General features: G+C 38.3%; 1 long non-coding RNA gene across 1 annotated transcript; it reads right to left on the bottom strand.

Annotated features, from left to right (window-relative positions):
* Positions 1-19,122: 19,122 nt before the first annotated feature.
* LOC139034172 (uncharacterized) lies at positions 19,123-64,683 on the bottom strand. The gene is made up of 4 exons (XR_011486600.1): positions 63,821-64,683; positions 62,769-62,895; positions 37,799-37,933; positions 19,123-19,860 (listed from the first exon to the last, which is right to left on the bottom strand). It is a non-coding gene; the product is annotated as an uncharacterized lncRNA (long non-coding RNA).
* Between the last annotated feature and the right edge of the window lie 7,406 nt (positions 64,684-72,089).

Here is a 72,089-nt window from a genome sequence, read left to right as displayed (position 1 = left end):
CTTCTGCTTCTACTAGGTCTTTAACAGTTCTTTCCTTTACTGTATCATTTTACATGAAATTTTCCTCTGGTATCTCCAATTTTCCTGAAGAAATCTCATCTTTCTATTTCAAATGTTTTCTTCTATTTCTTTGCATTGTTCATTGAAGAAGGCCTTCTTGTCTCTCCTTGCTATTATCAAGAACTCTACATTCAGTTGTATATACCTTTTCCTTTCTCCCTTGCATTTTGCTTCTCTTCTTTCTTTCATCAGCTATTAAATACTCCTCAGAAAACCACTTTGTCTTCTTGCATTTCTTTTTATTTGGGATGTTTTTGGTCAGTGCCTCCTGTACAATATTACAAACTTCTGTCCATAGTTATTCAGGCACTCTCTCTGCCATATCAAGTCCCTTGAATCTATTAATTACCTCCACTGTATAACCATAGGGGATTTGATTTAAGGGATATCTGACTGGTCTAGGGGTTTTCCCTGCTTTCTTAATCATGAATTTTGCTATAAGGAGCTGATGTTCTGAACCACAATCAGCTCCACATCTTGTTTTTGCTGATTGTATAGAGTTTATCCATCTCTGCTGCAAAGAACATAATCAATCTGATTTGGTATTGACCATCTGGTGACGTCCATGTGTAGAGTCATCTCTTGTGTTGTTGAAAAGGGTGTTTGCTATGGCCAGTGTGTTATCTTGGCAGATTTCTGTTAGTCTTTGCCTTGCTTCATTTTGTATTCCATGGCCAAACTTGCTGTTACTCCATGTACCTCTTAATTTCCTATTTTTGCTTTCCAATTCCCTATGATGAATAGGATATCTTTTTTGATGTTAGCTCTAGGCAGATTGTAGGTCTTCAGAGAACTGATTAACTTCAGCTTCTTCGTCATCAACCTTTGAGGCATAGGTTTGTATTATAGTGATGTTGAATGGTTTGCCTTGAAAAGGAACAGAGATCATTCTGTCATTTTTGAGGTTGCACTCAAGTATGGCATTTCAGACTCTTCTGTTGATTATAAGGACTATTTCATTTTTTTCTTTGGGATTCTTGCCCACAGTAGTAGATATAATGGTCATCTGAGTTAAAATCACCCATTCCTGTCCACTTTAGTTCAAAGAATCCTAACATTTTGATGTTTACTCTTGCCATCTCCTGATTGACCATGTCTATTTACCTTGATTCATGGACCTAATATTCCAGGTTCCTATGCAATACTGTTCTTTACAGCATCAGATTTTACTTTCATCACCAGACACATCCACAGCTGAATGTTGTTTCCACTTTGGCCCAGCTGCTTCCTTCTTTCTGAAGGCATTAGTAACTGCTCTTTGCTCTTCTCCAGTAGCATATCGGACCCCTTCTGACCTGGAGGGCTCATCTTTCGCTGTCATGGTGTTCTCATGGCAAGAATACTAGAGTGGTTTGCCATATCCTCTTCAAGCAGACCACATTTTGTCAGAAGTCTTCATTATGACATGTCTATCTTCGGTGGCCCGGCATGTCTCATAGCTTCATTGAGTTATGCAACCCTTTTCACCATGGTAAGGGAGTGATCAAGGAAGGGAGGAGGTTGATTTTAACTCTTCTGTAAATGTTTGATAGAGTTCTCCTATGAAGCCATCTGGTCCTGAACTTTCTTTGGTTGGGAGATTTTTATCACAGATTCAATTTCATTACTTGTGATTCCCCTGTTCATATTATCTATCTCTTCCTGGTTCAGTCTTGGAAGCTTGCATCTTTATAAGAATTTTTCCATTTCTTCCAGATTGTCCATTTGATTGGCATATAGTTGCTTGTGGTAGTCTCTTATGATACTCTGTATTTCTGTGGTTTCAGTTGTATCATCTCCTTTTTCATTTCTCATTTTATTAGTTTGAGTCCTCTCTTTTTTTTTTTCTTGATGAGTCTGTTGTTGTTCAGTGACAAAGTCGTGTCCAACTCTTTGTGACTCCGTTAGCTGCAGCAGTCCAGGCTTCTCTGTCCTTCACTATCCCCCAGAGTTTGCTCACACTCTTGTTCATTGAGTTGGAGATGACATCCAATTATCTCATCCTTTGTGACACACTTATCCTCCTGCCCTCAATCTTTCCAAGCATCAGGGTCTTCGATGAGTTTAGTTTTACTAATTTTATCTTTTTAGAGAGCCAGTTTTTAGTTTCATTCATCTTTTCTATTGTTTTCCTCAATGTTATTCCATTTATTTCTGCTCTGATATTTATGATTTATTTCCTTCACTAACTTTGTGCTTTATTTGTTCTTTCTTTAGTTACTTAACTGTAAGTTTAGGTTGTTCATTTGAGATTTTTCTTGTTTCTTGAGGTAAGATTGTATTGCTGTAAAATTCCCTTAAAAAATTTTTTTTCTGATGTTTTGGGTCATTGTGTACTCATTGTCACCTGCATATAAGTATTTTTTAAAATTTTATCTTTGATTTCTTCAGTGAGCCCTTGACTATTTAGGAGAAAATTGTTGAGCTTCCATGTGATGATTTTTAGTTTGTTTGTAATTGATTTTTAATCTCACAAGATTTTCATCAAAAATATGCCTTATATGATTTCAACTTTCTTAAATTTACCAAGGCTTTGTTTGTGACCAAAGATGTGGTTTAGCCTGGAGAAGGTTTTGTGTGCATTTGAAAAAAAAAAAAAGTGTAGGTTTTTTTTTTTTTTTTTTTTTGTTTCATCCGTAATGTTTTAAAAATATCAAGTAAGTCTGTCTGGTCGAATGTGTCATTTAAGGCTTCTGTTTCTTCCGAAGGCAGATGTAAGTGGAGTGTTGAAGTTCCCAACTATTATTGTTGCTGTTCAGATGCTAAATTGTGTCCAAATCCTTCTGACTCCAAGGATTGAAGCACTCCAGGCTTCCTTGCCCTTCACTATCTGCTGGGGTTTGCTCAAAGTCATGTCCATTTAATCAATGATGCCATCCAACCATCCTCTGTCACCCCCCTTTCCTCCTGCCATCAATCTTTCCCAGCATCAGGGTCTTTTCAAATAAGTCGGCTCTTCACATCAGGAGGGTAAAGTATTGGAGCTTCAGCTTCAACATCAGTCTTTCCAATGAATATTCAAGGTTGCTTTTATTTAGGATGACTGGTTGGATCTCCTTGCTGTCCAAGGGACTGTCAAGTGTCTTCTCCAGCACAGCAGTTCAAAAACATTAATTCTTCTGTTCTCAGCTTTCTTTATGGTCCAACTCTGAAATCTGTACATGACTACTGGAAAAACCATAGCTTTGATTATATGGACCATTGTTAGCAAAGTGACAGCTGTGCTTTTTAATATGCTATCTAAGTTGGTCATAGCTTTTCTTCTGAGGAGTGAGTTGAGTCGCTCAGTTACATCTGACTCTTTGCAACCCCATGAATCACAGCATGCCAGGCCTCCCTGTCCACCACCAACTCCTGGAGTTTACTCAAACTCATGTTCATTGAGTTGGTGATGCCATTCAGCCATCTCATCCTCTGTCATCCCCTTCTCCTCCTGCCCCCAATCCCTCCCAGCATCAGGGTCTTTTCCAGTGAGTCAACTCTTTGCATGAGGTGGCCAAAGTATTGGAGTTTCAACTTCAGCATCAGTCCTTCCAATGAACACCCAGGACTGATCTCCTTTAGGATGGACTGGTTGGATCTCCTTGCAGTCCAAGGGACTCTCAAGAATCTTCTCCAACACCACAGTTCAAAAGCATCAATTCTTCGGCCCTCAGCTTTCTTCACAGTCCAACTCTCACATCCATACACGACCACTGGAAAAACCATAGCCTTGACTAGATGAACTTTTGTTGGCAAAGTAACATCTCTGCTTTTTAATATGCTATCCAGGTTGGTCATAACTTTCCTTCCAAGGAGCAGGTATCTTTTAATTTCATGGCTGCAATCACCATCTGCAGTGATTTTGAAGTCCAAAAAAATAAAATCTGACACTGTTTCCCCATCTATTTGCCATGAAGTGATGGGACCAGATGCCATGATCTTCACTTTTTGAATGTTGAGTTTCAAGCCAGTTTTTGAACTCTCCTCTTTCACCTTCATTAAAGGCTTTCTAGTTCCTCTTCACTTTCTGCCATTAGGGTGGTGTCATCTGCATATCTGAGGTTATTGATATTTCTCCCTGGCAATCTTGATTCCAGCTTGAGCTTCATCCAGCCTGGCATTTCACATGATGTACTCTGCATATAAGGTCAATAAGCAGGATGAAAATATACAGGTTTTATGTACTCCTTATCCAATTTTGAACCAGTTCATTGTTCCACGATCAGCTCTAACAGTTGCTTCTTGACAGATTTCTCAGGAGGCAGGTAAGGTGGTCTGGTATTCCCATCTCTTGAAGAATTTTTCACAATTTGTTGTGATCCACAGAGTCAAAGGCTTTAGTGTAATCAATGAAGCAGAAGTAGATGTTTTTCTGGAATTCCCTTGCTTTTTCTATGATCCAATGGATGCTGGAGATTTGGTCTCTGGTTCCTCTGCCTTTTCTTAATGCAGTTTCTACATCAGGATGTTCTCAGTTCATATACTGTTGAAGCCTCGCTTGGAGAATTTTGAGCATTACCTTGTTAATATGTGAAATGAGTGAAATTGTATAATAGTTAAAAATCTTTTTTCATTTATTTTTATTAGTTGGAGGCTAATTACTTTACAATATTGTAGTGGTTTTTGCCATACATTGACATGAATCATTGTATGATAATTTAACCATTCTTTGTCACTACACTTCTTTGGGATTGGAATGAAAACTGACCTTTTTAAGTCCTGTGGCTACTGCTGGTAATTTGAGTGCAGATTTTTAACAGCATCAACTGTCAATTTCTCCTTTTATAGTTATTAGTGTTTGCCTTATGTATTGAAGTTCTCCAATGCTGGGTGCACAAATATTTATGATTTTTTTTATAATCTTGGATTGATTTCTTGATCATTATGCAGTGTCATTCTTTTTCTCTTTGCAGAGTCTTTATTTTAAAGTCTATTTTTTCTCTTATGAGTATTGATACCTCAGCTTTTTAAAAATTTCCATTTGCATGGAATGCCTTTTCCATTCCTTCACTTTCAGTTTGTATGTGGTTCTGAAGTTGGTCTTGTATGGACAGTATATATGGATCTTGCTTTTCTATCCATCTATTCTGTTTGTGTCTTTAGGATGGAGTACTTAATCCACTTACATTTAACTTAATTATAATTATGTGTGTCCTTCTAACCATTTTCTTGTATTGTGTTAGTTTTTGTTGGTCTTTTTCTTCTCTTGTATTTCCCTCCTACAAAGTTCCTTTAGCATTTGTTGTGAAGCTGATTTGGTGGTTCTAAATTCTCCTAGTTTTTGCTTATCTGTAAGGGTTTGAATTTCTCTGTTGAATATGAATGAGAATCTCATTGGATATGGTAATTTTGGTTGTAGGTTTTCCCCTTTATTCACTTTAAATATATACTACCATTTACTTCTGGCCTGCAGATTTTCTGCTGAAAAATCAGCTGATAACCTTATGGGGATTCCCTTGTAAGGAATCTATTGATTTTCCCTTATTGCTTTTACTATTTTTCTTTGTATTTGATCTTTGTTAGTTTGATTGTTATGTGTATCAGAATAGCCGTCCCTTAGTTGAAACTATGTGGAAGTCTCTACTTCCTGGACAAGATTTCCTTTCCCATATTAGGGAAGTTTTCAATTGTAATCTCCTCACATATTTTCTCAGACCCATTCTCTTTCTTTCCTTCTTCTGGGAACCCTACAGTGCAAATAATTTTGCATTTAATGTTGTCCCAGAGATCTCTGAGATGGTCCTAATTTCTTTTATTCTTTTTTCTTTATTCTGTTCCACAGCAATTATTTCCACCATTCTATCTTCCATTCTCTCTTGTCCGTTCTTTCCTTATTCTGCTACTGATTCTGCACAGTTTATTTTTCATTTCAGTTACTGTGTTGTTCATTGCTGTTTGTTTGTTCTTTAATTTCACTATTTTTTTTTCTTTTATATCTTTTATATTCTCATTCCATACCTCCATTCTATTTTCAAGTTCTTGGATCATCTTTATGATCATTAATCTAAATACATTTTCAAGGTAGATTAACTATTTTATTTATTTGGTTTTGTGTGTTTTTATCTTGCTCCTTCTGCAACATATTTCTCTGTCATCTAATGTTGTCTAATTACTGTGTTTGTGATCTCTTTTCCACAGGCTGTAGGGTCACAGTTCCTCTTGCTTCTGATGGGTGGGGCTTGCATAGGTTTCCTGGTGGGAGCGATTAGAGCCTGCACTCTGATGGGTATAGTTGAGTCTTTTCCCTCTGATGGACAGGGCTGCATCTGGTGGTGTATTTTACAGTGTCTGTGAGTTTAGTATGATTTTAAGCAACTTGTCTGTTCATGGGTGGGGCTGTGTTCCTGTTTTGCTAGGCATGTGGTTGACATGTCCAGCACTGAACCCAGAAGGCAGATGGATAGAGCTAGGTCTTGGTGTCAAGATGGAGAACTCTGGGAGAGCTCACACTGATTAATATTCCCTGGGGCCATGAATTATCTCTTGATCCAGCATCCTGGACACAATGCTCCACTCCAGATGCTCACTGCTTTGACCCTAGAAGCTCAGACCTGACCCTTAGCCTAGGAACAAAGAGCCGAGAAACCATGTGGGGCTGAATAAAAGGGAAACAAAACAAACAACAAACCAAACCCAAGACAAATAGTAAAAACAAAAACAAATACAGAAACAGCACAAACAGAAAAGAGACAATTCTTAAAACCAATGGCAAAAACAAAACAAGAAACAGAAAGCAAAATAAAACTAAAAAAAAAAAAAAAAAAGATAATAAGAGTAACCAAAATAACCAAAAATGAAAACAAACAATAAAAACAGAAAAAGCAGAAACCAAACAAAACAAATCAAGGAAAAATAAAATAAGCACAAAAAATGCTTTTAAAAAGATAAAAATAAAACAAAGAGCAAAAACAAAAACACAAACCAACAAAAGACCTTCAAGTTAGGCTTCAGCAGTACATAAACAGAACTTCCAGATGTATAACCTGGGTATCTAAGAGGCAGAGGAACCAGAGATCAAATTGGCAACATCTGTTGAATCATGGAGAAAACAAAGCAATTCAAGAAAAACATCTGCTTGTGCTTCATTGACTATGCTAAAGTCTTTGACTGTGTGGATCACAAAAACTGTGGAAAATTCTTAAAGAGATGGGAGTACTAAACCACCTCACCTGTCTCCTGAGAAATCTGTATGTGGGTCAGGAAGCAACAGTTAGAACTGGACATGGAAAAATGAACTGGTTCAAAACTGGGGAAGAAGTACTTCTGGTTGTATATTGTCTCCCTATTTATTTAATTTATGTGCAAAGAACATCATGCAAATGCCAGGTTGGATGCATCACAAACTGGAATCAAGATTGCCAGGAGAAATATCAACAACTCAGATATGTAGATGATACCACTCTGATGGCAGAAACCGAAGAGGAACGAAAAGGGCCTCTTGAAGAGGGCAAATTGTTGAGAGAGAAAAAACTGGCTTGAAACTCAATATTCAAAAAACTAAGATCATGGTATCCAGTCCCATCACTTCATGGCAAATAGAAGGGCTTAAAGTGGAAACAGTGACAGGTTTTACTTTCTTGAGATCCAAAATCACTGTGATGATGACTGCAGCCATGAAATTGAAAGATGCTTGCTCTTTGGAAGGAAAGCTATGACAAACCTACACAATGTATTAAAAATAGGAGACATCACTTTGCTAATAAAGGTCCATATAGACAATGGGTTTTTTTTAGTAGTCATGTAGGGATGTTAGAGATGGTCTGTAACAAAGGGTGATTGCTGAGGAATTGGTACTTTTGAATTGTGGTGCTGGAGCAGACTCTAGAGAGTCCCTTGGACAGTTAAGAGATCAAACCAGTCCATCCTAAAGGAAATCAATCCTGAATATTTATTGGAAAAACTGTTGCTGAAGCAGAAACTTCAATACTTTGGCCAGGAGATGCAAAGAGCCAACTGATTGGAAAAGACCCTGATACTGGGAAAGACTAAAGGCAAAAGCAGAAGGAAGTTGCAGAGAATGAGATAGATAGCTTCACCGACTCAATTGACATGAATTTGAGCAAACCCTTGGAGACAGTGGAGGACAGAGGAGCTTGACAAGCTGCAATCACGGGATTGCAAAGAGTCAGATAGGATTTAGTGATTGAACAACAACAGATGACCTCATTGTTGTTTTCTTTCGAAAATTAAGCATAGTTGTAGACAATGCACATATGCGTCACGTTGACAATTTGTAGACTTTTAATAGTTAATATTATGCATCAACTATTTTAAGAAAAGTACCAAACATAAAACATTATTTCTGAGTACCTGTGTGGATATTTCTGGATGAGAGTAGCATTTGTTCAGCCCCCTGAGTAAAGAAATTTATTCCCACAAAGCAGATGAGCATCATCTAATTCAAGCAGATATTCTTGATAGAACAAAATAGTATTAACAAAATAAAAAAAAATTCTCTCCTCTCCTAGAGTTGGGATATCTATTTTTCCTACCCTTAGATATAAGTGCTCCATCTTCTCAGGCTGTAGACTCTGGGTCTTAGACCAACAATCCCTTGGATCTGAACCCATTGACTTCAGACTAGGAGTTACACCCTAAACTCCTCTTATTCTCGGGCAAAAGCCCATTTATCACTGAATTTCAACACCACCATTCTTGGTTACTGCTTGCAGATGGCAGAATGTGGCACTTTTCTGCATCCATTGTTGTTCAGACACCGGGTCATGTCCAACTGTTCGTGATCTCATTGACTGCAGCACGCTAGGCCTCCCTGTCTATCACCATCTCCCAAAGTTTGCTCAAGTTCATGTCCATTGCTTCCAGTGATGCCATCCAGTTATCTCATCATCTAACACCCACTTCTCATTCTGCCTTCAATCTTTCCCAGCATCAGGGACTTTTCCAAAGAGTCAGCTGTTTGCATCAGATGACCAAAATACTGGAGTTTCAGCTTCAGCATCAGTCCTTCCAATGAGTATTCAGGGTTGATTTCCTTTAAGACTGACTGGTTTGATCTTGCTGTCCAAAGGACTCTCAGGAGTCTTCTCCAGCACCACAGTTTGAAGGCATCAATTCTTCAGTGCTCCATCTTCTTTATGGTCCAGCTCTCACAACTGTACGTGACCACTGGGAAGACCATAGCCTTGACTATATGGACCTTTGTCGGCAGAGTAATGTCTCTGCTTTTCAACACACTGTCTAGGTTTGTCATAGCTTTCCTGCCAAGAAGCAAACACTTCTATGTCCACCTATAACTCCTTTAAATTGGGGATTAAACTTGCAGTTTGGGGAGTTAGAAAGGATTCTCCTAGTTTGTTGGGTTGGTTAACTGATAAGTGAATCAAATGATAACCCATCATAAGGGAAATGGAAATCACCAATTTCACTTGGTTTAATAAATATGGAGGGACTCAAATAAAAGCTTGTGTGTGTGCTTAGTTGCTCAGTCATGTCTAACTCTGTGACCCCATGGACTGTAGCCCACCAGGCTCCCCTGTCCGTGGGGATTCTTCAGGTAAGAATACTGGAGGGGGTAGCCATTTCCTTTTCCAGGAGATGTTTCCAACCCAGGGATTCAACCCAGATCTTCCTCATTTCAGGCGGATTCTTTACCATCTGAGCCACCAGGAAAGCCCAATAAAATAAAAGCTTCAGTTCAGTCACTCAGCTGTGTCTGACCCTTTGTGACCCCATGGACTGCAGCATGAGAGGCTTCCCTGTTCATCACCAACTCTTAGATCTTACTCAAACTCATGCCCGAGTCAGTGATGCCATCCAACCATCTCATTCTCTGACGTCCCCTTCTCCTCCTGCCTTCAATCTTTCCCAACATCAGGGTTCTCTTCCAATGAATCAGTTCTTTGCATCAGGTGGCCAAAGTATTGGAGCTTCAGCATCAGTCCTTCCAATGAATATTCAGGACTGATTTCCTTTAGGATGGACTGGTTTGATCTCCTAAAAACTTAGAGAGACTTAAATATTAGATTGTATCTGTCAATGAAGACCCATTCACCCACTGTGGGAGGGTCCACAAGACATATATTTTACCAATATATATATAGATAAATAATGTTGGACATGGTGCCCTGCATCCTTGAAGTGTTTTAGTATTGCCTATCTCTGTAAGTAAGATCTCATAGTGGGGGGCTGTAGCCACTCAGTTGGAAAATCTAAATGTAGTGGGATTGATTGGATTACATGGTGGCAGAAGCCAAATGTTTTTTTTTTTTTTTTTTATTCAGCTAAGATAGCCAAAAGAAGGTACAATTATTTTAGCGGAAAGTAAGTCAAAATAAGAATCATAATAGTCGAACTTGCAGAGACCGTCCCCCCCCACCACAAAAAGCTTTGGCTAGTGTGTTCTTAGAGGTGAAAAACAGGTATCTTATTGAATTCTTCCTTGATCTGTATAAGCAGAACAAATCTAGGTCAACCGAACAATAGTCTAATGAATTATAAAATTGTGACTCTCAGTCCTTTCCTTTCCTTGACTTGAGCCAGTTTACTAAATAAAGTCCCTTGAATGATTTAGAGATGAGGTCTCCTCTAGGGAAGAACCTATTACAATAAAAAAATATTGCTTATCTTTCTTCCAGCCTTTCCCCAAAAGATGTACTGATTTTTATCAGGATAGTGTACTAGAGAAAATAAAATAATTAGAACTTTCAAGGACTGTTGGACACAGTTCCAAAAAAAATCTTTTATTCCTGGACACCCAAAATATCACTGTGACTCTCTAGTCAGAGAGGGGTCAAGTAATCATTGGAATTTTAGCAAGTATTCAACTCAGTGTGTGTCAAGAGGGTCTCCAAACCCATACTTCTGTATTCCCATTTTCAGAATGCATAATGGGGTGGAAATACTTCAGAGCTAGCAGAACCCCCGTGTTGGTTGTCTGAACTTCATAGTGATTGATAGCTTATGGTGAGCAGTGCCAGTATTCGTAGTCTCTGAGGGAGAAAATTTCACTCTGGGACCCAAAAGATGCAGTCTCAGTCACTCAGAGTTTTGTGTAGCAAGGTTTTATTAGAGTGAAAAGGACAGAGAAAGCATCCAGAAAAGGGCACTGAAAGGGGATAGGAGAGAATCCACCCTCACTAGCTAAGAGGACATTATATACTTCTCAACTGGGTGCTGAGAATAGATATAAAGAATACCTCAAAGTTGTAAGAGTTCCACTAGACTCTTTCCCAAGGCATACATCCTAAGATAACTTCAGCACAAGATTAGCCAGGAAGAACATGTTCTGAGCAACGTGACTCTCGGTAAGATATATTGTTGTTGAGAAACAGGTTACCAGGCAAGATTTGTCAGTTATAATCATTAACATAGAGTCTAAGAAAAGCATACCCATGAATAAGATATATTGTGTTGTGTAATCATTAGTTTTGGACCTAAAAAAAGGCTGGGTCCTCAGCGAGAAATATTGTTGCAATACCAGTACAAGGCTTAAAAGAAATATGTCCTATATGACTAAGGCAAAAGAATGGATAAAGGAATGTTTGCCTTCTCCTTCTTTGAGGGTTTTGGACTGCCTGCCTAAGCTTTAACTATCTTATGATGGCTTTTATAGTGGGAAAGGCCAAACGAAGGTCATTAGAGCTACCTCTCCCTAGGAAAAATCATTGCATTCTAGCATGGATTGCAGAGATTCATGCTACCTTCAAGGAACTGCATGATGAAAGGGTGGTCATTCCCACCAAATCTAAACTCAGCTCTTCCATTTAGACTGTATAACAGACAATTGGGTCTGAGAGAAAGATAGTGGATTTGACCAGTTTTAACCAGATGGTAGCTCCTACTGCAGCTGTTGTATCAGGTGTCATTTTGTCTCATGAGTTACTACTCTTTTGGAAATATTTTTTCTCATAAATCTCCATAAAGCACACAGAAATGTTTTTTCCTTTCAGTTGACAAGGCCAGTGAAAGCCTTCACATTTGCACTTAAGAGGCATATTAACTCTAGTTATATGGCTTTACAGGAATCTTGATCACATTTCCTTTCCAAAATATGTCATTGGTTAATCATGTTGAAAACATTCTGTTGACTGGACATAGTGAGTGCAAATAACAACTTTTCTAGAATCATTGATAAGACATTTGTGTGTCAAAGAATATGAAATAAATACAATTAAAATTCAGGACCTATTACCTCAGCTAAATTTCTAGGAGTCCAGTAATTTACAAATTGTTCAGAAACCCCTTCTAAGGTGAAGTATAGGATTTTTGCACAGGGTCCTTACTGTAACCAAAAGAAGCACAATTTTAGTGGGCCACCTTGCATTTCTGAGACAAAAAATATTACTCATTTGGGTGTACTTCTCAAATGAGTAATTTATTAAATGACTAAAAAAAATCTGCTAGTTTTGAGTAGGGTCCAAAACAAAAGAAGGCTCTGGAACAGGTCTAGCTTACTGTACAAGCTGTTTTTTAGCACTGGGACATATATTTCAGAAGACAGTGATTCTGGAAGCTTCATTTACAGATATTTTGTTTGAAGCCTTTGTCAGCCCTTATAAGTAAAGCACAATGCAGTCTTTTAGGGTGTTTGTGCAAGGTGCTGCTATAATCCACAAATATCCAGTCTACTTTCGACAAGTAGAAAGTAGATTTGTCCTATTATTGAGCTTTGTTGTTGCTCAGTTGTGTTTGATTCTTTGGGAGCCTGTGGACTGCTGCCTGCCAGGTTTCCCTGTCCTTCACCATTTGAGCTTGCTCAAATTCATGTCCATTGAATCAGTAATGCCATCTAACCATCCTGTCCTCTGTCCTTTCCCCTCCTACCTTCAAGCTTACCCAGCATCAGGATCTTTTCTAATAAGTCAGCTCTTCACATCAGGTGGCCAAAGTACTGGAGTTTCAGTTTCAGCATCAGTCCTTCCAATGAATATTCAGGGTTGATTTCTTTAGGATTGATTGGTTTGATCTCCTTGCAGTCCAAGGGAATCCCAAGAATTTTATTCAACACCAAAGTTTAAAAGCATCAGTTTTTCAGTGCTCAGCCTTCTTTGTGGTCCAACTCTCACAACCATACATGACTTATGGAAAAACCAGAGCTTTGACTATACAGACTTTGGTGGCAAAGTAATGTCTCTGCTTTTTCATACACTGTCTAAATTTGTCATAGCTTTTCTTCCAAAGAGCAAGTGTCTTTTAATCTCATGGCTGCAGTCACCATCTGCAATGATTTTGGATACCAAGAAAATAAAGTTTGTCATTGTTTCCTTTGTTTCCCCATCTATTTGCCATGAAGTATTGAGCTCTAATTGAAATGAAGTTGCTCAGTCGTGTCCTAATCCTTGTGACCCCATGGACTGTAAGCTACCATGCTCCTCCATCCATGGGATTTTCCAGGCAAGAATACTGGAGTGGGTTGCCATTTCCTTCCCCAGAAGATCTTTCCAACCCAGGAATTGAACCCAGGTCTCCTGCATTGTAGGCAGATGGAGACTGAATGTCTTAATATTCATTTTTGAATGTTGAGGGTTTTTTAAAAATTATTTATTTATTTTACTTTACAACATTGTATTAGTTTTGCCATACATCGACTTGAATCCGCCATGGGCATACACATGTTCCCCATCCTGAACTCCCCTTCCAATTCCCTCCCCATCACATCCCTCTGGGTTATCCCAGTGCCAACTTTTTCACTCTCCTCTTTCACTTTCATCAAAGAGGCTCTTTAGTTCTTCTTCACTTTCTGCCATAAGGGTGGTGTCATCTGCATATCTGAGGTTATTGATATTTCTCCCAGCAATCTTGATTCCAGCTTGTGCTTCATTCAGCCCAGCATTTCTCATGATATACTCTGCATATAAGTTAAATAAGCAAGCAGGGTGGACAATATACAACCTTGATATAACAAATGCTTGACCGTGGGGCACTGAGTTACCATATGACTAGCACTGTTCATCATGGACTGAGTGTTACTCTTTTTATAAAGTTTGGAGTGCACTAAAATACTATATTTAAATAAGAGTGTTACATACGTGATTGGGTAAGGGCATGTCCTGTTGGCACAAGTAAATCACATGAAGAAGAGGCCCAAATGCCTATGGTACTTACTCCTGCTACATAATTTACTCTGTCTCAAACGGCAATTATGACCTCATGGAAAACTTCTTTAGATCATTGACAAAGAAGGGAAAGGCACTCTCCTTATTTAATGATAATTCTATACAACATAAAGACACAGAATTTGGAGAGCTGCATCCATACATCCCTTCTCTGGAAATTTTATGAAAGATAGTAGTAAGGAGAAATTCTCCAGTGGGTAGAATGTCAGGCAGTTCACTTTGCTTGGAAAGAGAGATGGCCAGAAGGGCAATTATATGCTGATTCATGTTGCTGTTGTTGTTCAGTTGCTAAGTTGTGTCTGACTTTTTGTGACCCCGTGGACTGTAGCACACCAGGCTCCTCTGTCCACTGTCTCCTGGATTTTGCTCAAATGTATGTTAAGTTGATGAGGCTATCTAACCATCTCATCTTCTGCTGCCCATTTCTCCTTTTGCCTTCAATCTTTCCTGGCATCAGGATCTTTTCCAATGACTTGATTTTTGCATCAGGTAACCTAAGTATTGAAGATTCAGGTTCAGCAGCAGTTCCTCTAATAAATATTCAGGGTTGATTTCCTTTAGGATTGGCTAGTTTAACTCATGCTGATTCATGATTTATGGCCAACAGTATGACTTGGTGGTTAGGGACTTGAACATGATTAGAAATTGGTGACCAATGAATTTTGGCAAGAAGTAGGTGACTACAATTCTCTCAGTGAACAAAATAACATAAAATATGTGTGTATGTTTTGTGTCCTCAGCAGAGCCATACTTCAACAGTTAAGTGGATAGGAGAAATATATATGGATACCAGTCAACCTCTTTCCAGAATGCCTGTCATCACCCAAAGGGCTCATTAACAAAGTGGCAATGATAGTAGGAATGAAGGTTATGTAAGGGCTCAACAATATTGATTTCCACTCATCAAAGTTAGGTTTCCAAAATGACAGCAGCAGGCAGCAATACTTCATTCCTGTTATAGGTTTTCTGACATGTTTAGTCAGGTACCGGGTGCCAAGTTGGTTACATTGGACTACTTCCATCATTGAATGGCTTGTGCTTTGTCTTTACTGAAATATACACTTCCTCTGGATATAGGTTTGCCATCCCTTCATGCAATGCCTGAAATAAAACAACCAACTATGCATTTAGAGAATGCCTTTCTGTTGTCATGATACTCCACATAGCATTGTTTCTAATCAAGAAACTAACTTCTAATCAAAAGAAGTGCAGCAATAGGTCGATGCACATAGAATTTTCTGGTCATAACATGTTCCCCACCATTCTGAAGCAGTTGATTGATAGAATGGTAGACAGACCTTTAAAAGATTCAACTACTTAATCGATTAGGTAGGCATACATTGCAGGGCTCTAGTAAGGTTCTCCAGGCAGTTGTGCATGCTCTGAATCACTTTCCAACATATGGTGCTGTTTCTTTTATATCCAGGATCACAAGTCTAGGAATCTGACATGGAAATGATACTATCACAATATTTACTCACTGTGTGTCAAATTTATGTTCTGCTGCCTAGAGATGGTAGCTTCAGAAGATGGAATACTTCCATCAGGAGGCAAAATAGTGATTCATTTGAATGGAAGTTGGATGGAAGTGATTCATTTGAATGGGAGCCCACCTAGCCACAGTGGCCTCCTCATACTTCTGAATTAACAAGCACGAAGGGGATTTGTATACTGGCTAGGGTGATTTATTCTGATTACTGTCAGAGAAAGCCTGAAACCAACCAATAAGTTAGTAAAAACAGACTTGAACTATAGTATAAGAGAGTTCTCAGTATTGAACCAAGTTCAATTCTGAGGATATAACTGTGCAAGTAGGAATTTATAGAAAAGAAGCCTGAGGGAGTAGCAGAAAAAAAAAATTACTAGAAAAAAAATCATGTGATGTAAGGGGATTTTGGTTAATTCAATTCTTGATCAAGCCATGTTAGGTTTCCCAGACATCACCTGGTGGATGGTGCAGTAGGAGAAGCCTGATTAGATATAGGAAGTAATCATATATGGAGGATTAGAGACCCTTCCTAAACTGACTTAGCAGGGTTATAGCTAAGGATGTTACAAGGGAGTGCACAAATAGTCCTTGAACAGTTTTCAGGAGGCTGCTTCATATTTTCTGTTCATAATCTGTCACTATCAGAGGGATATTAGAAAACTACTACATGACAGAAGTAAGAAAAGTATGTTTGGAATGCAGAATATACATTTACTACATCATTCCGTGTGATTAAGGTTAATGTAAGCTATAACTCTATCCAAGCAGGACTAGTAATGAACCACAGTATTCAGAAATTAAGCTTTGTATCACACTACCAGGTAAATAACTATGACTGAGATGCTTTCTAAGTTAGAGGGAATATAGAATCTGTAGTAGAAGATTGTTATAAGTGACAGTGACCTGATAGGTTGCTAGTTTTAACTGGAAGCTAGAACAAGAGAAAACTCTGCAGAAGGCCCAGCATGGGATGCAAGCTATTCTGTCATGCAGTTCATTTATTTCAGCAGATCCGATGATTCTAGAAGTTTCATTGACAGATTTTTTAGAGCTTTTTTTACTCCACATATGTTTTAGGTTTTGGACAAGACACTGATCTCATCTACAAATATTTACTCTAATTAAGAGAAATAACATTTTTTTTCCTTTCTTTATATTCTTCTCCATTATGGTTTATTGTTGTTGCTGTTGTTCAGTCACTAAGTCATGTCCAGCTCTTTGTGACCCCATGAACTACAGCACACCAGGCTTCCCTGTCCTTCACTATCTCTCTCTGAGTTTGCTCAAACTCATGTCCATTGAATTGGTGAAATTCCACCCAATCATCCTATCTTCTGTTGTCCCCTTCTCCTCTTGGCATCAATCTTTCCCAGCACCAGGGTCTTTTTCATTGAGTTGGCTCTTTGAATCAGGTGACTTAAGTATTGAAGCTTCAACTTCAGCATTAATTCTTCCAACAAATATCCAGGGTTGATTTCCTTTAGGACTTACTGGTCTGAACTCCTTTATGTCCAAGGGACTCAAGAGTCTTCTCCAGTACCACAATTCAAAAGCATCAGTTCTTTGGTGCTCAGCCTTCTTTATGGTCCAACTCTCACATCTGTACATGACTACTGGAAAAATCATAGCTTTGACTATATAGACCTTTGTTGGTAAAGTGATGTTTCTGCATTTTAATGTTCTGCCTAGGTTAATTATAAGACATTTATATATAATTCCCTATGTTACACAATTCCCTATGTTACACAATGTCCTTGTTTATCCATTCTCTTTAAAAATGTTTGCATCTGCTAATCTCCAAGACCTAATCCATTCCTACACTACCTTGTTTCCCCCATGGCAACCACATGTATCTTATTTATACTACTGAGTTCATTTCTGTTTCAAAAATAAGGATGTTTGTGTCATATTTTAGATTCCACATATAAGTGACATCATATGGTATTTTTCTTTTCCTTTGTGACTTACTTCACTTAACATGACAGTCTCTAGGTTACTGCAAATGGCATTATTTAATTCTTTCTTATGACTGAGTAGTATTCCATCATGGAGAAAGAAATGGCAACCCACTTCAGTGTTCTTGCCTGGAGAATCCCAGGGACGGGGGAGCCTGGTGGGCTGCTGTCTGTGGGATCACACACAGAGTCGGACACGACTGAAGTGACTTAGCAGCAGCAGCAGAGGTATTCCATCATGTGTTTGTATATATTTATATGCCACATTTTATTTATCCATTCATTTGTTGATGGACATTTACGTTGCTTCCATGTCTTGGCTATTCTAATAATGCTGCTATGAACATAGGGGTGCATGTATCTTTTGAATTATAGTTTTGTCCAGATATATGCCCAGGATTGGGATTGCTGGATCATATGGCAGCTCTATTTTTAGTTTTTAAAGGAATCTCCATACTGTTCTTCCATAGTGGCTATATCAATTTACATTCCCAACTCTGTAGGAGGGTTCTCTTTTCTCCAACTCCCTCCAGCATTTATTGTTTATAGATTTTTAATGATGGCCATTCTGACTGGCATGTAGTGATACATAATTTTAAATTTGATTTTCACTTCTCTAATAATTAGACATGTTGAACAGAGAGAAACAATCCTTAAACTGTTACTGGGCATACCAGGAATTGAAAACTTGACCATGAACAATCAAGTTACCATACAACTGGAGTTCTCCATCATGAACTGAGTGTTATATGAGTGACCAAGTCATTAAGTTGGGAGCACACTAAAATCAAACATCACATAAAAAATGTGGTATACATGATCAGGCCAGGGTAGGTATTGAGAACACAAGTAATTCCATGAAATGGACTAAGCGGTTAAACTTCTTAATCTGGCTACACATCATTTTATCTCTCCCAGTTTATACCTGTCTCATAATGGAGGGTAATTCTGATCAGTTGACAGAGAGTGAAAAGACATGCGTCAGATCTACAGATAGTCCTGTACCACATGTAGACAGCACCCAAAAGTGGAGAGCTGTAGCACCTAGGCCCATTTCTGGGGCAGCATGAAGAACAGCAGTAAAAGGAAGTCTTCCTGGAGGAGAAACACAGCCAGGACACCTGATCATTCTTTTTGCTTGGATATAGAAATGCCTATGCATTCAATTATATATGGATTCATGGGCTATGGCCAATGGTATGTCTTGATAGGATCTTGAAAGAACCATGGTTGTAAAATTGGTGACAATAAAGTTGGGGGAAGAGACTTGTGGATAGATTACTCTTAGTTGACAAAAATAATCTAAAGATATTTGTGTCCATGTGAATGGTCACTAAAGAGTGACTTCTGGAGAGAAGGATTTCAATAATCAATTGGAAAATGGTGAAATTGAGCAGGGCACTGTGGGGCCTTGCTGGGGGTAGAACTCCTGTGTCTCCTGTCTCTTGTCTCTAGGAATGCTTTAACCTCCTAGGCCTTCCCTGAGTTCCAAAGGGCAAATTTAATCATAGGGGTGAGAAAATGGAGAAAGAAAATAGTCAAGCAAGGAAAAATAATAATACTATAGCCATAAAACAAAATCAAAGATCTTTAGTTTCTCCTCAAGGTGTACAGATAATGTCCTAAGCCATATCCTTGAGTTGTTTTGCATAAAGTAAAACCTTCACCACATGGATGAAGTTAATTACATGCCGACCACAAGCAGGTAGACTCCAGATTGGTTGCAGTCAAAAAGTTGATGATGCTGACTCTTGAAATATCACCCTGTTACCTCACCACCAACCAATCAGAAGAATGTCCATGAGCTGATCACAAATCCTGCAGTCTTCTCCCTCATTTGATTTTTTAACAATTCCCTGAAAGCCATGGGGAAGTTCAGGTATTTTGAGCATGAGCTGACCATTTTCCTTTCTCAGCCTCACATTGCATACCTTGCAATAAATTCTGTACTTTTTCTTTACTACAATCCAATGTCAGTAAATTGTGTGTGTGTGTGTGTGTGTGTGTGTGTGTGTGTGTGTGTGTGTGTTGGCACATGAATGAATGGCCCAATTTTAATTCTGTAACAATAGTGACAAAGGTTGTTCCTCACTTTGTTATCCCCCAGAAGAAATTGTGTGTGAATGCTCAGTTGTGTCCAACTCTTTGTGACCCCATGGATTATAGCCTGCTGGGTTCTTATGTCCATGGGATTCTCCAGGCTGGAGTACTGGAGTGGGTTGCCATTTCCTCTTCCAGGGGGTCTTCCCAATCCAGGGATTGAACCCATGTCTCCTGAGGTACTTGCATTGGCAGACAGACACTTCAATCCCTGAGCCACCTGGGAAGTAAGAAGAAGGATAACAACTATTTAAGAACAAAATATCACTGGGAGAATTTAATATAGTGATAAATCTGAGGCACTCTTTTGCTCCACAGAAACAAAGACAGATTCTACACATGTCTTGGTCTACTCAGTGACCATTCTGTCCCTACCCCATCCCAGGACAGCACATGAGGAGGTTTCTCCTGAACATCCAGTTTCTTGGTTAAGAAAAGAGAACCCCAAGGCACAATCAAATCTCCCCAGCATTTTGTGTCACCTTATGGGATCCTCTACTCTGATCTTGCAACATAGGGATTGCAGGGGCTTAACTATTGGAAATCTGACTGTGATGGAGAGAGGATAAGGGATTGAAACCGCCAGCACACAAGTGTTGTCAGACTGACTCTACACCTTCCAGGTCCAAGTAGTAATCCCAATCCGTGGCTTTGCTCATCTGCAGAAGCAAATCAAGGGCATGCTCTGACCAGGGAACTTAGCAGGGTGCAGATCTGCCTGATTCAGATCAGATGAGAAGTTTTACCAGCCCTAGAGCTTCACTTGCACATGTCCAGGAAAGGAGATGAATCACAGCACAACTGCTGTTAGAGATGATTTTCTAGCCTCATCTAACTAGAAGAGCTAGTGACAACTCCTGGGAGTAATATGGCTCCATGGTGCTCAGGTCAAGAAGTGGGTGGGCAGGGTTGACTGTCCCCAGAGCAAAGCCAGTAATGAGTATGAAGCTTAAAATAGGCAGTGAGATGAATTCATAGCCAAGGCTGAAGGTAACTGCCAGTTTCTTCCAACTAGATAGCCTAATTGGGAAAATGAGACGAGCATAAGGCAGCCTCTCCTCCTTCTGCCCAGGCAAGGAAGCTGTGACATACCCTGTGGAGAGTGTCTTTTTGCCCCATATGACAAACAGGGCAGTAGCAAGCCTTGAAAGCTGTGCAGTCTTGTGGCACTCAAGCAAAGAGGAGAGTAGGTGGGGCCTATAGTTTACAGAAAAAAAAAAAATCACTGTTCCTGTTTGATCAGGAAACTTGGGGAGCAAGACTGCTTTAGCCAAGATAACATAGAGCCTGGATTCGGAGCTGCTTCTCCCCTTGGCCAGGCAGTGACTCTAATTCATAGCCCCACTCATTTTAGAATACAGCCTTCAGCCTCTCTGATGAGAGAATTTAAACAGAGAACAAGGGAAGCTGCCTAGCATATTCAACATCTTTCCACATGGTGCCATTTGAACAGAGCATACCCCATGGACTTCCCCACTCTGCAGAGTAAAACCATCAGCCTCACCTCACCAAGACATTCAGTGCACACTCTGGTCTGACTTGAGTCCCCAAAAAATGATCTGTACAGGGCCCTGGTTTTGTCCTACTGTCCTGCCAGAGCAGGAAAGCTAATTTGTAACTTGTTTCACTACTGAATATAGTATCAAGTCCCAGCCAGTAAGCCTTCCAAAGAATCCAGCTAGTGAAGATCTATCCTACAGCCTTATTTGGGTACAAAACAAAGCTGGCCAGTCATATCCAACAGTTCCCATTCAGTGACACATCCCCATCCCCATCCTCAGAGCTTTGCTTCATCCCCAAATATGCCATAATTGCAAGACCCACCTGCTCGTGATATTACCAACAGACACATATAGACACCCAGACTGACTGACTGGTGAAGCAATGTCTCTGTCAAAGCAAATCTGTAAGACCTGGAAGAGGACACTGATCACTCAAATGCACAGATACAATGCAAGAAATCAAGAATCATGAAGAATCAAATCAATATGACATACCAAGGGAAACTAGTAAAGCTCTAATAACCTACCATAAGGAAATGGAAAACATAAATGTTAGACAAATAATTCAGAATAACCTTCTTAAGGAAGTTTAGTGAATTATAAGAAAACACAGAAAACTAAATGAAATTAGGAAAAGAAATAATGAACAAAATGAGAAGTCCAACAAAGAAACAGCAACCACCAAAAGAAAACAATACATATCCTAGAATTAAAAATATAATAACTGAATAATTCAATAAAGAGTTTCAAAAGCAGACTCATGAAGAAGAATCAGCAATCTGGAGGGTAGGACACTGGAAATTATCCAGTCAGAAAAACAAAAACAAAAAAGAATAAAAATGAAAGACAAAGGCCTACAGAAATTATGGGTCATGATGAAAAGAAATGGTATTTGCATTTTGGGAATTATAGAAAGAGAAGAGAAAGGGACAGAAAAAGTATATTTAATGCAGCAGTGGCTGCAATTTTCCCCAAACTGGAGAGATAAATGAATATCCAGACTCAAAGGATCTCAAACAGGGCTACACTGAGACATATTATAATTAAACTATCAAGTGTAAAGGACAAAAGAAAAAAAAAATAATAGCAACAAGAGAAAAGGGAGAAGCCCCTTCCCTCACAGGCAGGGAGATTAGTTGGGACAGAAGGGGAGCTTTGGGGGCCTATAGGAGAGCACAACAGCCAGTCTTGTGCAGACAGGCAGGACAGAGTAAGAGCTACACAAATGGTCCACAACCCTGCAAATCCCAGCGTGAGACAGGGGTCCACCTGTGCACATGGGGGCTGGGTGCTGGAATGTGGAGACTGGAGAGCAGGACCATGAAGGGGAATGCAGTTGGCTGTGAGGAGACAGCCTGAGGGGACGGGAGTAAGGAGGTCTGCAATCAGGAATGCTCAGAGAGGAAGCCCAGGCTGCCATAGAAGCCAAGGGCCATTGCTGGGTGACACAAAGGGCAGGGCTGCCATTGCGACTCTCCACATGGACGACCCTCGGCCACCACAGGCACACGGAGGGCTTCAGCTAGACTCAGCATGCACACCCTCACCATCGTCACCACTGTCCAGCCCCCAGACCAACTGAGCAACCCACTTGCCCTTATCACCGCCTCTCCCCTTTCTTGCCTAACAGGCTTATGTGTTCCAGGAATGTCTGGAGCAGACTCTGGTGGGAGGACCACACAGCGAAGTGGGGCTGAAAACAGTTGAGCCCCCGAGGCCATGTGACTAAGGCAAAAGAGCTAAAATACCTCCTCATAGCTGCACAAACTTCAGAGCTAGCCCTCTGCTGATGGCTTCCTTAATTCAGTGTCTTCTAAACATCCAAACGAACAACAAGTGCTCCTAGAGCTGGCATAGCTCTGGGTTTAGCAGCAGTGAGCTTTGTGGTGGGGCCTGGGCCAGAAAAAGAGCTGCCTCCATAGTTCTACAGCATATCCAGGTGTACAACTACTGCAGTACTGGAACATGACTTCAGTGGATCTGTGCTGGTAGCCTGATGAAAAGAATGCCAGAAAGTCACGGGATAAACTGCCAGAATACTCACAGTTAAGGTGGAGCCAAGACAGGAGTGCCAACAGCTATATACTTTGCGAGGATGCAGAACTGGCAAAAAGGGACATAACAGAGCACATTCACAGATGAATAGTCCCTGAGGAGATATACTTTGTGGCTTCTCTCCCAGTAGGAGTGCTCCAATCCTGCCTTCCTTGCACTGCAGATCAGAAACATGGCTAAGAAACAGAACTGGGGACATCTACTCCATCACTGAGGGAGCCGATCCTACCCTTGACAAGGTAGTGACAACCACAGAGCAAAGTGGAGCCTCCACTCAAAATCCTAGGTAAGCTCTGCTCACCATGACACCAGGCAAACCTCATAATAAGGTGATAACACCACAAGCCTCCAGACCAAATCTACCCAGCAGGGAGCAGAAACCAAAAGCAAGAGGGACCACAGTCCTGCAGTCAGCAGATAGGAGACCACAGAAAGTCAGACAAAATGAGATGACAGAGAGATATGTTGCAGATGAACGAGCAAGATAAAAACCTACAAGTGCAACTAAATGAAGAGAAGATAGACAGTCTACCTGAAAAGGAATTCAAAGTAATAATAGTAAAGATGAACCAAGATCTCAGAAAAAGAACAGAGGCACAAATAGAAAAGATGCAAGAAATGCATAACAAAGAATTAGATGAACTTAGGAGCAAACTGTGATGAACACAACAATAACTGAAAGGTAAAATACACTAGAAGGGATCAATAGGAGAATAACTGAGGCAGAAAAACTGATAAATGACTTGGAGGCCAGGATGGTGGCAACTGCTGCTGTGGAATGGAATAAAGAAAAAAAAAATGAAAGGAAATGAGGACAATTTAAGAGACCACTGGGACAGCATTAAATTCATCAACATTCAAATTATAGGGGTCCCAGAAGAAGAAAAAAGAGAAAGGGCCTGAGAAAATATTTGAAGAGATTATAGTTGAAAACTTCTATAACATGGGAAAGGAAAAAGTCACCAAAGTCCAGGAAGTCCAAGAGTCTATTCCAGGATAAACCCAAGGAGGAACATGTCAGTGCACATATTAATCAAAGTAACAAACTTAAACATAAGGAAAAAAATTTAAAAGCAACAAGGGAAAAGCAATAAATAACATGCAAGTGAGTCCCCATAAGTTTATCAGCTGATCTTTCAGCAGAATCTCTGCAGGCCAGAAGGGAATGGCATAATATATTTAAAGTGATGAAAGGGGAAAATGTACAAGCAAGAATAATCTACCCAGAAAGAGTCTCATTCAGATCTAAAAGAGAAAACAAAATCGTACACAGAAGCAAAAGCTAAAAGAAATCAGCACCACAAAACCAACATTACAACCAATGCTATAGGAAATGTTCTAGGCAGGGGAAATGAGAAATACAAGCAAACAAACAAGAAACTACGCAGATAGAAACACAGAAAAGAAATTTTAACAGCTACACAAACATAACACTAATGATGGTCACCAAACCACAAGAGAAGAAAGTAAAAGAGAAATGTAAGAAAAAAGGCCTACAAAATTAAAACCAGACCATCAAGAAAATGGCAGTAGGAAGATACATGTCAATACTTATCTTAAATATAAGTAGACTAAGTGCTCCAAGTGAAAGATATAGGCTGGATGAATGGATAAAAAAATAAGATTGTATATATGCTGACAAAAAGAGCCCTACTTCTGACCTAAGGACACATGATGACTGAAAGTGAGGGGATGAAAAAAGATATTCCGTGCAAATAGAAATTGAAGTAACACTGGAGCAGCAGTATTCATATTTGACAGAATAGGCTTTACAATAAAGACTGTTATAAGAGACAAGGGATGCCGTTATATAAGGATCAAGGTATGAATCCAAGAAGTTATAACAATTATATGAACAGCTCAATATATAAGGTAAACACTTCCAGCCATAAAAGGGGAAACCTACCATAACACAATAATATCGGGGAGTTTGAACATTCACATACACCCATGAACAATCATCCAAGTAGAAAATTAATAAGGAAACACAAACCTTAAATGACATATTAGACCAGATAACTTAATTGATATTTATAGAACATTCCATCTGAAAGCAGCAGAATACACTTTCTTAAGTGCACATGGAACATTCTTCAGGACAGATCACACTCCGGGTCACAAATTGAAGAAAACTGGAATCATACTGACCATGTTTTTTGACCACAGTGCTATAAGATTAGAAATCATTTAAAAGAGAAAAACTGTACAAAACACAAACACAAGGAGGTTAGAGAAAATGTTATTAAATAACCAATGGATTACTGAAGAAATAAAAGAGGAAATTTAAAAATACCTTGAGACAAATGACAAGAAAAACACAATGATCCAAAACCTATGGGATGCAGCAAAAACAGTTCTAAGAGGGAAGTTTTTAACAGTAAATTCTTGCCTTAAGAAACAAAAAATCAAATAAACAACCTAAACTTATACCTAAAACAATTAAAAAAAGATCAAACAAAACCCAGTTAGTAGAAGGAAAGATATCATAAAGACCAGAGCAGATATAAATGAAATAGAGATGAAGAAAACAATACCAAAGACCAATGAAACTAACAGCTTATTCCCTGAAAAGATAAACAAACTGATAAACTTTAGCCAGACTCAATAAGAAAAAAAAAAAAAGAAGACTCAAATCATTAAAATTAAAAATGAAAAAACAGAAGTTATAACACATGCCACAGAAATCAAAAGGATAATAAGAGACTACTAAATGAAACTACACACCAGTAAAATAGATGACCTGGAAGAAATGGACAAATTCTTAGAAAAGTACAACCTTCCAAGACTGAACCAGGAGGAAACAGAAAATATGAACAGACTAATCATAAGTACTGGAATTGAAACTGATTCAAAAACTCCCAACAGACAAAAGTCCAGGAACAGATGACTTCACTGATGAATTCTACCAAATATTTATTGAGAGGTTAAAACCTACACTTTCCCATGTCCTGGCTATTATAAACAGTGCTGTGATGAACATTGGGGTGCACGTGTCTCTTTCAGATCTGGTTTCCTCAGTGTGTATGCCCAGAAGTGGGATTGCTGGGTCATATACATGAAATCCATGGCTGATTCATGTCAATGTATGACAAAAACCACTACAATATTGTAAAGTAATTAGACTCCAACTAATAAAAAAAATAAATTAAAAAAATAAAAATTAAAAAAAAAAGAAAAACCTATACTTTTGAAACTCCCAAAAACATGCAGAGGAGAGGACACTCCCACACTCATTTTTCAAGGGCAACATCACCCTGAGACCCAAACAAAACAAAGATAACACAAAAAATATTACAGGCCAATATCACTGATGAACATAGACCCCAGTATTCTCAACAAAATACTAGCAAACTGAATCTACCAACACACTAAACAGTTCTGTGCCATAATAAAGTGGAATCTATCCCAGGGATGCAAGGATTTTTCAATATCTGCAAATCAATCAATGTGAGGTTATTTTCATCAAAAAATTAAGAATAAAACCATATGATTTTCTCAATAGATACAGAAAAAGTTTCTGAAAAAAATTCAGCACCAATTTATGACAAAAAATCTTCAGAAAGTAAGCATAAATCTACCTCAAAATAATAAAGACTATATATGACAAACTCACAGCAAACATAATTTTCAAAAGTGAAAAACTGAAAGGATTTCCTCTGAGATTAGGAAGAATAAAAATAAAGATATCCACTCTTGCCATTTTTATTTAATATAGTTTTGGAAGTCTTAGCTGCAGCAATTAGAGAAGAAAAAGAAATAAAACAAGTCTCAATTGGAAAAGAAAAAGTAAAACTGTCACTGTTTGCAGAGGACATGATACTGTACATTAAAAAAGATCCTAAAGAGGCTATCAAAAAATTATAAGAACTCATGAATGAATTGGTAAAGTTGCTGGATATAAAATCAATACACAGAAATATTTTGCATTCCTATACAATAACAATGGTAGATTAGAAAGAGAAATTAAGGAAACAATCCCTGAAAGGATCTTCAAGATAGCAGAGGAGTCGTGGTGATCACCTTCCACCACACAAATACAACAAAATATATCTACATGTGGAACAATACCTACTGAATGCTGGTAGAAGACCTCAGACTTCCAAAAGGGCAAGCTGATCACCAATATAAATAAGAAAAAAAAAAGAGACAAGGGAATTGGGACAGGACCTGTGCCTCTGGGAGGGAGCTGTGAGGGAGAGAAAGGTTCTGAACACTAGAAAACCTCACTCAGTGGTGGGAAAAGGAAGGACCATCAAAGTCTCAGAGGCGAGCACAGTAAGAGGTGTGCAGAGGGCAAAGCAGGGAGAATTCTGCATAGAGACCAGCAGCTCCCAGACTATGACACTTTTCTGCCTGCCCGCTGGCACGGGTGTGGGATAGGTGCTGAGGCTCAAGCTTTGGAGAAAACTAGGGTTGACTGCTATGAAGACGGTTTGAGGGGACACAGCTGAATCAGTCCAGGAAGAACCCTGGGCTTGTCAAAGAGACAAGAGACTCTTGTTGCAGGGTGGTGAGGGGAGGCACAGGCCAGGACTGGAGCTTCTAACACCATGTGCTCACAGCTGGCAAGGCACTGCCTATGTGAGCTCCAGCGGTGGCGCAAGTCTCAGCTGCTATCGCCAACCACAGAGGTGGGTGATATGACTACTACCACTGCCACCAAGCTGTGAGCAAGTGCAGGTCATTGTCCATGGCTTCCAGGAAATCTGTGCAGCCTGGCACTGCAATCAAGGGCCAACTCCTCTGGGAAAATGCACAGTTGCCTCAGGCTCTAGCAACTTCCTTTCCAGCCTCTGCTGCTGCAGGAACTCCTTACACATTCCAGTTGTGGGAGGAACTCCTCAGACATCCCTACCTCTCCCCAGGCTGAGAGAGCAAGCTCAGCCTATGCTTTCACCACCTCCTGTCTGAGCAGGGAACAGGTGCAGGAGGGCAGCATACAAAGGGAGGTGAGAGTACAAAACCAAAGCTATGTGACCAGGGGCTATGTGGCTGAAGAGGAACGGGCTTCTCACATGCAGCTGAAGGAGCAAAAGATTAAATCCCCACAGTTGGCTTGGTAAACACTGCATCTGTGAAATATCTGAACAGACAAGTGTCCCCACATTTGAGGCTGTGAACTTTGGGGGCAACTGTGGACTTTGGATACAAGTACAAGCTAGAGTAAGTCCAGGTCAGAATTTGAGCTGGCCCCACAGTGTCAACAGCAGGTCCAGAGATCTTCCTAGAAATACTGGAGGACTTCCTAGATAGGCAGATTGGCTGGAGCTCACTGTGGGGGCAAAGAGAGTGACAGATGAGGCCACAGGAAAATTTTCTTCCTACTACAAGTCTCTCCTTCTCTCTCAAAAATATACATATCCTTTTTGTTTTGTCCTATTGTTATTCATTTAATTTGTTCCTTCTCTCTCAAAAATATACATATCCTTTTTGTTTTGTCCTATTGTTATTCATTTAATTTGTATTCAGTTTTTTATTCTTTTACTTTAGATATGTTTTCATTTTTTTCCTATTTCTATTGTATTTTTTAATTTACTGCATTTTCCTTGTTTTTCTTTCTGTCCTTTGTTTTATCTTTTTAAATTATATCTTACATTTCTCTCTCTTTTTTTACTTCCTTGCTGTTTTGTATTTTCCCTTTTGTTTTCATCTGTTTTGTTCTTACATTTTTTTTCTATGATCATATTTGTCTGCTTGTTTTATGCTTTCTTTGCCTTTTACAGTTTACTTTCTGTGCTTGATTTTCTTTTTTTGCTAGTTTAGTTTGTAGTGTTTGCTTTTATTTAGGGATTATTGGTTTGCTCTCTTCTTTACTGTTTTCTCTCTCTTTTTTTCTTTCTCCTCATGAATGTGAGTGTGTGTTTCATTTTGTGTTTTTGTCTGTTTAGATTTAAAACAACTTTTACCATTTGTCTTAGGGTTTTGTCTGCCCATTTTTGTTTGGATCCAACCAATGGCCAGCAAGCTCTAGTACTAGAAAACAGGAACAAGTCCCCACCAACAGGAAGCCTAGCCAAAGCACTGATCCAATGCCATCCACTGGGAGCAGACTCCGTTTGTAAGAGGAACTATAACTCTGCAGTTCGTGAAAATCAGAACGCAAGCACAGTAAGTTAGATGAAATGAGAAGACAGAGAAACACACAGCAGATGAAGGAGCAAGGTAAAAACCCACACAAACAAACAAATGAATAAAAAGTAGGCAGTCTACATGAAAAAGTATTCAGAATAATGGGAGGAAAGATGATCCAAAATCTCATAAATACAATGGAGGCATAGATAAATAGAATGGAGGCAGGGATCAAGAAGATACAATAAATGTTTAACAAGGACATAGAAGATTTAAAGAACAGGCAATCAGTGATGAACAACACAATAATTGAAATTAAAAACACACTAGAGGGAAACAAAGTAGAATAAATGAATAAATATGCACCCAATATAAAACCACCTCAATATCTAATGCTACCAGCAATAAAAGGGAAAACTGTCAGTAACACAATAATAGTGGGGGACTTTAACACCTCACTCATATAATGGACAGATCATCAAGACAGAAAAATAATAAGGAATTGAAAGTCTTACATGGCACTTAGACCAGATGGACCTTATTGATATGTAGAGGGCATTTCCAATCAAAAGCAGCAGAATACACTCTATTTTCTTAAAGTGCACATTGATGAATCTCCAAGATAGATCACATCTTGGGTCATAAATCAAGCCTTGGTAAATTTAAGAAAATTGAAATGGTATTAAACATCCTTTCTGACCACAACATTATGAGATTAGATATTAATCACAGGGGAAAAACTGTAAAAAATACAAAAATATGGAGGCTAAATGATATGCTCCTAAATAACCAAGAGGTCACTGAATAACTCAAAGAAGAAATTAAAAACAAAACTAAAAATAAATGACAACAGAAACAGGACGACATAAAACATATGGGGTGCATCAAAGCAGTGCTAAGAGGAAAGTTTATAGCTGTAAAAGCCTACCTCCAGAAAACAGAAAAACATCAAACAATCAATTAGATGGTTAGGTGTAATATTACACCTAAAGCAACTAGAAAAAAGAAAACAGTTACAAAGAAAGTGATAAAGATGAGGACAGAAACAAATTTAAAAAATGAAATCAATAGAAAAATCAATAAAACTAAAAGGTGGATCTTTGAGAAAATAAACAAAATTGACAGATCATTAGCCATACTCAGCAAGGAAAAAACAGAGAAGCTAAAATCAACAAAATTAGAAATGAAAAAAGAGAAATTGAAACAACAATACAAAGGATCATAAGTGTGGCAAACAGTTGCTTACTGCAAGGAACTATATGCCAACTAAATGGACAACTTTGGGAGAAGTGGAAAAATTGGGGCTTCCAATAATGAACCAGAAAGAAATGCAGCATATGAACAGAAAATTACAAATATGGAAATTGAAACAAACTGCTGCAAAAATCTTCCAAAAATAAAGGCCAGTGATACATGGCTTCACAAGCAAATTCTATCAAACATTTAGATCTAACACCTATCCTTCTTAAACTTTTTCTGAAAAATTCCAGAGGAAGGCATCACTCCCAAACCGATTCTACCAGGCCACCATCACCCTGATACCAAAACCAGACAAAGATATCACACACAAAAAAGAAAATTACAGGCTAAAACCACTGATGAATGTAGATGAAATTCCCTCCAAAATGCTACCAAATAGAATCCACAACACATTAAAATGGTCATGCACTGTGATCAAGTGGGGCTTATCTCAGGGATGAAGGGTTTATAAATATATGCAAATAAATCATTGTGATATACCACATTAGCAAACTGAAAGATAAAAATCATATGAATAGCTCAACAGATGGAGAAAAAGCTTTCAACAAATCTCAAGGCCCATTTAAAATAAAAAGCTATCCAAAATGGGTATAGAAGGACCCTAACTCAGTATCATAAAAGACATACACAATAATACCCCACAGCATACACAATACACCCACAGCAAACATTATTCTCAATGGTGAAAAACTGAAAGAATTTTCTCTAAGGTCAGAAACAAGACAAATGTAAACATTATTGCCACTATTATTCAATGTATTTGTGGAAGTCCTCAGCACAGCAAAACAGAAGAAAAAGAAGAAATAAAACTCTCACTTTTTGTGGATGACATTATAGAATACATTGTTGTCTGTTTCAATCTCTCAGTCAAGTCTCACTATTGATGACTCCATGGACTGCAGGACAGCAGGCATCCCTGTTCTGAACTATCTCCTGGATCTTGCTCAAACTCATGTCCATTAAGCTGATGATGCCATTCAATCATCTCATTCTCTGTCAACCCTTTCTCCTCCTGCCCTCAATCTTTCCCAGCATTAAGGTCTTTTCCGAGTTGACTCTGCATCAGGTGTTCAAAGTACTGGAGCTTCAGCTTCAGCATCAGTCCTTCCAATGAATATCCAGGGTTGATTTCCTTTGGGATTGACTGGTTTGATCTCCTTTCTGTCCAAGGGACTCTCAAGAGTCTTCTCCAGCACCACAGTTCAAAAGCACCAACTCTTCAGTGCTCAGCCTTTTTTATGGTCCAACTTTCACATCCATACATGACTACTGAGAAAACCACAGCTTTGAATAAATGAACCTTTGCTGGCAAAGAGATGTCTGCTTTTTAATACACTGTCTAGATTTGTCATAGCTTTTCTTCCAAGGAGCATTTGGAAGAAAATTTGCTTTTATTTGTTTGACTGCAGTCACCGTTCACAGTAATTTTGGAGGCCAAGAAAGTAAAATCTGTTACTATTTCCACTTTTTCCCCATTTATTTACCATGAAGTGATGGGACCAGATGCCATGGTTTCATTTTGGGGATGATGAGTTTTGAACCACCTTTTTCACTCTCCTCTTTCATGTTCATCAAAAGGCTCTTCAGTTCAAAGCATCAACTCTTTGGCTCTTTACCTTCTTTATAGTCCAGTTCTCACATCCATACATGATCAGTGAAAAGACCATAGCCTTGACTATATGGACCTTTGTCAGTAAAGTGATGTCTTTGCTTTTTAAAACACTGTCTAGGTTTGTGAAAAGTTCCCTGTCAAGAAGTAATCATCTTCCCAGTGCACCAGGCCCGAGCACTTGTCACATGTACCCAACCTGGGCTGGTGATCTGTTTCACCCTAGATAATATATGTTTCAATGCTGTTCTCTTGAAACATCCCACCCTCGCCTTCTCCCAGAGTCCACAAGTCTGTTCTATACATCTGAGTCTCTTTTTCTGTTTTGCATATAGGGTTATCATTACCATCTTTCTAAAGTCCATATATATGTGTTAGTATACTGTAATGGTCTTTATCTTTCTGGCTTACTTTGCTCTGTATAATGGGCTCCAGTTTCATCCATCTCATTAGAACTGATTCAAATGAATTCTTTTTAATGGCTGAGTAATATTCCATGGTGTATATGTACCACAGCTTCCTCATCCATTCGTCTGCTGATGGGCGGAGAGGGAGGTGGGAGGGGGGACTGGGATGGGGAATACATGTAAATCCATGGCTAATTCATTTCAATGTATGACAAAAACTACTGTAATGATAAGTGATGGGATCAGATGCCATGATCTTCATTTTTTTAATCCTGAGTTTTAAACTGTCTTTTTCACTCTCCTCATTCAACCTTATCAAGAGGTTCTTTACTTCCTCTTCACTATATAGTGAATATCATCTGCATATTTGAGATTACTGATATTTCTCCTGGCAATCTTGATTCCAGCTTGTAACTCATCCAGCCTGGCATTTCCCATGATGTGCTCTGCGTATAAATTAAATGAACAGGGTGACAATAAACTCCTTTCCCAATCCTGAACCAGTCAGTTTTTCCACACAGGATTCTAACTTTTGCTTCTTGACTCACATATAGTTTTCTCAGGAGACAGGTAAGATGGTCTGGTATTCCCATCTCTTTAAGAGTTTTCCATAGTTTGTTATGATTCACACAGTCAAAGGCTTTAGCATAGTCAATGAAACAGAGGTAGATGTTTTTCTGAAATTCCCTTGCTTTTTCTATGATCCAGTGAATGTTGGCAATTTGATCTCTGGACTTTTCTAAACCTGGATTGAACATCTGGAAGTTCTCAGTTCACATATTCTGAAGTCTAGCGTGGAGGATTTTAAGCCTACCTAGCATGTGAAATGAAGGCAATCCTCCAGGGGTTTGAACATTCTTCAGTACTGCCCTTCTTGGGAATTGGGATGAGGATTGACCTTTGCCAGTCCTGTGGCCACTGCAGGGCTTTCCAAATTTGCTGACATATTGAGTGCAGCACTTTAATAGCATCATCTTTTAGAATTTTAAATAGCTCTGCTGGAATTCCATCACCTCCACTAGCTTTATTGGCAGCAGTGCTTCCTAAGGCCCACTTGACTTCACACTCCAGGATGTCTGGCTCTGGAGTGAATGAATGACTACACCATCATGGTTATCCAGGTCATTAAGATCTTTTTTTTGTGTGTACAGTTCTATGTGTTCTTTCCATCTCTTCTTGATCTCTTCTGCTTCTATTAGGTCTTTACCATTTCTGACATTTATTTTCCCCCTCTTTGGATGAAATGTTCCTTTGATATTTCCAATTTTCTTAAAGATCTTGAGTGTTATTTTTCCTGTTGTTTCCTCTATTTCTTTGCATTGTTCATTGAAGAAGGCCTTCTTGTCTCTCCTTGCTATTCTCTGGAACTCTGCATTTAGTTGGGTATACCTTTCCCTTTCTCCCTTGCTTTTTGCTTCTCTTTCCTCAGCTATCTTGTGAAGCCTCTCAGACAACCACTTTGCCTTCTTGCTTTTCTCGTTCTTTGGGATGATTTTGTTCACTGTCTCCTGTTCAATATTAGAGACCTCTCTCCATAGTTCTTTAGGCACTATGTTTACAAAATCTAATCCTTTGAATCTATTAGTTGTCTTCACTGTATATTCATAGGAGATTTGATTTAAGTCGTACCTGACTGGCCTAGTGGTTTTCCCCACTTTCTTTAGTTTAAGCCTGAATTTTGCTATGAGAGGAGCTGATGATCTGAGCCACAGTCAGCTCCAGTCTTGTTTTTGCTGACTGTATACAGCTTCTCCATCTTCAGCTACAAAGAATATAATCAATCTGATTTCAGTATTGACCATTTGGTGATGTCCATGTGTAAAGTTGTCTCTTGTGTTGTTGAAAAGGTGTTTGCTATGACCAGCGTGTTTTCTTGGCAGAATTCTGTTAGCCTTTGCATACTTCATTTTGTACTCCAAGGTCAAATTTGCTGGTTGCTCCAGGTATCTCTTGACTTCCTACTTTTGCATTCCAATCTGTCTATAACTCTTCAAATTAATGCTTACAATTTTTCTCCCATCTGACTTGAAATCCTAGTGAACTGGAATTTCCCTTTTCCTGAATCTCTGTAAGTTGAAGTTGCAGGCCTAGCTAAAAACCTCAAGTAAATCTCCACATATGATCTTGTATGGGCAAACTTCATGTCTACTGCTATGTGTATCACATAGAAAGTTCAACAGAAAATAAAAGCCATCACTGTAGGCATTCAAACTACAAATGATGAAATTCACTGGATGATCACTGCTGTCTGTACTCATCACCTAAATATGCTTTGAGGGCAACATCAAGAATTATTCTCAACAGGCTTCCTTATGGAATCAGAAAATTGGGTTTTATATTAATATTTCTTTTCTGTTATTTTCATAGAAACCCACTTCATTAAATATTTCATGGCCAGCACCTGAAAGCATATATATTATAAATATCAACAGATAATTTAGCAGGTCTTTAATGAATAAAGGTGACTGAGAAGAAACAAACTATATTATTTTAAGGAAAGAAGAATGTCTCTTCATTCTTTTGAACAGAGAATGGATGGACATCAGAATTGACCCTGGTTCAATCCCGAGGGCTCTTTTGTCCTATTCCAATAGTCCCGAGTAACTCTGTTTTTATCATTTTAACAACTGTGTAACTATAGGTTCTCTGCAACAGTAGTCACAATCAATCACTCTAGGCAGCACCCGAACTCCCTGCTGTGCATGTTGATTCACAGGCAGTAGGAGCCCAGTGAGGCTAGGTGACAGTTTTAATATCCATCTGGGGGAACCACTGTTTTGTCTCCTAGGGGAAGCAGACCTTCCTCTGTATCTAAGAAGTCAAGGTCAACAGAGCATAAAGATAAGGGAACGAAAGCAAAAATAACACATTTCCCTTTCTACTTCTTGGCTTTTACATGCATGAATCCTGGACAGAAGAAAACAGCACCGTACTGGATGCTGATTCAGAACATGTACAACCTACTGGAAAATCTTGTTAAAGCCCTGCAACAAATGTACTCTCATCTGGCTCTGTAAATGAGCCTTCTAAAGTCCCTTCTACCATTCTATCAAACAAGCTGCTTCAGATGGTGGGAAATGTGATATTACCAGTGAATGTCAAGTGCATGGGTCCATTATGACACTTCTTTTGCTATGAAGTGAGTTCACTTATTAGAAACAATGTTGTGCAATATGCCACAACAGTGGGCGAGACATTCTTTAAGTTCATGAATGACGTTTTTGGCAATAGCTTTACAAACAGGTAAGGCAAATGTGCAACAAGTTTAATGTCTATTCCAGTAAGGAAAAAAAAAATGCTGCAGTTTCCATGAAAGAGGGATCCATTGTAATAACCATGGTACAAGAATACTGGTTTATTTTCATAATCAGTGCACACCTTTGTCTACCAGTGCTCTGGTTACTACTGGAAAGAGTCATTATCATCTTTAAATCTAATCAGATTAGAGAGTAGATGCCAGAAAACCCAGAAACAATCAGAAAAATCATCCCTAAAATTCTCAAGGTTCCTCAGGGACCACTCTTGGAACCAAAATCTATATTTGCCAGAATTCTCCAGTAAACTCAAACCAACAGGAGGTGATGATAATAATAGACAGATAGACAGATCTAAGAGGATATTTATCATAAGAATTATCTCAGGTGTTTATAAAGGCTGAGTAACCCCCCAATTTTACACCTACATTTTGGAGAACCAGGAATGCCTATGGAATAATTTAGCAAAGTATATAGGCCTAAGAAGGAGGAGAGTTGATAGTGTAATTCCTACTTCCAAATCAAAGACCTCAAAAGCAGTGAGCAGCTGGTATAATTTCCAGAGTCTAAAGGCACAGACCAGAAACACATGTCCAAGTGCAGGAAAAATTGGATGCCTTAGCTCTAACAGAGGAGAGAAAATACATCTCTCAATTTTTTTTTTTTTTGTTCCATTGGTCACCTCCATCTGGATTGGGTGAAGCCTGCCCTCACTGAAGAGAGTGAATGTCTTTACAAAGAATGCTGAAACAAAGACTACTATCCACAGAAACACTCAGGAATGCTTTTACCACATACCTTACTTCCTTAGCCCTATCAAGTTAACTATCACAAGTCCACCCATTCCCAACTTGACATCTATACTCAATGTCTTCAATTATACTTGATTCATCATATAAAGACAGCAATGACATCATGATTCTGCATAATAAGATAAAACATCCTATGTATAACCAAAAACAGTCACCTCTTCCCCAGAAGAGGAAGTAAGTCCTTAAACAACACTTACTATTGTCCATGATATAGCATAAAAACAGTTATATCACACAATTAACAATACTTAAGTACTATGATAAAATGTTAGAACATCTCATGTTGAATGATAAGGGAATACGTGAAGATAGAAAACAAATGTATATATTTAATATATGTAAGTGTGCATGCGTGTTAAATCTCTTCAGTTGTGCCCAACTTTTTGTGACCCAATGGACTGTAATGTGCCAGGCTTCTCTGTGCATAGGGTTATCCAGGCAAGAGTAGTGGACTGGGTCTTCTTCTCCAGGAGAGCTTCACCACCCGGGGATCTAAGACACATCCCTTCCATCTCCTGCATTGGCAGGTGGGTTCTTTACTACTATTGCCAACATATATACACACAGAGGCATCTTAAAGAAATATCCATGATAATTATAATCCTCCTTTCAGTAACAAGAACTAGATCAAAGCCAGTATTTACACTACCTCTTCTACTGTAAACCCTGTATTCCCTTTGTCTCATTAAGCACCTGAATTACTCTTTAACTGAGGGTGACCCAAACTTTCATTCCAAAACTTTTAGTTTTGGGTCACTACTAGACCTGTTTATATCGAGTTTTTTATCTGTTATTGTTGACCTTAACCACAAGATGTGTAACACTAAGAGAAACCTTAAGGGATATCCTGAGCTCCAGACATATTACTCCCAACTTCCATTGCTGAGTCCACTTTTCATTTGATAGTGACACAGATTCTTTGCTTCACCAGACTTTAGTATTCTCTTCACACAGTTCCCACCACTTTTTTCTTTTAATGTAACCATTTAAGAAACACTATGAAGGAGAGATGTGGATTCAAAAAACAAAGATAATAGAAATAAAATCTACTGGAAGAAAAAACAGCAGGGAGAATACAGGAAAGCTATTATACATCATTAGTGAAACATCAAGTCTATAAAAGAGTGTAATACCAATATATAAATGCAAAACATAATGGTACATTACGTGAAAAAGAAAAAGATCAGTACCTGATACAGACAGGCAGTCAAGGGAACCAGGGTGGAGCTCATTGGGCTTGGTCTCTGAGGCAGCTGGTGTTGTTCTAACACTTCCCGATGCTGGGTAACCTGACAGCTATGGGGCAGGCAGTAGGGAGCAGAGACCTGTGAAAAATAGCAAAAAATGATCCAGAGGAAACAATTTTTACCAGAGAAATACAAGTTTAGGTGATTAGTGTAAAAATAGGGCCTTTGCAGGGTCAACTGGATGAAAAATCTTGGGGAGTGGGAAGGTGCTTTTCTCTTGGTTTCTCCAAGGATTGTTCCTGAGCTTGCATCAGACCCAGGCAGGAACCCACTTACTCTTCATTATCTTCTCTAGGTCAAGGTCAAGGAGAAGTTCCCATAGCCCAAAGTCTCTGCACTTTGGCATGGTTTTGGATAACTTAGGTAAGATTTCACTTTTTCTTTGAAACGATTTCTTGGGTCATTTATTTGTAGTTTTCTCAATCACTGATGACCCCAACAGAAACATTAGGGTAAGTGCTGCTCACAGTAATTAAATATGTTTGCCCATGAAGGCTGCAGACAACATTGGTGAGGGCTTTGGTCCCAATAGCCCTTTCTGCTTGTTTGTGTGTTGGTGTCCAAGGTGACTCCTTTCTGCACGGGAGGTCAGTGTGCTGAGCGAAGAACACTGAAGTGCTTCAGTTCAGTTCAGTCACTCAGTCATGTCCTGACTCTTTGTGACCCCAAGAATCGCAGCACGCCAGGCCTCCCTGTCCATCACCAACTCCTAGAGTTTACTCAAACTCATGTCCATCGAGTCGGTGATGCTATCCAGCCATCTCATCCTCTGTCTTTCTCTTCTCCTCCTGCCCCCAACCCCTCCCAGCATCAGGGTCTTTTCCAATGAATCAACTCTTCGCATGAGGTGGCCAAAGTATTGGAGTTTCAGCTTCAGCATCAGTCCTTCCCATGAACACCCAGGACTGATCTCCTTTAGGATGGACTGGTTGGATCTCCTTGCAGTCCAAGGGACTCTCAAGAGTCTTCTCCAGACACCACAGTTCAAAAGCATCAATTCTCCAGCACTCAGCTTTCTTCACAGTCCAACTCTCACATCCATACATGACCACTGGAAAAACCATAGCCTTGACTAGATGGACCTTGTTGGCAAAGTAATGTCTCTGATTTTTAATATGCTGTCTAGGTTGGTCATAACTTTCCTTCCAAGGAGTAAGCGTTTTTAAATTTTGTGGCTGCAATCACCATCTGCAGTGATTTTGGAGCCAAGAAAACTAAAGTCAGCCACTGTTTCCACTGTTTCCCCATCTATTTGCCATGAGGTGATGGGACCAGATGCCATGATCTTAGTTTTCTGAATGTTGAGCTTTAAGCCAACTTTTTCACCCTCCTCTTTCACTTTCATCAAGAGGCTTTTTAGTTCTTCTTCACTTTCTGCCATAAGGGTGGTGTCATCTGCATATCTGAGGTTATTGACATTTCTCCCAGCAAGCTTGATTCCAGCTTGTGAATCTTCCAGCCCAGCATTTCTCATGATGTACTCTGCATAGAAGTTAAATAAGCAGGGTGAAAATATACAGCCTTGATATACTTCCTTTTCCTATTTCGAACCAGTCTGTTGTTCCATGTCCAGTTCTAACTGTTGCTTCCTGACCTGCATACAAGCTTCTCAAGAGGCAGGTCAGATGGTCTTGTATTCCCATCTATTTCAGAATTTTCCAGTTTATTGTGATCCACACAGTCAAAGGCTTTGGCATAGTCAATGAAGCAGAAACAGACATTTTTTTCTGGAACTATTCCTTCTTCGATGATCCAGCGGATGTTGGCAATTTGATCTCTGGTTCTTCTGCCTTTTCTAAATCCAGCTTGAACATCTTAAAGTTCACAGTTCATACATTGCTGAAGCCTGGCTTGAAGAATTTTGACCGTTACTTTACTAGCGTGTGAGATGAATGCAATTGTGTGGTAGCTTGAGCATTCTTTGGCATTACCTTTCTTTGGGACTGGAATGAAAACTGACCTTTTCCAGTTCTGTCCCACTGCTGAGTTTTCGAAATTTGCTGACATATTGAGTGCAGCACTTTCACAGCATCATCTTTTAGAATTTGAAATAGCTCAACTGGAATTCCATCGCCTCCACTAGCTTTGTTCATAGTGATGCTTCCTAAGGCCCACCTGACTTCACATTCCAGGATGTCTGGCTCTAGGTGAGTGGGAGTGATCACACCTTTGTGATTATCTGGGTCGTGAAGATCTTTTTTGTACAGTTCTTCTGTGTATTCTTGCCACCTCTTAATATCTTCTGCTTTTGTTAGGTCCATACCATTTCTGTCCTTTATTGTGCCCATATTTTCATGGAATGTTCCCTTCTTATCTTTAATTTTCTTGAGGAGATCTCTAGTCTTTCCCATTCTGTTGATTTCCTCTATTTCTTTGCATTGATCTCTGAGGAAGGTTTTCTTATCTCTCCTTGCTATTCTTTGGAACTCTGCATTCAAACAGGAATATCTTTCCTTTTATCCTTTGCTTTTTGCTTCTCTTCTTTCACATCTATTTGTAAGGCCTCCTTAGACAGCCATTTTGCTTTTTTTTCCATTTCTTTTCCATGGGGATGGTCTTGATCCCTGTCTCCTGTACAATGTCACAAACCTCCATCAACTCCAAAAACTGAACACTTTATAACAAAGAAGTTGGGTGTTCCTTTAGGCCCATTTGTTCACTCCTTGAAAAATCCTTAGCAAGAACACAGTTAAGTCAGCCAACCAAGAGCCCATTACCTTCCATGTCTGACCACCCTCCACATACATCAGCTGGATTACAACTTTCAGCAAAAATTCTATTAATTAGCCAGAAGCTCCTATGTCCATTAATATTTCTTCTTAGTTATTTTCCACTCACTGTCTCTCACATGGTTCCCTGGCTATCAGTTTCCACTTTCCACTGTCGTATTTGGAATTGAACCCGCTCTATACTGAGCTCTCTTTTTCCCTCTTTCAACAGTCCTAAATACACCTGTTCTGAACACTTTAATATCTATCTATGATTTTTCTTTGACAGCTACAGGACTGCAGCTTGAATGTAATCAATCTGGACTCTCAATCTTTGGAGTCCAGACTACTCACACAGGATGCTAAGTGCACACTTTTGAAGACTTGATCTTCACTCCTGACTGATGATCAGGGATCTTTTAGTGAGTTCAACTTATAAGTGCTCCCTGTTGCTAGTAGGGACAGATGTTGGTTCTTAAGAATAAAGTGTACTTTAGAAAGTAGTTTAGAGTTCCAGATAAAGAGAAGCTTGTGTATAGTGCTGGGTTTATCTGTTTCTAGAACACAGGCAGGTACAAGTTGGGTCGGAGATCAAAGTGATCTTTTCAAAAGTATCAAGGTACCATTAGTTAAGAATATGGGAGCATCTCCTTGGACTGAAAATCCTCTTCTTGAACTCCTCCCAAAATTGTGTTCTGCCACCTCTGTGTTTCCTTTCTTGTTGGCATTATTTTACTAAGGATAACTTGAAATTTTAGTGGCCTTTTTAGGACATTTAAGGTTTTTCCCCTACTGGCTTCTATAAAACCTGCTCCTTCTCATCGGGGCTGTGACTGCTTCCTTTTTTATTGCTTTGGATCTTACCTCCAGTTCCCTTCATCCTTTGACATGTTCCACTTCAAACCACTACCTCCTCCGTCTTCCTGTCCACATTGACAGATTTATCCCACCTCAGCCCTTCCACTTCCTGCAGTCACTTGAACTTTACTCCCCACCTCGCCCTCTATGAAAGGCTCTCAAGGGACTAGGGTATCCCTTTAAGAAGCAACCTGAGACTGAATAGAGAATGAAAGGCTATTTGAAAACAGAACTAAATGTTTTACCCATTCAGATGGGGTCTGGAGACATCCAGTGAGCTCTCAGATGTCTCCACAGTCAGTGATGTTAAATTGAGTTCATAGCTGCCATCAGACTATATGTTAAGCAGAGCAAAAGAACATCTTCAAAGTAGTCTCCATAACAATTCAGATGAAAATAATAAGTAGAGATAAACCAGTTTGATTTTATCACTATGTTTTACTGACCCACAGCTAGAATTTATAATGAAACAGTAAGATTTCTGTTGGCTTGTCTATATGTCTATATATGCTTATGTGTGTATGCACACATGAATGTCAACATATAATGGCATTTTTCTACATATGGGCATTATTACTAAATTAATTTATAAAATCCAATAAAGGAATTATATTTAAATACATTTAGAAATAAGTGAGCTATTATATAAATTAGGCATTCCTAAAACTATAAGAACTACAGGAACACATTCAGTTTTTAAAAGTTCCCATGACCTGGGATAACCTTTGGCAGGTAAAACTAGATTTCAAAATTGTTGGTAAAGTAAAACAGACATAACTTTTAAGTTGTCAGTGTTAAGTATAATGCAAACAGTCTATTTTTTCTACTTCTTTTACTAGTTAAGCATAAATTATGTTCACTATATGTTTAGGATTATACAATAGAACTATAAATTGATCCTAAGACAAAATGTACATTAAAAATGAATTGCTTGATGCATATCAAAAACAGTAGGTAGAAAAAAGATAAAAAAGGAAAGACAATATGAGTAAAAGTTTACATTAATTGTTTTTATATTTGTTACTTGCATAATATGTCACCACCTCAAAATTTAGGATAATGTAAGATTATTGTTTAGTTCATGAAATTTTCATTATAAAATCAAACATGATTGTTAACCAGAAGAGAATTGAATAGATGCAACCATATAACATGCATAAATGAACATTATACTACATGTATTTTATGTTTCATATATATAACATGCACTATAACCATGTTTTTCATACTTATGTTTTATAATAATTATGCTCATAAATGTCCACATGAAAATAGCTTCACAAACATATTTGGCAACTTGAACTTTAAAGCTATATGACCCTGGGAAAAAAAAGGATATTCACTGAATATCTCTATAATTTCCAAATAAAATGATATGTGGAAATTTACTTGCTGCACATAAGTTTATCTCCTTGGCATCTTGTTTTCATAAGGGTTAGAAAATCTAAATACTTTCAGGTCTATTAATAAACATCAGGAGTATACTTGGGAAAGATACATGTAGCCCAATGTTCACTGCAACACTATTTGCAATAGCCAGGAAACCTAAATATCCATCAACAGAGGAATGGATAAGGGAAACAAGATGGTGGAGGAGTGGGAGGATGCGGAGTTCATCTCTCTTCACAAATGCAACAAAAATGCATGTCTAAAGATGGAACAATTCTCACTGAACACCAGCTGCACACTAGCAGACCTTGGACACCAGAAAGGACAAGAAAGATACTTGCATATCTTTCTTGAAATAAAATGAAAGAAAGAAGGGGGAAAATAGAGGAGAGGAAGCAAGATGGGATCTGTGCTTGCACTTCTTGGGGGGAGCTGAAGCAGAGTAGCTAAATCGAATCCCTTATGACTATACAGTGGAAGTGAGAAATAGATTTAAGGGATTAGATCTGATAGACAGAGAGCCTGATGAACTATGGACGGAGGTTCATGACATTGTACAGGAGACAGGGATCAAGACCATCCCCAAGAAAAAGAAATGCAAAAAGGCAAAATGGTTGTCTGAGGAGGCCTTACAAATAGCTGTGAAAAGAAGAGAAGTGAAAAGCAAAGGAGAAAAGGAAAGACATTCCCATTTGAATGCAGAGTTCCAAAGAATAGCCAGGAGAGATAAGAAAGCCTTCCCCAGCGATCAATGCAAAGAAATAGAGGAAAACAACAGAATGGGAAAGACTAGAGAGCTCTTCAAGAAAATTAGAGATACTAAGGGAATATTTCATGCAAAGATGGGCTCAATAAAGGACAGAAATGGTATGGACCTAACAGAAGCAGAAGATATTAAGAAGAGGTGGCAAGAATACACAGAAGAACTGTACAAAAAAGATCTTCATGACCCAGATAATCATGATGGTGTGATCACTCACCTAGAGCCAGACATCCTAGAATGTGAAGTCAAGTGGGCCTTAGAAAGCATCATTATGAACAAAGCTAGAGGAGGTGATGGAATTCCAGTTGAGCTATTTCAAATTCTAACAGACGATGCTGTGAAAGTGCTTCACTAAATATGCCAGCAAATTTGGAAAACTCAGCAGTGGCCACAGGACTGGAAAAGGTCAGTTTTCATTCCAATCCCAAAGAAAGGTAATGCCAAAGAATGCTCAAACTACCACACAATTGCACTCATCTCATATGCTAGTAAAGTAATGCTCAAAATTCTCCAAGCCAGGCTTCAGCAATACGTGAACCGAGAACTTCCAGATGTTCAACTGGTTTTAGAAAAGGCACAGGAACCAGAGATCAAATTGCCAACATCCACTGGATCATCAAAAAAGCAAGAGAGTTTCAGAAAAACATCTATTTCTGATTTATTGATGACACCAAAGCCTTTGACTGTGTGCATCACAAGAAACTGTGGAAAATTCTGAAAGAGATGGGAATACAAGACCATCTGACCTGCCTCTTGAGAAACCTGTATGCAGGTCAGGAAGCAACAGCTAGAACTGGACATGGAACAACAGACTGGTTCCAAATAGGAAAAGGAGTATGTCAAGGCTGTATATTTTCACCCTGCTTATTTAACTTCTATGCAGAGTACATCATGAGAAACACTGGGCTGGAAGAAGCACAAGCTGGAATCAAGATTGCTGAAAGAAACATCAATAACCTCAGATATGCAGATGAAAGTGGAGAGTGAAAAAGTTGGCTTAAAGCTCAACATTCAGAAAACTAAGATCATGGCATCTGGTCCCATCACCTCATGGCAAATAGATGGGGAGACAGTGGAAACAGTGTCAGACTTTATTTTTGGGGGCTCCAAAATCACTGCAGATGGTGACTGCAGCCATGAAATTAAAAGATGCTTATTCCTTGGAAGGAAAGTTAGACAGCATATTAAAAAGCAGAGACATTACTTTGCCAACAAAGGTCCGTGTGGTCAAGGCTATGGTTTTTCCAGTCGTCATGAATGGATGTGAGAGTCGGACTGTGAGGAAAGTTGAGCACTGAAGAATTGATGCTTTTGAACTGTGGTGTTGGAGAAGACTCTTGAGAGTCCCTTGGACTGCAAGGAGATCCAGCCAGTCCATCCTAAATAAGATCAGTCCTGGGTGTTCACGGGAAGGACTGATGCTGAAGCTGAAACTCCAATACTTTGGCCACCTCATGCGAAGAGTTGACTCACTGGAAAAGACCCTGATGCTGGGAGGCGATTGGGGGCAGGAGGAGAAGGGGTTGACAGAGGATGAGATGGCTGGATGGCATCACTGACTCAATGGGCATGAGTTTGAGTAAAATCCGGGAGCTGGTGATGGACAGGGAGGCTGGCGTGCTGCGATTCATGGGGTCGCAAAGAGTCGGACATGACTGAGCAACTAAACTGAACTGAACTGAACTAATACATAGATATGGAATATAGGAAAAAATGGTGTAGATGAGTTTATATGCAGAGCAGACATAGAGACACAGAAACAGAGAACTCTATTCAATATTCATTGGTGACCTAAATGGAAAGGAAATATGAAAAAGAGGTGATATATGGATAGCATATCTGATTCACTTTGTTGTACAGCAGAAATTAACATAAAATTGTAAAGCAACTATACTCCAATAATTAAAAAAAAAACACACAGAAGAATTGGTAAAGAAAACGTGGCATGTGTATACAATAAAATATTACTCAGCCATAAAAAAGAACAAAATAATGCCATTTGCAGCAACATGGATAGACCTAGAGATTGTCATACTGAGTGAAATAAGTCAGACAGAGAAAGACAAATATCATATGATATTGCTTATATGTGGAATCTAAGAAAAATGTACAAATGAACTTATTTACAAAACAGAAGTAGAATCACAGATGTAGAAAACAAACTTATGGTCATCACAGGACAAGAAGGGGACTAACTGGGAGATTAGATTGACATAAAGACAGTATTTTTTTTTTGACATAAATACAGTACTGTTTTGCTGTGCTATATACCTAAAACTGAAACATCATTGTAAATCAACTATACCCCATAAAATTTAAGAAAGAAAAATGTGACTTTGAAAAAGTCATATGGATGGACGAATATCAGAATGGTTACGCTAAGTGAATGGCTATGCTGAGAGAGTCAGTTCCTAGCCAGGTTGATGAGTCCAGGATCCCCAAGAAGGAGAAAGGGGTCTGGAATTCTCAAGGAAGAGGAAAGGACAAACATCCTTTTGTTTTTGTTTTTTCCTCTACATTCCTTAGTCTTAGTCACATAAAACTTTTTTTTTTCTTTAAGTGCAGAACTGATGATTACACAACAAACAACTCAGTTTAAACTCTGTACTAAGGATTATATAACAGCAATGTATCCTGCTTGAGGACAGTTTCTCCTTCCTGAAAACCTTCTGGCTAATCCTGTTATCTTAAAATGTAAATTATGGGAGTGGGTCTAGTAAGATCTTTACAACCTTGAGACATTCTTTTGATTTATTGTAATAACTAATTAAAAAAGTATATAACTCCCTTGCTAACACTAGCAAGGGGGGCACTATGTCTATGTTGGAATCTCTCTTTGTCCCTTTTTATACTTTAATAAAACTCTGCTACACAAAAGCTCTTGAGTGATCAAGCCTGGTCCCTGGTCCTGAAGCTAAATCTTCTTTGGAGATCATGAATCCAAGTATATAAGCCAAACTTTTAAAATCAAGAATTAATTACATGCAAAAGAGCATATACCTCTAGAAAATTATGAAATGATATAAATTTGCTACAGGATAATACTATTTGGCCAAAGTTAACAACTGTTTACTTCCTAGTTTTCTATGTAAAAGAACATGACCAGTGTTGAGAAAGTCTCAACATATATAAATGAAACTATAGGACTAATATGATAAAGAAAAACCAAAACTCTGTAGGCATGGGAAAGCAAGATTTGTTTTTAACAAGAAGAGGGATGAAGGATGTGTTTTCATTAAGGAAAACAATGAGTAATTTTATCCTAGAGTGACTAGTTAATATTCCAGAATATGAAGGAGGAACACAGTAGATTAAAATGGAATGGGTATTTTTAAAATGTTGTAGAAAGACTGTGGGAAAAATCCTGAATAGGAATTTTAAAATCTATGATCAAATCTGGCTAATGATGAATGGATTTATTCATGTTTCTTAAAACTTAGCTTTAAGAATAATACTACATTGATGTGAAATCAGAATTTAGTTCTGTTATAGAAATGAAGTTTTCTTAGATTTCAGGTCTATATTGAGAAGAAATTGAAAAAATGTTTTCCTTTACCTTTTATTTTTTTTAAATTTTTTAATTTTTATTTTATTTTTTAATTTTTATTAGTTGGAGGCTAATTACTTTACAATATTGTAGTGGTTTTTTGTCATACATTGACAAGAATCAGCCATGGTTTTACATGCATTCCCCATCCCGATCCCCCCTCCTACCTCCCTCTCTACCCGATCCCTCTGGGTCTTCCCAGTGCACCAGGGCCGAGCACTTGTCTCATGCATCCAACCTGGGCTGGTGATCTGTTTCACCCTAGATAATATACATGTTTCTATGCTGTTCTCTTGAAACATCCCACCCTCGCCTTCTCCCACATAGTCCAAAAGTCTGTTCTATACATCTATGTCTCTTTTTCTGTTTTGCACATAGGGTTATCATTACCATCTTTCTAAATTCCATATATATGTGTTAGTATACTGTAATGGTCTTTATCTTTCTGGCTTACTTCACTCTGTATAATGGGCTCCAGTTTCATCCATCTCATTAGAACTGATTCAAATGAATTCATTTTAATGGCTTAGTAATATTCCATGGTGTATATGTACCACAGCTTCCTCATCCATTCGTCTGTTGATGGGCATCTAGGTTGCTTCCATGTCCTGGCTATTATAAACAGTGCTGCGATGAACATTGTGGTGCACGTGTCTCTTTCAGATCTGGTTTACTTGGTGTGTATGCCCAGAAGTGGGATTGCTGGGTCATATGGCAGTTCTATTTCCAGTTTTTTAAGAAATCTCCACACTGTTTGCCATAGTGGCTGTACTAGTTTGCATTCCCACCAACAGTCTAAGAGGGTTCCGTTTTCTGCACACCCTCTCCAGCATTTATTGCTTGTAGACTTTTGGATAGCAGCCAGCCTGACTGGCATGTAATGGTACCTCACTGTGGTTTTGATTTGCATTTCTCTGATAATGAGTGATGTTAAGCATCTTTTCATGTGTTTTTTAGCCATCTGTATGTCTTCCTTGGAGAAATGTCTGTTTAGTTCTTTGGGCCATTTATTGATTGGGTCATTTATTTTTGTGGAATTGAGTTGGAGGAGTTGCTTGTATAGTTTTGAGATTAATCCTTTGTCTGTTGCCTCGTTTGCTATTATTTTCTCCCAATCTGAGGGCTGTCTTTTCACCTTGATTATAGTTTCCTTTGTTGCAGCATTTTAACATAACTGGACCTTGAGGGTTTTGACAGATTTCTATTAAATTCATACAATTTCTGGAATACATGTAACCTAAGAAGTTTATCATCTCTATTATTTGATAGTGTTTCCCACATAATTTAACATACTAAGTAACCAAATTATTTTAGCATCTCCCTTTTGCAAAGTAAGAAAAAAATCCTTTGAGACTTTCCAATGGCACTCTGGGGAATCTCGCATCAGTTTGAAGTAAAAAGTCTCCCTTTTAATATTGATTTTGAGACATTGTCAATAATATCAAAAGGGTTGAACACTTCATTAAATAGTATCACAGGAAACTGTGAAAGTGCACTTAGTTATGTATTTAACCAAAATGACAAGTAACCAGAGGAATTGCAGGAAACAGCATAGCTGTAAAAAAAAAAAAAAAAAAAAAAATGTAGCTCTCTAAATGTTGAGACAGCTCTATTTTCTTAAGCAATCAAAGGAATGATAAAGACAACATGAAGGAGACAAAATAAATTTAAGACACAAAATGTTGGTTTGCCAGGCACAATATGTAAAAGGTAAAATCACAGCAGGATCCTCTATGACCCACATCCCAGAATTTTAGAAACAAAAGCAAAAATAAACAAATAGGACCTAATGAAACTTAAAAGCTTTTGCACAACAAAGGAAAGTATAAGCAAGGTGAAAAGACAGCCCTCAGATTGGGAGAAAATAATAGCAAACGAAGCAACAGACAAAGGATTAATCTCAAAAATATACAAGCAACTCCTCAAGCTCAATTCCACAAAAATAAATGACCCAATCAAAAAATGGCCCAAAGAACTAAACAGACATTTCTCCAAGGAAGACATACAGATGGCTAAAAAACACATGAAAAGATGCTCAACATCACTCATTATCAGAGAAATGCAAATCAAAACCACAATGAGGTACCATTACACGCCAGTCAGGCTGGCTGCTATCCAAAAGTCTATAAGGAATAAATGCCGGAGAGGGTGTGGAGAAAACGGAACCCTCTTAGACTGTTGGTGGGAATGCAAACTAGTACAGCCACTATGGCAAACAGTGTGGAGATTTCTTAAAAAACTGGAAATATAACTGCCATATGACCCAGTAATCTCACTTCTGGGCATACACACCGAGGAAACCAGATCTGAAAGAGACACATGCACCCCAATGTTCATCGCAGCACTGTTTATCATAGCCAGGACATGGAAGCAACCTAGATGCCCATCAACAGACGAATGGATGAGCAAGCTGTGGTACATATACACCATGGAATATTAATCAGCCATTAAAAAGAATTAATTTGAATCAGTTCTAATGAGATGGATGAAACTGTAGTCCATCATACAGAGTGAAGTAAGCCAGAAAGATAAAGACCATTACAGTATACTACGCATATATATGGAATTTAGAAAGATGGTAATGATAACCCTATATGCAAAACAGAAAAAGAGACATAGATGCACAGACAGACTTTTGGACTATGTGGGAGAAGGCGAGGGTGGGATGTTTTGAGAGAACAGCATAGAAACATGTATATTATCTAGGGTGAAACAGATCACCAGCCCAGGTTGGGTGCATGAGACAAGTGCTCAGCCCTGGTGCACTGGGAAGACCCAGAGGGATGGGGTGGAGAGGGAGGTGGGAGGGGGGGATAGGGATGGGGAATACATGTAAATCCATGGCTGATTCATGTCAATGTATGACAAAAACCACTACAATATTGTAAAGTAATTAGCCTCCAACTAATAAAAATAAATGGGGAAAAAAATAAAATGCTGCATGCCACATAAATAACTAGTTGTCTTTATACAACAAGCTCTCATAAGAAATTAAATCATGGTCACTTAACAGTTACAGATAGTCAATGGTTTGTGTTGATTTTTTTGTAAAAGTTTTAAGGTTCACTACAGACAAGAATCCTCCATGTTGGCCTAATGTGACCAAATTTTAATCCATGCCACTGGACTGAGTAATAATATCCAGAAAGCATGAAGACATTAATGCCGCCAATCACACAGAATAAGAAATAATTCCATGTAAATGAATGAACTGACAAGGAAAATTATAATATTTTGGACATTTGGGAGGAAAACTTCCATAGTTTCTTTTTTTTTTTTTTCATTTATTTTTATTAGTTGGAGGCTAATTACTTTACAATATTTTAGTGGTTTTTGTTATACATTGACATGAATTAGCCATGGATTTACATAGTTTCTTTAAAGTTATGATTCTGAGAATGAAAATTATCCTTTTCCCTTAAGCTATTAATACGTGTAACTTTCTGCAATTTGGTAAATTGTAGCTTTGTGTACAAAGATAGAATACTTCCTTTTTATCTCTATTTCCAAATCTCAATGAGTATTCTTATATTTATGGTAATATAGTTAATTAGTAATATAGTAATTACTATAGGTAATATAGTCAATGACAATTTCTTCTTGCAATGGGATACATTTGGAAACACTGGTTATAATACTAAGGCTTTGAATATAATGTACATCAAATAAGATATCACCTGAGGGCTTTAAAGAACTAAGGTTGACTCTAAGGACAATTTTTAGAAAGTCCCCCTTGGAAAATCTGACCTGTACTTGGCTTATGGGGTTTCCTAACTTATATGTCATTAAAAAATGTTCACTTTATAGCAGGTCTGGGACCTGCTATATTTTGAGGAGTATTTAGGGGAATGTATGGAATAAAGAAATTCACCCAAATCTATTAAGTATTACAGGTTAAAATCTAGTGGCAAATTCTTGGATTGGCTTCACAGTCTCCATGGTCCAGTCTGAGATTCCTTTATGAACAGTTCCAGCAAACTCAAGTCACCTTGTGGTCAATCACTAATCTTTCTGTACTTATGCAAACAACTGACCATTTTTAATAATACTGGACTTAATTCTGCAAACATATTAGTCTATGATTCTCTCTCACAGAAGAGGTGGTGACAACAGAGGTAAAAGTTATGTTTCAATGGAAAACTATAATATGCACTTGTGAATTCTATCTTGCATATTCTAGCAGTCCTTGAAAAATCCTGAATTATTAGTGAAAAATTCTGAATTATTAGTTGGAGAATGAGAGGAGGACCTTGCTCTAAAATCCTAAAGACCTGTTCTGAGATATACCTCTGGGGGCTGCCAATGCTTTCAAATTTGTGAAAAAATGAAACTTTAAGAATCATTGGTAAGAGGGTTCCCTTTTCTCCACACCCTCTCCAGCATTTATTGCTTGTAGACTTTTGGATAGCAGCCATCCTGACTGGCGTGTAATGGTACCTCATTGTGGTTTTGATTTGCATTTCTCTGACGATGAGTGATGTTGAGCATCTTTTCATGTGTTTGTTAGCCATCTGTATGTCTTCCTTGGAGAAATGTCTGTTTAGTTCTTTGGCCCATTTTTTGATACAGAGCGAAGTAAGCCAGAAAGATAAAGACCATTACAGTATACTAACACATATATATGGAATTTAGAAAGTTGGTAACGATAACCGTATATGCAAAAAAAGAAAAAGAGACTCAGATGTATAGAACAGACTTGTGGACTCTATGGGAGAACCCGGTGGTGGGATGTTTCAAGAGAACAGCATCGAAACATGTATATTTAGGGTGAAACAGATCACCAGCCCAGGTTGGATGCATGAGACAAGTGCTCAGGCCTGGTGCACTGGGAGGACCCAGAGGGATGGGGTGGAGAGGGAGGTGGGAGGGGGGACCGGGATGGGGAATACATGTAAATCCATGGCTAATTCAATGTATGACAAAAACCACTGCAATGCTGTAAAGTAATTAGCCTCCAACTAATAAAAATAAATGGGGAAAAAAAAAAAAAAAAAAAGAAATGTCACTGAAGTTGCTTCTTGAATTTTATTTGAATTTATTCTCCATCCTCTGATATTAAGTTTAGTTGCTATTCCCCTTTCTAGGTCCAATCAGCATAATGTCAAAATGTCATGCATCATTGGAACTGTGACATCTTGTGGAAGGGAGAAGTGATGAACATCTCTGCAAACTGTGACACAAGACTAGAGAGTTGATATATTCCTAAGTTAGGACAGTGAAGGTGTATTTCTGACCTTGCCACGTCCAAGGAAACTGCTCCTAGTGGACAGTATGGTGAGGTAAGCACTTGTCAGGTCAATAGCTGTATGCTGGATATCAGAGTATGTGTGAATTTGATATATCAATAAAACTAGATCTGGTACAGCATCTGCATCACTATCTTAACCTTACAATCATCAGTTGACATTTTTCCCCATATTTTTCTTCTTCCCAGGCCAAATAAAAAAGGTTGAAAGGGGGACTTTCAACTACTACCTTCTTAAAGTCAATCTTAGTTCCTTAAAGCTCTCAGGCCATATCTGATTCAATGCATATCATTCTCAAATATAAAATTCTGAAGTCTTTTAATATAATCAATGTTTCCAACTATGTCCTGTTACAATTAGAAGGTATTTTTATTGAACATATGCAAGTTACTACAGTGACACAAATACAAGAATCAAAATCTGGAAGGATAGAGATAAAAAATAACTGCGTATCACACAGGGATATTTTACCAAGTTGCTATACTTTTAAGAATAGCTTGAGAGAAATTTCTTTCAGTTCAGAAAATATACACTTTTTAAAAAGCAAAGTTTCAAAAAGAATGACCATGATTAAAGTTCTGATATAGTTTACTTGATAAGGGATATTAGCTACTTCTGGGGCATGACACATTGTAACATAGTATTCTGACAAAAAGAATATTGAAAAGTTAATAATTTCTGATTTGACAATGTAGTCTACATAATTTAACTTACAAAAAACGAACCAAGTAACTTTGGCATCTTTTACAAGATAAGATATAAATACTTTAAGATTTTCCAGGGGCCTCATTGTACATTCTGAAAGTTAGTCTTAGGTCAAAAAGACTCCATTTAAAATTCGATTTTGGGAAATTGTAAAAAAATGTCAAAAGTTTGAAAACTTCACTAAATTAGATTACCAGTCATTGTGAAACAATACGTTTATCCCTAATGACCATTAAAATCATTCACAGCAAATTATATACAATTCTATAGCTGTAAAAAAAAAACTGTTTTAATAATGGGAACTCAGTTTTCTGAAGTAACCAAAGATATGATAAAAACAATCTGAAGCACATAAAATTATTTTCACATACAAAATATTGGTTTCTTCAGCAAAAAATTAACACGTAAGGCACAAAATTTTCTTAGAATTCATACTATTAATTTAAGTAATATATTTTTTGGTTTTGTTTTAGGAGAGAAAGAGCCAAATTCTAGTTTTGCATCATTGTATTATTAATTCTAAGACAGAGTTTTATAAACCGTGTAGATTCTTCCAATCTTAGCCAGTTCTGACCACACAAGATGATTCATTTTCCGAAATTCCTTTCCCATAATCCATCTACAAATTAAAAATAATCCATTTAATTTTGTCTTGCCCTTCTATATATCATTCTGTAACAACAAATCATTTGCTTTCCAGAAAAATGACTCTCCTTTAACCTTAGTGAAAACATATCCTTCTTATCTTTCACTATCATAAACATGTCTTACATAGAGAAAAAACACAGTTACCAAAGCAGAAGTGGGAGAAGGGATAAATTTGGAGTATAGGATTAATAGACATACACTACCAAATATAAAATAGATAAATAACTATGATTTACTGCTTCTCACAGGAAACTATGCGCAATACCCTGTAATACTTCATAATGAAAAAGAACTTTAAAAAGAATATATAAACATACACACATGAACATACAGCTAAATCATTTGCTTTATGCCTAAAACTAGCACAATATTATAAATCAGATATACCTCAAGTAAAAAAAACATGTATTATTTTCCTTGCTATTTTTTTAACCTTATTATACTTTGTAGTATCATTCATAAATTTTGAATAAACTTTTTAACCATCAGACACCTTTCTTTTACAGAGAAAACTAGGAAGTAATTATTAACTGTCTGGCACATGTGATCATTCTGCAGCAAATTTATGAATAAATGATTTCATAAATTTCTAGATGCATGTGCTTTTGCTGATGTCTGGAAATGGACTCCAAATATATTTAGCTTGTCTATACTATATATTAAAATGTGCCAAAAGTCAACAAAGTTTTGTTCAGCAATTAAAGTTTCTATATTTTATTCTATCTGTAAATGATCTAGATGTTAATGAATATGTAATACTTAGGTTAATTTATATTAATGTTGTGGTTTCAAGTTATGAAAGAAAGGTTTGTAATATTATTTTAAGTAGATATACTATAAAACATAATTGTTGAAATATTTATTTATGTATTTTATCACACCTATATCTATTTAGCCCAATTGTGCTGAACAATAATGTGAGAATCGATCATGAAAATTTCATGAAGTAAACAAATCTAATCATCATCCTGAGTTCTTTTCCTTGCCCATAAATTAGGTAACTATCCAAAAAAAAAAAAAAAAAAATCACAAGGCTAAAAACACAGAAAGGTAAACATATGGCTCTTGTGATTTTATGTTAAAAAAATTCCTACTGTTTGATATGCATCATGCAATTCATTTTTATTTTATATTTCATACTCAGATTATATTTATAATTTTACATTGTGGACCTCAGGAAGCATTACTATGAACAAAGCTAGTGGAGGTGATGGAATTCCAGCTGAGCTATTTAAAATCCTAAAAGATGATGTTGTTAAAGTGTTGCACTCAATATATCAGCAAATTTGGAAAACAGCAGTGGCGACAGGATTGGAAAAGATCAATTTACATTCCATTCCCAAAGAAGGGTAATGCCAAAAAATGTTCAACCTACCATATAATTGTGCTCATTTCATATGCTAGCTAGCAAAGTTAAGCTCAAAATCCTTCAGGCTAGGCTTCAGTAGTATGTGAATCAAGTACTTCCAGATGTACAAACTGGGTTTAGAAGAAGCAGAGGAACAAGAGATCAAATTGCCAAAATTTGTTGGATCATGGAGAAAGCAACAGAATTCCAGAAAAATATCTACATCTGCTTTGTTGAAAATGCTCAAGCCTTTGTGTGGGTCACAATAAACTGTGGAAAATTCTTAAACAGATGGAAGTACCAGACCACCTTACCTGTCTCCTGAGAAGCCTATATGCAGATCAAGAAGCAACAGTTAGAAACGGACATGGAACAACTATCTGTTTCAAAATTGGGATAGGAGTACAGCAAGGCTGTATATTGTCACCTTGCTTATTTAACTCATATGCAGGGTACATCCTGCAAAATGCTGGGCTGGATGAATCACAAGCTGGAATTAAGATTGCTGGGAGAAATATCAACAACCTCAGATATGCATATGATACCACTTTAACGGCAGAAAGTGAAGAATAACTAAAGAGCCTTTTGATGAGGGTTTACTGGAGAGTGAAAAAAGTTGCCTTGAAACTCAACATTCAGAAAACTAAGATCAAGACATGTGGTCCCATCACTTCATGGTAAATGAAAGGGGAAAGCAGTGACACAGTTTATTTCCTTGGGCTTCAAAATCACTGTGGATGGTGGCTGCAGCCATGAAATTAAATGACACTTGCTCCTTGGAAGGAAAGTTATGACAAACCTAGACAGCATATTAAAAAGCAGAGACATCACTTTGCTGACAAAGTTTGTATAGTCAAAGTTATGGTTTTTCCAGTAGTTATCTACAGATGTGACAGTTGGACCATAAAGAAGGCTGAGTGCAGAAGAACTGATGCTTTCAAAATGTGTTACTGGAGAAGACTTTTGAGAGCCTCAGACTGCAAGGAGATCAACAAATTGATCCTGAAGGAAATGAGCAAAATAAATGAGCAAACTCCAGGAGATAGTGAAAGACAGGGAAGCCTGGTGTGGTGCAGTCCACAGGGCTTCAAAGAGTAAAAAATGACTGAGTGATTAAACAACAATAATAACAGGAGATCCACCTCAGACCTAGGGTACACAGACTGAAAGTGAGGGGTGACTATCCCATGCAAATGGAAGATCAAAAGAAAGTGGAAGTAGCAACACTCATATGAGATAAAATAGACTTAAAATAAAGATCATTACAAAAGACAAGGAAGGACACTACACAGTGATCAAGGGATCAATCCAAGAAGAAAATATAACAATTATAAGTATATATGCACCCACCATAGGGGCACCTCAATACATAAGGCATATGCTAACTACTATGAAAGAGAAAATTGACAGTAACATGATCATAGTGGAGAATTTTAATGCGTTACTCACACCAATGGACAGATCAGCCAGAAAGAAAATTAATAAGGAAACACAAGCTTTAAACAATGCATTGGGCCAGTTGGACCTATTTCACATCTACAGGGCATTTAATCCAAAAACAATAGATTTCATTTTTTTCTCAAGTGCACATGTAACATTCTGCAGAAGATATCACATCTTAGGCCACAAATCAAGTCTTGGTAAATTTTTAAAAAGTGAAATCATTTCAAGCATTTTTTCTGACCACAATACTATAAGGTTAGATATCAATTACAGGAAAAAATAATTAAAAAAAAACAAACACATGGAGGCTAAGCAATACCTTTCTGAATAACCAACATATCACTGAATAAATAAAAAAGGAAATAAAAAATATGCCTAGAAACAAAGGACAATGAAAACATAACAATGTAAAACCCATGGGATGCAGTAAAAGCAGTGCTAAGAGGGAAGTTTATAGAAATACAAGCCTACTTCAAAAAATAAGAGAAACATCAAACAAGCAACCTAATCTTATACCTAAAGCAACTAGAAAAAGAAGAACAGCAGAAAACAACTTAAATTTAGTAGAAGCAAAGAAATCATATAGACCACAGTATAAATAAATGAAAAAGAATTGAAGGAGACAATAGCAATGATCAATAAAAGTAAAAGGTGGTCTTTTGAGAAGATAAACAAAATTGACAAACCATTAGCCAAACTCAAGCCAAAAAAGGAAGAAGATTCAAATTTAAAAAAAATTAGAAATGAAAAAGAATTTACAACATAGAACACAGAAATACAAAGGATCCCAAAAGTCTACTATGAGCTAATGTATGCCAATGAAATGGGCAACCTAGAAGAAATGGATAGATTCTTAGAGAAGCTCAACCTTCCAAAATTGAACAAGGCAGAAATAGAAAATATGAACAGGTCAATCACAAGCATAAGAAATAAAAACTGTAATAAAAAATCTTCCAACAAACAAAAGCCCAGGGCCAGATTCCTTCACAGGTGTTCTACCAAAGGCTTAGAGAAGAGCTAACACCTATCTTCCTCAGATTCTTTCAGAAAATTGCAGAAGATGAAAACTCCCAAACTCATTTTATGAGGCCACCATTACCTTGATACCAAAACCAGACAAAATTGCCACACACACACACACACAAGGAAAATTACAGGCCAATATCACTGATTAACATAGATGCAAAAATCCTCAACAAAACTGTAGCAAACAGAATCCAGCAAGACATGAAAGGATCATACATCATGATCAAATGGGCTTTATCACAGTGATGCAAGAATTCTTCAATATATGCAAGTCAGTCAATGTGATACACCATATTAACAAATTAAAAGATGAAAACTCACATGATAATTCCAATAGATGCAGAGAAAGCATTTTGCAAAATTCAACACCCATTTAGGATTAAAAACTCTCCAGAAAGTACACATAGAATGAACATACCTCAATATAATCTAGGCCATATATATCACAAACCCACAGCAAACATTATTATCAACACAGAAAAACTGAGAGCATTTCCTCTAAGACTAGGAACAAGACAAGGGTGAACATTCTCATCACTATTATTCAACATAGTTTTGGAAGTCCTAGCTACAGCAATCAGAGATGAAAAAAGAAACAAAAGGAATTCTTGAAAGTGAAAGTCACTCAGTCATGTCCAACTCTGTGACCCACTGACTATACAGTCCATGGAATTCTCCAAGCCAGAATACTGGAGTGGGTAGCCTTTCCCTTCTCCAGGAGGTCTTCCCAACCCAGGGGTCAAACCCAGGTCTCCCACATTGCAGGCGGATTCTTTACCAGCTGAGCCACAAGGGAAGCCCAAGAATACTGGAGTGGGTAGCCTATTCCTTCTCCAGCAGATCTTCCCTGACCCAGGAATCAAACCAGGGTCTCCTGCATTGCAGGAAGATTCTTTACCAACTAAGCTATCAGGGAAGCACATAAAGGAATCCAGATTGGAAAAGAAGAAGCAAAACTCTCATGGTTTTCAGATGACATGATTCTCTACATAGAAAACCCTAAAGAGGCCACCAGAAAATTACTAGAGCTAATCAATGGATATAGAAAAGTCACAGGGTATAGAATTAATACACAGAAACACCTTGCATTCTTACACACTAACAATTAAAAGTCAGAAAGGTAAATTAAGGAAACAGTTCCATTCACCATTGCAACAAAACAATAAAATGCCTAGGAATAAATCTATCTGAAGAGACAAAATACCTACATGCAGAAAACTAAAAGACACTGAAGAAAGAAATTGAAACAACACAAAAAGATGGAGAGATATATCAGGTCCCTGGATTGGAATAATCAATATTGTAAAAATGACTATACTACCCAAAGCATTCTATAGATTCAATGCAATCTCTATCAAACTACTCATGGTATTCTTCACAGAACCAGAACAAAACATTTCACAATTTGCATGGACATACAAAAGACCCCAGATATCCAAAGCAATCTTGAGAAAGAATAATGGAGTTAGATGAGTCAACCTGCCTGACTACACTAAAAATCTACAATCATCACAAAAGTATGGTATTGGAACAAAACAGAAATATAGACTAACTGAACAACATAGAAAGCCCAGAGATAGACTCACATATCTATCAGCACCTTATCTTTGACAAAGGAGGCAAGAATATACAACAGAGAGAAGGCAGTGTCTTCAATAAGTGGTGCTGGAAAAATTGGATCAGTTCAGTTCAGTTCACTCACTCAGTCGTGTCCAACTCTTTGCGACCCCATGAACTGCAGCATGCCAGGCCTCCCTGTCTATCACCAACTCCTGGAGTTTACTCAAAGTCATGTCCATCGAGTCGGTAATGCCATCCAGGCATCTCAACCTCTGTCATCCCCTTCTCCTCCTGCCCCCAATCCCTCCTAGCATCGGGTCTTTTCCAATGTGTCAACTCTTTGCATGAGGTGGCCAAAGTATTGGAGTTTCAGCTTCAGCATCCGTCCTTCCAATGAACACCCAGGACTGATCACCTCTAGGATGGACTGGTTTTATCTCAAATAATTAAATTAGAACACTTTAACACAATACACAAAAATAAAATAAAAATGGATTAAAGACCTAAAGGCAAGAGCAGAAACTATAAAACTTTTAAAGGAAAACATAGGCAGAACACTCTTTGACATAAATCACAGCAAGAACTTTATGACCCACCTCCTAGAGCAATGGAAGTAAAACCAAAATAAATGAGATCTAATTAAACTTAAAAGCTTTTGCACAGTGAAAGAAACTAAAAGCAAGGTGAGAACACGATGCTCAGAATGGTCGAAATAATAGGAAACAAAACAACTGACAAAGCATTGATCTCTGAAATGTACAAGCTGTTCAATACCAGAAAAGCAAAGAACCCAATCAAAAAGTGGGCAGACAACTTAAACAGCCATTTCTCCAAAGAAGACATATAGATGATTAATAAACACATGAAAAAGATGCTCAGCATCGCTCATTATTAGAGAAATATACAGGTCGGAATGGTCACCATCAATAAAATCTATGAACAATAAATACTGGAGAGGGTGTAGAGAAAAAGGCAACCCTCTTGCATTATTGATGGGAATGCAAGTTGATAAAGCCACTATGGAGAACATTGTGGAGATTCCTTAAAAACTAGGAATGAAACTACCATATGACTTAAGAATCCCAATACCCTGAGGAACCTATAATTGAAAAAGACACATGTATCCTAGTGTTCATTTCAGCATCATTTACAATAGCTAGGAAATGGAAGCAATATAGATGTCCAAGAACAGATGAATGGATAAAGAAGTTATGGTACATATACACAATGGAATATTCAGCTATAAAAGGAATGCGTTTGACTCAGTTCTAATAAAGTGGAGGAAACTAGAGCCTGTTATACAGAATGAAGTAAGTCAGAAAGAGAAAAACCAATATCGTAAATACATACATATATGCATGTACATATATGTATACATATATTCATACATATATGGTGTTACATATATATCTGATACTACTGATGATCCTATCTGCAAGGCAGCAATGCAGATGCAGACATACGGAACAGACTTGCGGACACAGTGGCAGAGGGAGAGAGTAGCATTGGAACATGTACATTCAGTTCAGTTCAGTCACTCAGTCATGTCTGACCCTTTGCGACCCCATGAACCACAGCACACCAGGCCTCCCTGTCCATCACCAACTGCTGGAGTCTACCCAAACCCAAGTTCATCAAGTCGGTGATGCCATCCAACCATCTCATCCTTTGTTGTCCCCTTCTTCTCCTGTCCTCAATCTTTCCTAGCATCAGGGTCTTTTCTAATGAGTCAGTTCTTCGCATCAGGTGGCCAAAGTACTGGAGTTTCAGCTTCAGCATCAGTCCTTCCAATGAACACCCAGGACTTATCTGCTTTAGGATGGACTGGTGGATCTCCTTGCTGTCCAAGGGACTCTCAAGAGTCTTCTCCAACACCACAGTTCATCAATTCTTTGGTGCTCAGCTTTCTTTATAGCCCAACTCTCACATCCATACATGAGTCCTAGAAAAACCATAGCCTTGACTAGATGGACCCTTGTTGGCAAAGTGATGTCTCTGCTTTTTAATATGCTGTCTAGATTGGTCATGACTTTCCTTCCAAGGAGTAAGCATCTTTTAATTTCAAGGCTGCAATCCCCATCTGCAGTGACTTTGGTACCCAAAAAATTAAAGTCAGCCACTGTTTCCACTGTTTCCCCATCTATTTGCCATGAAGTGATGGGACCAAATGCCATGATCTGAGTTTTCTGAATGTTGAGCTTTAAGCCAGCTTTTTCATGCTCCTCTTTCACTTTCATCAAGAGGCTCTTTAGTTCTTCTTCATTTTCATTACCATATGTAAAATGAGATAGCCAGTGGAAATTTGCGGTTTGACACAAAGAGCTCAAATCTGGTGCTAAGTGACAAGCTAAAGGGGTGGGATGTTGTGGCATGTGGGCAGAAGGACCAAGAGAGAGGAAACACACATGCACCTATGGCTGATTCATATTGATGCATGGCAGAAACCAACGCAATATTGTCAAGCAATTACTCTACAATTAAAAATAAATAAATTTAAATTAAAAAAGAGGAAATTCTACTATTTGCCACAACATGGATTGATCTTGAGGACATTATGCTAAATTAAATAAGTCAGAGAAGGACAAATGCTTATACATAGTTACTTATATATGGAATAGGTCTCCAAGATGGCACTAGTGGTAAGGAACTCACCAGCCAATGCAGGAGACATAAGAGATGAGGGTTTGTTCACTTGGTTGGGAAGATATCTTGGTGCAAGGCATGGAAACTCACTCCAGGATTCTTGCCTGGGATTTCTAGGGAGAGAAAAGCCTGGCACACTGCAGTCCACTGAATCACAAAGTGTCAGTCATGACTGAAACAACTTGGCACTCACACATATGTGGAATATAAAAGAAAACACAGGGACTTGGGCCAAGTGAAAACATCAGCAGTTTTCAGAAGTGGAGATAAGGATGGGTAAAATGAGAGAAAGAAGTCAAAATGCAAAAACTTCCAATTATAACATAAATAATTCCTGGCAATATAACACAGCGTGATGACTACAGTTAACAATACTGCATTGAATATCTAAAAGTTACTAAGAGGGTAAACCTTAAAAGTTCTCATCATAATAAAAAAAAATGTAACTATTTGTGGTGATGTGTGTGATGTTAACAAACTGATGGTATATATGTGTCTTTATGTTGTACACTAGAAAATAATACAACAGTATATGCCAATTATATCTCAATTTTTAAAAGATCCAGAGAATTTTTTTGTTGTAGCCCAGGATCGCAGCAATGAAGCCTACTCCTGACGCTGAAGCTGAAGCTCTAATACTCTGGCCATGTGATGCAAAGAGCTGACTCATTAGAAAAGACTGATGCTGGGAAAGATTGAAGGCAGGAGGAGAAGGGGACAACAGAGGATGAGATGGTTGGATGGCATCACTGACTCAATGGACATGAGTTTGAGCAAGCTCCGGGAGATGGTGAAGGACAGGGAAACCTGGTGTGCTGCAGTCCATGGGGTTGCAAAGAGTTGGACATGACTGAGTGACTAAACAATAACAAAACAAGGGACAGGCAAGGATCTCCATTCCTGCACACACAAGAAGTCTGAGCCTCTAACCTCACCCCAGATAGTGTACTCAGAATTGTAAGAATCAAAATTATTCCTCATCACACTTCATACATTTGTCTGGAGCATTGGGTCAGGAGATGGGCTTACCACCAGATACCACAATGGGCAAGAAGAAGGGAGATTAGATAAAGGTCTCTTTGCAGCTGAGAGGTCTGTAATGTCCAAGGGTCGAATGGTACTTCTGATCCAGACCCCTTCCATGGAGTCAGATTAACTGTCAAACATAGACAAAACTGACAGCAGTTAAAAGGATAAACATAGATTCTCATCAGAAACATGCTGCTGTCATAGGAAAAAGGGCCAGTGTGAACAAAACTCCACTTCTGTTTGCTCTGAGGTGACTGAGCATTTTCACGGGAGAACTAGGGAACAGCAGGAAGGGGAGCATCGAGGGGGTGCTCAGGAGGGTCAGCAAAGGGGAAAGTTAGAGGAAGTGGGAAATGAGGGCTGTCCCTGTAACCCCTCTGAGTTTGTCAGCCAGCATTTATCAAAGTTAGGCTCCCACAGACACAGGAGCTTATCTCCAGGAGTAGAATAAACAGAAAATTCCTTTGCTTGAGTTTTCTCAGGCTAACAATTTAATGGGGGTGGGGAAGGTCCAGGGTTAACCTAGGGAGGCAGCATGGGCTCTTAGAAACTGTTTTTTTTTTTGTTGTTGTTGTTGTCTTGATAGGCTGAATTTAGGCTTGGTCCGGAGGAAGGCTCAGAGGGGCTGGGCTAGAGTTTTGCCAGACAGAACATTTGTTAGAGGCAATGTGCCAACAAAGAAGGGTGTGGGGGAGACAGAGGAAGGGCGGGAGAAAGGAAGAAAAAAACAAACATAAAAACACCTGAAGCTGAGAATGATTAAAATAAGCTAAAGGAAATACTATTTATCCCTGATAGACAAAGTATTAATAACCTACCAACAATTACTATAGATTTGAAGAAAACCCCCAACAAAAAGCTGAGAAAGGGACGACAGTAGGGAACCTATTATCACTGAGACAATGAAGAAAACCGGCAAGGATTGTGTCAGGAAGTCAAAGAGTCTCTAAGAGAACACATACACAACGGGATCCTGCCGCCAGTGAAATGGGGCCCATAAAACCCTGCCCACCGCCAGACTGAAGCCCCTGGGCGCCAGTTGCCAGCCTCACCTGTTTTGCTCCCAGTGTGGTCCCTCCTGTGCGGGGCTGTGGACCAGCTTTGTCCAGTTTCCTGTTATGGCTGCTCTCAGCTCCCGCGTGTGGACACCAGATGGCGCTGTGAGCGAGCCAATCTGAACGCCGGGATCAATGCATCCATCCACAGACTGGTGAAAAATGACCAAGGGAACAGCAACCTACATTCAGGTTGGGCGCGGAGGGCTTGATGGCGAGAAGGCAGGTGAACTGGGCACTCAAGGTCCTTGCCGGTCCGTGAAACTGAGAACCTACTCTGTCTCCTTCAATTTTGCTGCTCCTCCAGCCCAGAACCCCCTCCTTGTTAACATCCAGGGACTTCCTGAGTGGACAGGGGCCACCCTTGTTTGTTATGATTGTCTTCTCTGACAGGCAGGCCTCATGGGCTTGGGATAACTGACAAGGGTCAAGACCCAGACTTCAGAATTCCTCAACATGCAGGCATTCCTCTGTGGGCTTCACCTGGCTCACTTCCTGACCTTCCCTCTTTCATCTGTCCAGTCCCACCAAGGTCTGCCCTTCATGCCCTTGACATCTTCACAAGTCACTGTGCCCAGTGGGCCCTCAGATGCATTGACTTCCTCACCTGCCCTTGCCTGAGTAAAAGACACTTTCTCTCTCTCTCCCGTCTTCCAGTCTTGGTTTCCCTCACTGCTCCTCATGCAAGCACTCCTCAGATGTTCTTCCCCAAGAAGTTCCTGGGCATCCCATTCCAGGTCTGATTCCCATCCTTAGAGTTCCCAAGCTCAGCTCTCTACCAGAAGCTTAGTTTTCTGAATCTCCGCTGGATTGCAATCTCACAGAATGGGGAGCTTGATCTGTGTTTTAATCCCACAGGATCCCCACACATGGCATGGACACAAAATGACAGATAAGACTTTCTTATCATTGAAATTCTAAACCAAATGAGGCTATTTCACTCTGTCACATCTGTTGCCTCTAGTCTTGCTGCATTCCATATAACATAGCCCCAAATCCTGCAATTATGAATAGGATTTGAATTTTATTATGCTCCCCGAGGGAGTCAGCACTATAGGGTGAGGCTCCTGCTCCTTCCCAAACCATCACCCTGTTAATATTATAAATCACTGTGACACCCAGGGCTTCTTTCCATCTCCTTCACAGCCATTCTTTCCTTCTGAGTGGGGAATCTGACCTTACTGGGTCCAAGCTAACTATGAATTCTCCAAGAATTAGCTCAGAAATGTATGCTCCTTTTAGAAACCATTTCAAACATCAATTTTGCTTCATCCATTTTGTTGTGCACATTTTCTTACATTTTCCATCCTAGAGGAAAAAAAATAAACCTCATATAATTAATGGCATCTCACAGAGCATGTTGTCATTGCATATGCACACATACACTTGTCTCAGACCCTCTGTTGACATTTTCTTGTGAGATTACCACAATGATATTTCGCAGAACTGGTGCCACTGTCTTGGAGGGAAGTCTCAAGGATAAAGAAGGCATGCTTTTCATTAAAAAATACCATGTTGCCATTTCAGGTAACAATATTACATAGAACATCGCAGATATCACTGGTTCTGAGCCTGAACTTGATTCTGAAGATTTAGAAACATATTTTGAAGATACTTAGGGAAATGGCAACCCACTCCAGTATTCTCACCTGGGAAATCCCATAGACAGAGGAGCCTGACAGGCTACAGTCCATGGGGTTGCAAAGAGTCAGTCATGACTTGGTGACTAAACAACAATAAACTCTGTGTGTGTGTGTGTGTGTGTATAATAGGATATTTATATTGCATATATATATAAGTATACAGGACTTATTTCTGTGTAATTTGCAAAGGATTCTTTCAATAAGTACAAACTAAGGACTTCATGACTAAGCCACCACCACCACCAAGGATTGTAAACATTAGGCTATATTGCAATTGAGCACTTTTCTTTCATTAAAAACATCTTAAATTAATGATTCTGTAATTTAATGACATATGCTAAGTCCCACCCTTTTGCACTCAAAGGGAAACAGTGAAATTCTAATTTTGACATTCCTTTTTGTATTACAATTGCCAAGTCTTTTCCCTGTCTTATTTTGTAGAATTTATTTGAATTATCCTTTTACCTAAATACCATGAATCAAAAACCTTAAGTTGGCGCATATAAATCTTTCAGTCAAAGTTTGCAGAAGAATCAGGAAGTTGTTGGGCAATGAATTTTAAAAATATGGAAAATTCTAAGGAGCTTCTATCTGAAATGTTGGGATACATTAGCATGTTTTGGGTGACTATGCTCTTGGGTACTCAGTGCAGCAGAAAGAACATGACCATGAAGCAATGAAGCACTTCATAAAGTAAAATAGCAAAGGGGAATGACTCCTAAAACTTCTAAGTACTGGAAAATGTTAAATTGGAATCCCAGGAAAAACTGTTTAACATATCAATATGGATGTGAGATTTGAACTATAAAGAAGGTGGCAAACCAAAAAATTGCTGCATTCAAACTGTGGTACTGGAGAGGACTCTTGAGGGTCCCTTGGTCTGCAAGGAGCTCAAATCAGTGAATCCTAAGGGAAATCAATCCTGAATATTCATTGGAAAGACTGACTCTGAACCTACAGTTCCAATACTTTGGCCACCTGATGCGAAGAATTGATTCAGTGGAAAAGACTTTGATTCTGGGAAAGATTGAAGGCCTGAGGAGAAGGGGACGAGAGAGGATGAAATGGTTGGATGGCATCACCGACTCAATAGACATGAGTTTGAGCAAACTGCAGGAGATAGTGAAGAACAGGGAAGCCTGGTGTGCTGCAGTTCATGGGGTCACAAAGAATCAGACACAACTTAGTGACTGAACAACGTATCAATACCAAATTTGACTAGATCAGATGAAGTCGGGACACATTATGGTGATAACATAATTTAATAAGTTTCATAAATTTAAATAATTTAAAAGTATGAAATGATTACAATTTATAATTGTTCTTTTAGCCTTTTATGAGAGAGTGAATAGATAATTATTCTAGTAATGCTTCAGATACTGACAGCTTATTCTTGTGCCACAAACTTGGTGATTAAAATGATATAAAGCAAAAAAAAAAAAAATAAAAAAAAAAAAAATAAATAAAATGATATAAAGCTTGAATCCATACATTGTTGAGTCTGAGATATCATATCAGCTATACCCACATTTTAAAAAAATTTTCCATAATCTAATCAGTATATATGTGTGTATATAAAAATTGTTCCAGAATCTGCTGTAGGACATAGCAACAAAGTTGTTACTAAAAAGGAATTATCTGTAGTCAACTCTATTCTAATACCTATTCAGTATCTACTGTTTTACCAGGTGCTTCTGCATAGTTGTGTGAATCCTCTTCTCTTGGTGTTTCAGTTGCAGAAGGTGTCCATTCAGAGACAAGTAAGACAGAGAATGACAAATACTAATGATACCACTTTTGTGTATGAAATCTGAAAAGAGCCAGAACTCAGAAACAGTAGAATAGTGGTTTCCAGGTGCTGGGGGCTGGGGGAAATAGAGAGATGTTGGCCAAAGGACACAAATTTATAGTAAGAAGATAAATAAGTCCTTAGGATATAATATGCAACATATTGATTGTCCTTGATAGTACTGTGTTGTATACCTTAAAGTTGCTATAAAACTAGATTTTAAATGTTCTCACAGGAAAAAAAAAGTGATAATTATGTGATACAATGGGGGAGTTAACAAAAACTGCAGTGATTTTATATTGCAGTCTGTAAATGTATCAAACCATTGTACACTTTAAATGTATACAATGTGATATTTTGATTATATAGCAATTGAAAATTGACTGCCTCTCAACCATTTGGAAATAAATTTGCAATCACACTTGTGCCTGTTAAAGTCACAGTCAGTTGAGATCAGGGGCCAAGCTGCAGGCATATCATCCTTGCTTCCTGGCACCAAACAGGACTCAAAGCAGACCTGCAGGAGTTTTTATTTTATTTTTTTACTTTACAATATTGTATTGGCTTCGCCATAATTGACTTGAATCCACTGTGAGTGTACATGTATTCCCCATCCTGAACCCCTCTCCCACCTCCCTCCCCATCCCATCCGTCTGGGTCATCCCAGTGCACCAGCCCCAAGCACGCTGTATCATGCATCAAACCTGGACTGGCGATTCATTTCATATATCATATTTTACATGTTTCAATGCCATTCTCCCATATCATCTCACCCTCACACTCTCCCAGAATCCAAAAGACTGTTCAATACATCTGTGTCTTTTTTGCTGTCTCATATATAGCGTTACCTTTACCTTCTTTCTAAATTCCACATATATACGTTAGTATACTGTATTGGTCTTTATCTTTCTGGCTTACTTCACTCTGTATAATGGGCTCCAATTTCATCCATCTCATTAGAACTGATTCAAATGAATTCTTTTCAAATGTTTCCTTTTTAATGGCTGAGTAATATTCCATAGTGTATATGTACCATAGCTTCCTTATCCATTCATCTGTTGATGGGCATCTAGGTTGCTTCCATGTCCTGGCTATTATAAACAGTGCTGCGATGAACATTGGGGTGCACGTGTCTCTTTCAGATCTGGTTTCCTTGGTGTGTATGCCCAGGAATGGGATTGCTGGGTCATGTGGCAGTTTTATTTCCAGTTTTTTAAGGAATCTCTACACTGTTCTCCATAGTGGCTGTACTAGTTTGCATTCCCACCAACAGTGTAAGAGGGTTCCCTTTTCTCCATACCCTCTCCAGCATTTATTGCTTGTAGACTTTTTGATAGCAGCCATCCTGACTGGCGTGTAATGGTACCTCACTGTGGCTTTGATTTGCATTTCTCTGATAATAAGTGATGTTGAGCACCTTTTCATGTGTTTGCTAGCCATCTGTATGTCTTCTTTGGAGAAATGTCTGTTTAGTTCTTTGGCCCATTTTTTATTGGGTCATTTATTTTTCTGGAATTGAGCTGCAGGAGTTGCTTGTATATTTTTGAAATTAATTCTTTGTCTGTTGCTTCATTTGCTGTTATTTTCTCTCATTCTGAAGGCTGTCTTTTCACCTTGCTTATAGTTTCCTTTGTTGTGCAAAAGCTTTTAAGTTTAATTAGGTCCCATTTGTTTATTTTTGCTTTTATTTCCAATATTCTGGGAGGTGGGTCATAAAGGATCCTGCTGTGATTTATGTCAGATAGTGTTTTGCCTATGTTCTCCTCTAGGAGTTTTATAGTTTCTGGTCTTACATTTAGATCTTTAATCCACTTTGAGTTATTTTTTGTGTATGGTGTTAGAAAGTGTTCTAGTTTCATTCTTTTACAAGTGGTTGACCAGTGGAAACACAAGTCTTGAATGAAACATTAGATGTGATGAATCTCACTGCTATCTTCCAGACATTCCTTCCAAATGCAGAAGAATACACCTTCTTTTCAAGTGCACATGGAACATTCTCCAGGACAGACTGCATCTTGGGTCACAAATAAAACCTCAGTAAATTTAAGTACTGGGATAACCCAGAGGCATGGGATAGGGAGGGAGGTCAGAGGGGGGCTCAGGATGGGGAATACATGTACACCCATGGCTGATTCATGTCAATGTATGGCAAAAACCACTATAGTATTGTAAAGTAATTAGCCTCCAATTAAAATAAATGAATTAAAAAAAGAGTTATAGGCAATTAAAAAAAGAAAATTGAAATCATATCAAGCATCTTCTCTGATCACAATGCTATGAGATTAGATATCAGTTACAAGAAAAAAAGTGTAAGAAACACATGCACATGGAGATTAAACAACACATGCCTAAACAACCAACAGGTTACTGAAGAAGTCAAAAGGGAAATCAGAAAATTTTTAGAAACAAGTGACAATGAAAACACGACAACTCTAAACCTGTGGAATGCAGCAGGGGTGGTTCTAAGAGGGATGTTTATAGCAATACAATCCTATCTCTAGATACAAGAAAAACATAAAATAGACAGCCAAACTTTGTACCTAAAACAACTGGAAAAAGAGGAACAAAAAAAGCCCCAAAATTAGTAAAAGGAAAGATATCATAAATATCAGAGCAGAAATAAATGAAAAAGAAGTGAAAGGAAAAATAATAGGGATTGATGAAACTGGAAGCTGGTTCTTTAAGAAGGGAAACAAAATTGACAGGCCTTTGGACAAACTTTGACTCATCAAGAAAATAAAAGAGAGAAGAACCAAGTCAACAGAATTGGAAAGGAAAAAGAGATGCTACAACTGACAAGGCATAAATGCAAATGATTATAAGAGACTATTATAAACAACTATATGGCCATAAAATAGATACCTGGAAGAAATGGACATATTCTTAGAAAAGTTCAATCTTCCAAGACTGAACCAGGAAGAAATAGAAATTATGAAGAATCCAATTACAAGTGCTGAAGTTGAAGCTGTGATCAAAAATCTCCCAAGAAACAAAAGCCCAGGACCAGATAGCTTCACAGGAGAGTTCTATCAAACATTTAGAGAAGAGCTAATGCCTGTCCTTCTAAATCTCTATCAAAAAATTAGATGAAGGAACACTTCCAAACTCATTCTACAAGGCCACCATCACCCTGATACCAAAACCAGACAAAGACAACACAAAAAAGAAAACTACAGGCCAATATCACTGATGAACATAGATGCAAAAATCCTCAACAAAATTTTAGCAAACAGAATTCAGCAACACATCAAAAAGCTCATACACCATGATCAAGTTGGGTTTATTCCAGGGATGCAAGGATTCTTCAATATACAGAAATCAATCAATGTGATACACCATATTAACAAACTGAAAGACATAAAAAGCATATGATGATCTCAGGGTATGTAGAAAAAGCCTTTGACAAAGTTCAGCACCCATTTATGATTATTTTCAAATTCAACTTTATTTAGGTGTAATTTACATAAAATCCATACAATTTAGGTTTATAGGTCAATTACTTTTTAAAATTATTTATTTAATTTATTTTTAAAATAAATTAATTTTAATTGGAGGCTAATTACTTTACAATAATGTAGTGGTTTCACCATTCATTGACATGAATCCACCACAGGTGTACATGTGTTCCACATTCTGAACCCTGCTCCCACCTCCCTCCCCATCCCATCCCTCTGGGTCATCCCAGTGCACCAGCCCTAAGCACCCTGTCTCATGCATCAAACCTGGACTGGCAATCCGTTTCACACATGATATTATACATGTTTCAATGCCATTCTCCCAAATCATCCCACCCTCGCCCTCTCCCACAGAGTCCAAAAGACTGTTCTATACATCTGTGTCTCTTTTGCTGTCTCTCATTAAAGGGTTATCATTACTACCTTTCTAAATTCCATATATATGCATTAGTATACTGTATTGGTGTGTTTCTTTCTGGCTTACTTCACTCTGTATAATAGGCTCCAGTTTCATCCACCTCATTAGAACTGATTCAAATGTATTTTTTTCAATTGCTGAGTAATATTTCATTGTGCATATGTACCGCTGCTTTCTTATCCATTCGTCTGCTGATGGGCATCTAGGTTGCTTCCTTGTCCTGGCTATTATAAACAGTGCTGCAATGAACATTTGGGTGCATGTATCTTTCTATTCTAGTTTCCTTGGTGTATATGCCCAGCAGTGGTATTGCTGGGTCCTATGGCAGTTCTATTTCCAGTTTTTTTTTCAGGAATATCCACACTGTTCTCCATAGTGGCTGTACTAGTTTGAATTCCCACCATCAGTGTAAGTGGGATCCTTTTCTCCACACCCTCTCCAGCATTTATTGCTTGTAGACTTTTGGATAGCAGCCATCCTGACTGGCGTGAAATTGTACCTCATTGTGGTTTTGATTTACATTTCTCTGATAATGAGTGATGTTGAGCATCTTTTCATGTGTTTGTTAGCCAACTGTATGTCTTCTTTGAAGAAATGTCTGTTTAGTTCTTTGGCCCATTTTTGGATTGGGTCGTTTATTTTTCTGGAATTGAGCTTCAGGAGTTGCTTGCATATTTTTGAGATTAATCCTTTGTCAGTTGCTTCGTTTGCTATTATTTTCTTCCATTCTGAAGGCTGTCTTTTCACCTTGCTTATAGTTTCCTTCGTTGTGCAAAAGCTTTTAAGTTTAATTAGGTCCCATTTGTTTATTTTTGCTTTTATTTCCATTACTCTGGGAGGTTGGTCATAGAGGATCCTGCTGTGATTTATGTCGGAGAGTGTTTTGCCTATGTTTTCCTCTAGGAGTTTTATAGTTTCTGGTCTTACATTTAGATCTTTAATCCATTTTGAGTTTGTTTTT

The sequence above is a fragment of the Odocoileus virginianus genome, unplaced genomic scaffold (genome assembly GCF_023699985.2).
Source record: "Odocoileus virginianus isolate 20LAN1187 ecotype Illinois unplaced genomic scaffold, Ovbor_1.2 Unplaced_Contig_33, whole genome shotgun sequence".
In the NCBI taxonomy this organism is placed as follows: Eukaryota; Metazoa; Chordata; class Mammalia; order Artiodactyla; family Cervidae; genus Odocoileus; species Odocoileus virginianus.
The sequence above is the reverse complement of the archived record's forward strand: the minus strand, read 5'-3'. Positions and strand labels throughout refer to the sequence as shown.